Source organism: Myxocyprinus asiaticus, chromosome 14 (genome assembly GCF_019703515.2).
Source record: "Myxocyprinus asiaticus isolate MX2 ecotype Aquarium Trade chromosome 14, UBuf_Myxa_2, whole genome shotgun sequence".
Taxonomy (NCBI): Eukaryota; Metazoa; Chordata; class Actinopteri; order Cypriniformes; family Catostomidae; genus Myxocyprinus; species Myxocyprinus asiaticus.
This window is the reverse complement of record NC_059357.1, coordinates 13,389,484-13,450,632: the sequence shown is the minus strand read 5'-3', so window position 1 is coordinate 13,450,632 and position 61,149 is coordinate 13,389,484. Positions and strand designations below refer to the sequence as shown.

The window sequence follows — 61,149 nt, the reverse complement described above, 5'->3', positions numbered from 1 at the left end:
CTTAAAAGCTTGTTTGTGCTGCAGACCTGATCTGAGGTCAGCGTGGGCTAATAACACATAATGCTTGTTTGGATTGAACGCTGCTGGAGAAACTGATCTTTGACCAGGTGAAGTAAGTGTGTGTGACGTGTTCTCCCAGCAGAGCGCTGAAAGGAGATAAAATAAAAAAGAAGGAACAATTAACACATACAGTAGAAAGTCTGTGTTGGTTTGTGTGCGTGCATGTAGAGTGGCCTGATCTCTGCAATAAAAGTGCTCATCACTGAGTGAGTCTGTCTTAATTAAAGCATCATTATCTGCTGATCTCACCCATGCGCACTGCATTCCTACGAAAGACAAAGCACTGAAAACAGAAACACACAAGTGCATGCAAAACCACAAGTGTATTTGTGCATGTGCATTGACTTCTACTGTTTTTATACTGGGCTAATTCTATTTTCTATCTCCTAAACCTAACTCACACACAAACCTTTTTGCATTTTTACATTTTCAAAGGGCTGTCGATTTTTAATGCGTTAATTTAGTGTGAATTAATTATATAATTGTGACGAGGAGGAGGGTGGGGCTGGGCTGTGACTATGCACGCCCGGCCCCCAATCGGGCTAATCAGCCGAGGAGAGGGATAAGTGCAGTGGGATGTGGCAGTTCGAGAGAGAGAGCCACACGCAGGTGCCGTGTGTGCATTTGTGTTGTGTGTCATTTTGTTTCATTAAATATTATTTTGACCATTCATCTGGTTCCCACCTCCTACTTTCCTATTTTAACCTTGTTACATTGGTACCGAAGCCCGGGAAGGAGGAGGGATGCGCTGTCGTGGAGTCCTCGCCACTGCTTTCCGCCTCGGCCGTCCGTGAGGGGAGGAGGGGCTCGCTGCCGGCCGCCTGAAGCGGTGGAGCCGCTGCCAGGGGTGGAGGGGCTCCCTACCGGCCGCCAAAACGCGGAGGGGCGTTCCAGGCGACGGCGTGTCTGGGAACCGGCGAGCAAGTTTTTTTCTCTCTCTCCTCTCTCTCTCTCTCACTGTCGCTCAGCCTTGCCCTTTCCCTCTCCTGTTTTTTTGTTTTAGTTTTTCCCTCCCCTTGTCCTCCTCCCCAGCTCTAGAGAGGGGGAAGCATGTTGGCAGGCGGGGCCATAAGGGCAGGAATAGGAATTAATAAAAATTAAAAAAAAACACATGTAAAAAAAATTTTTTTGTGAGTCGCAAAACAACTCCAGATGTACAGGCAACAAACCACACTTACCGAGAGCTGGAGCAAAAGAATTAGCCTCATTTCAGCAGGAGGTGTTCTTGCGTTCAAATACAGTTGAACGGAGCAACTGGATGTAACAAGACTTGTTTTTCAAAGGTTAAATCTACATTTAACTTGACACGTCCTAAAAATGCAGTGTTTATGTCATTTATCTGACGCATATGTACATAGACCAACAAAAATAGTGCAGACAGAAAGCAAAAGTGCGTCCTGTAATAACAGCTCTAAAGCAGTGCCGGTCCTCCCTATACGCATACTACGTAAGTTGCGTAGGGACCCTGATCCACGAGGGGGCCTCCATGCTGTCGCAGACATTGTAAGTAGCCTTGTACTGGTATTTCTTTTCATGCAAACATAACCATAACAGTAAAAATTGGTATATAATATAAATGTAATATCAACTGCAGAGGAGTCGGGGGAGTACTAATTATAATTGTCATAATTCATTATTTCATTTCCGTTTCGGACATGTGCCAGGTAATGATACATAACATAGGAGATATACATGGCTATGGCTTCAAAGCTATATACTTTATACTATACTATACATTATACTTTACTATAATTTTTCATAAAGCTAGATGGTGATAGAGATATATTTTCGGCGAGCATTTAGCTTTCATTCTAAATTTTATTTCATTTTTCTTACTGTCATATTAATATGTTTTTATCTGTCTTTCAGTTTGCATTCATTTAGTCTTGTTCATCGTTTTATCATGTTTTATATGTTTTATGTTTTAGTTCTTACAGCCGCGGGCTGTGCATTTTAAGTCTAGGCCTTCGATGCGATTCATGCCATTAAGAAAACACAGTTTCACAATAAATAAGACGCTATGCCTATCATACATTACGTGGCAGTCAAATAATAATACCAACTGACATTTTAAAAACGTATCCACGCACGAATGCCAGAACTTGAAACGACACTTAATGCTCAAGCAAGCCTAATTTTAACTTCAGCATGACTGTTTTGTGAAATGAATGTCAAAAATCATATTTTTTCATATGAATCTACCAAGAAGGTCGAGGCCAAGAATGTTTATACCTGGAAAAATCTATCTAATAATATTTGCGATTTAAATGTTGCTTGCAATAAATTTCATTTCATCAGGGTACATAGTTATGCTGCGTTCCATTCAAGTTGGATGTGGGATATTCCTACTTGATATCTCCGACCATAAATGCATTCCATTCCCCGATATTCGGAAGATGACATTTAAGAAACAAAACTGCAGCGCTCCCATTAGCTTAGCAGGTGTTTGACTCTCATTAGAGGTCTCCTAGCAACCCAACTGATAAACAATGCTGCAGCGCTAGCATTTGTGCTTCAGGTGTACGATTATCAAAAGAGATTATAATGTTTTATACACCTGTTTCTGCAGGCGTTTGTTAAACAAGCTTTAATATCATGTAATGTGGATATTAACTCATTTATCAATATTACTTAATAAAGTGCATGTTTATCACTTACTTGACATATCTCCCTGAGTGTGGACATGTTTGTGTGGCATCATGCCCCAGCATCTCGGTGAAATCGGAGTTGACGATTTCTGCAGGAGCCTACAAGTTGTAATTCTGATTTAAAGATGCATTCCATTGCACTTTTCCGAGTAGGCAGTTGTAAAATCAGACTTTCTGAGTTCAATGGAACGCAGCACTACTTTTCAAACCTTGATCCAACACTGAATGCTCAAGCAGCTTAATTTACACTTAGAAAACTCCTGATGTTGCTATAACAATGCAAAAAGCACTTACCAATTTATTTGAAGTGAAAATCAGTCCTCCTTTCCTGTTTAATAAATTAAGCAATCACACAGTCATGCAGAACATCTCGTGTTTTAAATCCATAAGGATCTCTTTCTCAACGGCGATTGCAGCAGTAATGACGATCTTGCGCTCTTCGCTTTCAAATTACGTCACTTAAAGCGTGATTGTGTCACTCAAGGCCAGCTAGAAGGCCTCGACTGGGACATATCCTAAAGATCACACCCACCAAGAACAAATAAATCAATCTGATTGGCTGATGAATCTGATGATCTGACTTTAGTTGCCCATTCATTTGCACTATTGAGGGATTCTGTGGCAATTCTGAAGGCCTGAGGGGGTGGAGCTCAGACTCACGTGCTGCTTCGGGCATGTGATTTGAGAAACAGCTGTCACACTTCGCTTGTAAGCATCAAGGAATAAATTCTGACTGATAAACTTGTCAATTAAGAGTGGAAGCGATTAAAAATACATAGGGAAAAAGGTGATTGAGAATGAAAGGATGAAAAATATTTATTTATTTGGCATGTTAGGCCAGCAGAGAAGGATTTGCTGGCCCTGAGAATTCGCCACTGAGTTCTTATAGTTTATAGTTATTTTTATATGTCTTAATAAAAAGTAGAAATAAAATTGTGGCGAGCAGGGTGGGGCCGAGCTGCATCTGGGCAGAGCAAGGCCGGGAAGACAAGTGGTGAATGAGGTCCACCTGTGTGCTACACCGGTCTCGTGTTCCAGTGAGGGGTGGTGGGAGTATTTAAGGAGAGGAGACAGCGGCAGACGAGAGAGAGAGAGAGACGCATGAAGCTGATTGTGTGTAGTGTTGAGCTGACAAGCCAGCGGAGTATATCTGTAGTGAAGCTGAAAAGCATAACGTAGTGTGAAGCAGTGTGTTATTGTGTGCATCTGAAAAGTGCAACAATAAATGCCTACGTGTTTTGTCAAGCCGGCCCCAGCTTCCTCATTTCATTAATTGTTACAAAAATGCAAAAACTTTATCATTAATGTAAACTTAGCTGATATCATTACATTGCACTGTGTTTTTTTTAAATAATAATAACAATTTTAAAAAATGCCATTTTAAATTAAGAATCCAATTGTTTTTTGTTTTGTTTTTATCTGCCCTCAGGGATAATTCTCAAGTTCATCAGTAAGACCACAGCAACAGCGCAGACGGCAGTAATGTACAGCCAGCAAGTGCCCTGTCAACTGCCCTTTTGTTCCTTTTTCTTTTATTTAGTAAAATTTGGTACATTATAGCCTGTTGGCCTATTGTCAGAATAAAAGTAATAGATACGAATGTCTCTTGCAAAATTTGCAATTGCAAAACTGATTGCTATATATATACAGTACATACACTAATGAGCCAAAACATTATGAGCACTCACAGGTGAAGCAAATAACGTTGATCATCTCCTAACTAGGCCACATGTCAAGGTCTGGGTAGATTAGATGTTAAGTGCTAAATCAGTTCTCATAGTCAATGTCTTAAATGAAGGAGAAATGGGCAGGAGAACAGACCTGAGCGACTTTGACAAGATCCAAATTGTTATGGCCAGAAGAATGGGTCAGAGCATCTCTGAAACAGCAAGGCTTGTGGGGTGCTCCTGGTCAACAGTGGTGAATACTAACCGACAGTGGTCCGACGAGGGACAAACCACAAACTGGCAACAGGGTGTTGGGTGCCCAAGGCTCATCGATGCGCGAGGGCAATGAAGGCTATCCCATCTGGTCCGAACCGACAGAAGGTCTACTGTGCCACAAGTCACAGAAAATGTTAATGATGATTACTGGAGGAAAGTGTCACAACACACAGTGCATCACACCCTGCTGCATATGGGGCTGCGTAGTGTAGACTGGTCAGAGTGCCCATGATGACCCCTTTCCACTGTCAAAAGCACCTAAAATGGGTATGCGAGCATCAGATCTGGACCATGGAGCAGTGGAAGAAGGTCGCCTGGTCTCGTTGAGTCCTGTTTTCTTTTAGATCACGTGGACGGCCATGTACATGTGCACCATTTACCAGGGGAAGTGATGGCACTAGGATGCACTGTGGGAGGACGACAAGCCGGTGAAGGGAGTGTGATGCTATGGGCAATGTTCTGCTGGGAAACACTGGGTTTATGTGGAGGTCAATTTGACACATGCCAGCTATCTAAACATTGTTGCAGACCAGGTACACCCCTTCATGGCAATGGTATTCCCTGATGGTAGTGGCCTCTTTCAGCAGGATAAGGCTGAAATAATATATATGTGGTATATATATACTACATACACACTCACTGACCACTTTATTAGCTACACCTGTACACCTACTAATTCATGTGATTACCTAATCAGCCAATCGTGTGGAAGCAGTGCAATTCATAAAATCATACAGATGCGGGTCAAGAGCTTCAGTTAATGTTCACATCATCCATCACAATGGGGAAAAAATGTGATCTCAGTGATTTCGATGGGCTGGTTTGAGTATTTCTGTAACTGCTGATCTCCTGGAATTTTCACACACAGCGGATGGGCTACAACAGTAGAAGACCACGTTGCGTTCCACTTCTGTCAGCCAAGAACAGAAAGCTGAGGCTACAGTGGGCACAGGCTCACCAAAACTGGACAGTCAAACACTAGAAAAACATAGCCAGGTCTGATGAATCTCAATTTCTGCTGAGGTACACAGATGGTAGACCCACTGCAGCCTCAGCTTTCTGTTCTTGGCTGGCAGAAGTGGAACCCGACATGGTCTTTTGCTGTTGTAGCCCATCCGCCGCAAGGTTTGACATGTTGTGCATTCTGCTCACTACAATTGTACAGAGTGGTTAACTGAGTTACCGTAGCCTTTCTATCAGTTCGAACCAGTCTGGCCATTCTCCGTTGACCTCTCCCATCAACAAGGCGTTTCCTTATGCAGATATGCCGCTTACTGGATGTTTTTTGTTTTTGGCATCATTCTGAAAAATCCCAGGAGATCAGCAGTTACAGAAATACTCAAACCAGCCATTCTAGCACCAACAACATGCAACGGTCGAAATCAGTGAGATCACATTTTTTCCCCATTCTGATGGTTGATTTAAACATTAACTGAAGCTCCTGATCTGTATCTGCATGAGTTTATGCATTGCACTGCTGCCACACGATAAGCTGATTAGATAATCACGTTTATTAAGCAATTGTTCCCACAATGTAGGTGACTTCAGGTTTTACTATCCTTGTGTGGACATTTGGTTCCCACAATGTAGGCAAACCTGATCCACACAATTATACAGATATTTGTGTGTACTTGTGCAGACATGGATTTGTTTCCACACTCAAACACACGTAGAAGCATGCACACATTTATAAACTGTGCATTTAGATGTACTGGCAGATGCACACATGCACACACACATATACAGCTTATTGCCTAGCTGTAATGGATGGAATATCTAATTCTACTTAGTCTGTGAGTATGATTTTTATAATAAATGAAGTCAGCGAAATGAAAAGCCAACTCTCTTACATAAACTCACATAAAGTTAGAAACAGATGAGAGCACCTACACAGCGCCATGCTGTGAGACCTCTCTAGGTCTTTTGGTTAGTGCTAGACTACTTATACATCTCCCTGGGTGATCTCAGAAAAGTGCCATTTAGACCGAGGAACAAGAGAGAAAGAGATAGCAAGGGGGTGTGAACACCCCACAGACAGTTGTAACTATGTGGCAAAGGAAGGTTAAGCATTTCTGTTCTTTCTGTTGTCTACAGTCCCTGAGTTGAATCAACCGAAATAATTAACAGCTAGAGAACAGCTAGAAAACAGTGTGTCCTGTACTGTATTTGCTTGGTGAACATCTCAAATTCTATGTTGCTGGCTTGTTGCGTTGTTAAAGTTAGCCAGTAGTTTTTATTTGTGTGTGTATGCGCATTACGAAAAGGGAGTGAAGCCTACTTGGTTGCTAGGGGACATCTTACATTTTGTTGCTAGGCTGCCAATTCCCTCAGTTAAGTGTAAACATCTCCCCACTTTTCTGGCCATTCACCCTGCAACTTCATCAACTATGTCTCTATTCCTTTTTCTCATTACCTCCCTCTCTCTATTTTCCCAACAAAAATAACCAACCATCTGTCACTCTGTGTAAAAGTTGCCTGTTGCTAAGGCACATGGAGAACCATCAATATCTAAATATGCTTAAGTTAAATATATTTAAATACAAATATATATATCTATATCTATATATATATATATATATATATATATATATATATATATATATATATATATATATACAGGTGCATCTCAATAAATTAGAATGTCGTGGAAAAGTTCATTTATTTCAGTAATTCAACTCAAATTGTGAAACTCGTGTATTAAATAAATTCAGTGCACACAGACTGAAGTAGTTTAAGTCTTCGGTTCTTTTAATTGTGATGATTTTGGCTCACATTTAACAAAAACCCACCAATTCACTATCTCAACAAATTAGAATATGGTGTCATGCCAATCAGCTAATCAACTCAAAACACCTGCAAAGGTTTCCTGAGCCTTCAAAATGGTCTCTCAGTTTGGTTCACTAGGCTACACAATCATGGGGAAGACTGCTGATCTGACAGTTGTCCAGAAGACAATCACTGACACCCTTCACAAGGAGGGTAAGCCACAAACATTCATTGCCAAAGAAGCTGGCTGTTCACAGAGTGCTGTATCCAAGCATGTTAACAGAAAGTTGAGTGGAAGGAAAAAGTGTGGAAGAAAAAGATGCACAACCAACCGAGAGAACCGCAGCCTTATGATTGTCAAGCAAAATTGATTCAAGAATTTGGGTGAACTTCACAAGGAATGGACTGAGGCTGGGGTCAAGGCATCAAGAGCCACCACACACAGACGTGTCAAGGAATTTGGCTACAGTTGTCATATTCCTCTTGTTAAGCCACTCCTGAACCACAGACAACGTCAGAGGCATCTTACCTGGGCTAAGGAGAAGAAGAACTGGACTGTTGCCCAGTGGTCCAAAGTCCTCTTTTCAGATGAGAGCAAGTTTTGTATTTCATTTGGAAACCAAGGTCCTAGAGTCTGGAGGAAGGGTGGAGAAGCTCATAGCCCAAGTTGCTTGAAGTCCAGTGTTAAGTTTCCACAGTCTGTGATGATTTGGGGTGCAATGTCATCTGCTGGTGTTGGTTCATTGTGTTTTTTGAAAACCAAAGTCACTGCACCCGTTTACCAAGAAATTTTGGAGCACTTCATGCTTCCTTCTGCTGACCAGCTTTTTAAAGATGCTGATTTCATTTTCCAGCAGGATTTGGCACCTGCCCACACTGCCAAAAGCACCAAAAGTTGGTTAAATGACCATGGTGTTGGTGTGCTTGACTGGCCAGTAAACTCACCAGACCTGAACCCCATAGAGAATCTATGGGGTATTGTCAAGAGGAAAATGAGAAACAAGAGACCAAAAAATGCAGATGAGCTGAAGGCCACTGTCAAAGAAACATGGGCTTCCATACCACCTCAGCAGTGCCACAAACTGATCACCTCCATGCCACACCGAATTGAGGCAGTAATTAAAGCAAAAGGAGCCCCTACCAAGTACTGAGTACATATACAGTAAATGAACATACTTTCCAGAATGCCAGCAATTCACTAAAAATGTTTTTTTTATTGGTCTTATGATGTATTCAAATTTTTTTCAAAATCATCACAATTAAAAGAACCAAAGACTTAAACTACTTCAGTCTGTGTGCACTGAATTTATTTAATACACGAGTTTCACAATTTGAGTTGAATTACTGAAATAAATGAACTTTTCCACGACATTCTAATTTATTGAGATGCACCTGTATATATATATCAGCCACAATATTAAAACCACCTGCCTAATATTGTGTAGGTCCCCCTCGTGCCGCCAAAACAGCACCAACCTGCATCTCAGAATAGCATTCTGAGATGATATTCTTCTCACCACAATTGTACAGAGCGTTATCTGTGTTACCGTAGACTGTTAGTTCGAACCAGTCTGGCCATTCTCCGTTGACCTCTCTCATCAACAAGGCATTTCCATCCACAGAACTCACTGTGGGCACTGGATGTTTTTTGGTTTTGGCACCATTCGGAGTAAATTCTAGAGACTGTTGTGCGTGAAAATCCCAGGAGATCAGCAGTTTCAGAAATACTCAAACCAGCTCATCTGGCACAAACAATCATGCCATGCTCCAAATCACTGAGATCACATATTTCCCCATTCTGATGGTTGATGTGAACATTAACTGAAGCTCTAATACATACGATACATACAATACAATGCCCTTATTGTGTAACTACATGTTGTTCTGCAACATTCTCACAAGATTCACATTTGCTGCTACTGAAGATGAGGTATGGGTAGGTTTAGGGGTAGGGTTAAGGTTTAGGGTAAAGGTTGGGTTAAATGATTAATTCACCCAAAAATGAAAATTAACTCATCATTTATTTACCCTCATGCCATCCCAGATGTGTATGACCTTCTTTCTTCTGCAGAACACAAACGAAAATTTTTAGAAGAATATTTCAGCTTTGTAGGTCCACACAAAGCCTGTGAATAGTGACCAGAACTTTTAAGTTCCAAAAAATCACATAAACGTAATCCATAAGACTCCAGTGGTAAAATATATATCTTCAAGCGATATGATAGGTGTGGATGAGAAACAGATCAATATTTAAGTTCTTTTTTACTATAAATCTCCACTTTAATTTTCACATACTGAAAGTAAAAGTTAAAAAGTTAAATGTGGAGATTTATAATAAAAAAAAGGATTACATCACTTCAGAAGACATATATTAAACCATTGGAGTCTGATGGATTATGTTTATGCCGCCTTTATGAGATTTTTGGAGCTTCAAAGGTCTGGCCACCATTCACTTGCATTGTATGGACCTACCGAGCTGAAATATTCTTCTAAAAATCTTTGTTTGTATTCTGCAGAAGAAAGTCACACACATCTGGTATGGCATGAAAGTGAGACAATGATGAGATAATTTAACTAGCCCTTTAAGGTTAGGGTTAGGTTTAGGATTAGGGGTAAAGTTAACAGTGTAACTACCGATGTAATTAAATGCAGGACCTCAAAATGTAAGTACAATGCAACAATATGTATGTACCATATAAGTACATTGTATCAAATTCTTAAGTACATAGTAGTTAAAGACACCTAATATAAAGTGGGTCCATGTATATTGTTCACTAATTTTAAATGAAACGAGTATAAATGGGTACTTAATACATTTCAAATTAATGATTAGGTTTACATCAAAATTTGCAATGAAAAATCCGAAAGCAGTGGTGTAACATCAGCCAGTGCAGGGTGTGCAGCCTTACTGGGGCCCAGGGTGAAAGGGGGTCTGCAGCGGTCAACCAAAAGTGAACACTGAAAATGCATTATACCATAATAATTGCGATTTCAAACCTGTAAAGAACAAATTACACGTCATCACAAGCGGTTCACTTCTGCGATTTGGTACGATTGCATTCATATCAGCAGTGAACCGTAACAGAGTTCACATGAACCATACCCCAGACCACATTTTCAAGTGGACCCGGATGTGGTTCGCGAGTGCACACCCGAGTTACCCGGAAAATAGCGTTCACATTATCCAAACGAATTTGACCCCGGGTGCGCACCAAAAGTGCTAGTGTGAAAGCACCCTAAGTGACCTTCAAGCAAAGTAATTGCACACTTTTGTCTAACCAGCAAATGATTGTTGTAGGCTATTTTGAAAGGTCTGATGAACAGAAAACAGCCTTTAAGCTTACAATTCTATCTGTCTTAAAAGTAAAATAATCCTATAATCATGTTATTTATTATTTCAGCGCCTCTATTAATTAAACGTTTTTTCTCTCTTTTTGGCAAAGGAAGCGAAGAATCAATAGTGAGCGCAGAACGGCTCAACAACTTCACAGAAAAGTTTGCTCTGGTTTTATCGACACTTCCTTTTTCATTTCTTAATTTATCTCCGGTCTTCTCTCCCACGGTTTTCTCTGTCAGTGTGACATTTGCCAGCCACCACCCGCGCTCTCTCAACAAACTCGCCTGGCAACATATCTCGCACTGTCTTCATTTTTTCAAATTATTATTGTTACAGTTTCACTGGTCCATTGTGTAAATCAATATAATGGGTTTTGAATTCATAATTGTTGTGATATTTTGGGCTGTACTGACCTTTTGACCTCTGCTCTTGGCACAACAGCTCATTAAGATGAAATGAAAAGTCTTCCAAAAATACGTTCTTTACAAGATCATAGAGGTGAGTCTAGCTCAAGGCATGGACTACTGGTGATTTTCCAGACCGATCATGGGTTGACGTTTTTGATCAGTGGATCAAATCTCCTGTGACTGGAACATCCTCTCCAGCTTTGACAGAGAACAGTCTCCCTGGCGACATCCATACTGCTTGCTCTCTTTCTGATCCCCCACCCCCTTCCACATGAACCACACACACACAGAGAACAGGAAACCTACGCACAGGTCTCAGCTGAGTTGCACTGCCAATGCTTTGTGCACTAATCTTGCTTATGAAAATAATTTGCTGACAGTCAAGAGTGTTACTGTGTGAGCGCACAACAGAAACGAGGCACTTTTTCAACCATTTGCTTGTGCATTGATGGCGTGAATCATAACAAATGATCTTAGGAGTTCCTTTTATTACTTTTTGACTCTAATGAAACTTGTCCGACTCAACAGGCAGTTGCCTTTATAGTGGCTTGATTGTCCACAAACCTCATCTAAAGTGTTTTGCCTGCTTGTTAAGGATGAACGTCACATTCTTTAACCACACTGTCTTTACGCGCGGAGCTTTGCTCAACCGCAGTCAAGAACTGGCGGGGACACTGGTTGATTGCTGCACGGGTAACGCGAGCGAAGTGACGGCGAACGACGGTAGCGGGTCTTTAGTTCTCGCGCAAGATGAGCGCAAGATGTTCGTGACGCGCGTGGTGCAGATCGCGGTGCTGTGTGTCCTGTCGCTCACGGTGATGTTCGGGATCTTTTTCCTTGGTTGCAACCTCATGATCAAGTCCGAAAGTATGATCAACTTTCTGGTCAAGGAACGGAGACCATCCAAAGACGTCGAGGCGGTGATGATCGGACTGAGTTAGTCACGAGTGTCACCTGAAATGGGGCTGCAGGACCGAATGCCAGGTAGCTACATGATGGCGAGTGGCACCCAATTGTTCTCAGATTGTTGGGCACGAAGATATGCAACTTATATTTTTACTCCCTTTTGTTCTACGAAGAAAAACGTTTTCAAAGATATTGAAATGTTACGAAAAGTTGCACGTTTACGAAATGCGAATGTATTGTTTATTCATGTTTACGTAGCTCTTTGTATTAAAGATAATTTTGCGTGTGCATTACGATTGACAATATTGAATTTACAGTTAAGTGTTTAGACGTTTTTACCTCAGATTAAAGCAGAGTATGTAATTATGTTAGTACAAGACAATTTTTGTGAACGGTTACTTTTTTTTTTTTTTTGCACCTTGCATCGCAAGTGTTTTTACCTTGAAGATGTCCGAATGTATTTTTCTTCGAGTTTAACTTGTGACCGAGGGCACGCGAGGGGGAGAACAGCTAATCTGCACGTTTTTTTTTTTTTTTTTTTTTTTTTTTTAATGACTCGGGGTGACATCTCTCCCCTCAGCATGCGCGATGCTCGGTGTGTCCAGCACTTTCTATATATGACCTCAATGCTGCATGGAGTATTTTGTAAACAATATTAAAACTTGAAGTAGTGCAGCATGCTTTGAATAAAAATGTCTTTTAAAAATGCATTTGCTTTCTTTCATTTTCTTCCAAAAGTCAGCCATGGAGAACTATATCTAACTGAAATAACTGACCAGTTTAGCCAGATTTAGCTAGATCTAATAAGCGTTGAAAAGGTTGTGTAGTTTTGAAGTTATTTTTGTATATAGGCATTTAGGTTAAATGGATATTTAGACAGGATAAAGCAAGTCATAATCTTAAATGTAAATCAAATTATGCATCCAAAACTTTGTAATGTAAATGTTAGGGCCACTGTAAAACATTTTAGTGTAAGTATACAGTAAATTCCTGGCTCCTAGTTGCATGACTTTCACAGTATATTTTACAGTAATATTCCTTCAATGTATTACAATTAAAAGACAGCTGTATACTGTGACTTCACAGTGAACAGGACCAAGAAATTACTGTAATGTAGCAATGCTGTGTTGTAGAGTCAAAATGATCAAATGTATTTTTTATCTACAGTGTTTGTTAATTGCCATCATCGTTGAGTTTTGCATACTGAGTGTTGATATCTTGTGTGCCTGATTGACATTTCATGATAAAACGTTCATGAGAGATAAAACCATCCATATTATAGCCTAACTTTGCAAAAATTCCCTCTCTCATTGTTTATTTAAATATATACTATTTCTTTACTTTCAAATGCAACATATAATGTAGACTATACATTATAGTCTAATATTAAATCTCACTCTCTTCTCACAAACTTACTGTTTTCTTCTGACTAATTTTCTCCATAGGCTACATCACAGCATAATAAATTGTGTTGTTTAACACAATTCCACCATCTGGGAGAAAATGAATTAGAAAGTAATAAGATAAGGTCCCATCCAAAAGGAACACTAAACACAATAATAGTGACTTCAAATGAAACACCATTTTCCCATAATGCAGTTTGTTATTCTAATTTCTTTTTTCACAGTAATTTGTTGTGTTGTGACCGAAAAATTACCTAACCTGCATTGATTTTTACAGTAAAATTCTGAAAACAGTATTCTATTGTAAGAAATTACTGTTAAATCTGGTAAAATCCTGGCAGTTTTTTACAGTGATACAACGGGGCTTAAGGCCCCTCCGAAGGAATTTTTTGAAAAGTTTTAAATGTAAAAAAAAAATAATAATCTGGTTGCAAAGTGTATCAAGATTAAAAATAAATAAATAATAATAAAAAAAACATTCAATTTGACTGAATATTGATGGAGCAACATAATTTGTGTGAAAAGAAGTAATAACGGAAGGATATTTTGAGCCGTCTTTAACAAAAAGGTGGAGTGGGGGATTATAGAGATATAGAGTAGATAGGGGCAATAGTCAGAGCAAAATTGGTTAACCTATATGCACTTTTGAGGCAGAAAGATGCGTTTTGAGTAACAAAATAATTTATTTAATTTCAATCATATTTGGCACTTCATAACATCTATAAACAAATGAATCTCCATTGTGATTGGATTAGTCATTGTGAGCCCGCTTGAACATTTTTCACGACAAATGAACATTTCATGTGTTTTATGGGCAGATTTAGCCCCTGCAACAAAGGGGTCTTTTTACCCCATACACTACCTTTCACTTATAATGTTATTGAAAAACTTAATATTAAGGTTTTAATATTAAGAACATTTCCAAATGAGTACGCTAATATGCCCCTTTTAACTGTGTACTTTTAAAAAGGTCACCCATTGCCAAAAGAAAATTGTGCTACTGTTTACCTCACAACAGACGTCTGATATAAAAACAGTTTTCAAACAAAACAGCCCATTTATTATTGAAGAAGAATGAGAGGTATATTCTCTCACGTAGTATCCTTTCTTTTTTCATGACACAGTTGAGGTTTCGCTATTACACAACCTGCACCATTATCATGCTTAAATTTTTATTAGTAATCTGAATGTTAAGCTACAAAACTAAATAAAAACTTAATAAATAAATAAATAAAAACTAATGTTTTGCCTAGGTTATTGAAGTTAATTGTAATTTGCATAGAGCAACACAATTTAAGATCTAATCACTTGCTTTGTCAAATCCATCTGCAATAAGGGATACTGAGCTTGGTTGGCCACAGAGGTTGGTTGGCACAGGGTTCATTTCAGGGTTCATTGCACAAAAATACTAAATGTTTGCCCTCTTGACCCACACCCATTGAATGTATTAAGACACCAAGGTCAATACACTCACTGAGCACTCTATTAGGAACACTATGGTCCTAATAAAGTGCCTGATGTGGTCTTCTGCTGTTGTAGCCCATCTGCCTCAATGTTCGACGTGTTGTGCATTCTGAGATGCTATTCTTCTCACCATCAATTGTACAGAGTGGTTATCTGAGTTACCATAGCCTTTCTGTCAGCTCAAACTAGTCTGACCATTCTCTGTTGACCTCTCTCAACAACAAGGCGTTTCCATCCGCAGAACTGCCGCTCACTGGGTATTTTTTGTTTTTGGCACCATTCTGAGTAAACTCTAGAGACTGTTGTGCATGAAAATCCCTGGAAAGCAGTTACAGAAATATTCAAACCAGCCCGTCTGGTATGACCAACAATCATACCACTGTCGAAATCACTGAGATCAAATGTTTTTCCCAATTCCGTTGGTTGATGTGAACATTAACTGAAGTACCTGACCCGTATCTGCAAGATTTTATGCATTGCTCTGCTGCCACATGATTGGCTGATTAGATAATCACATGTATAAGTAGGTGAACAGGTCGACTTAATTAAATGTCCGGTGAGTGTATGTAATTGTATGTTATTAATTAATATGATAATGATTAATTTATGAAATTAACCATATTAATAATAATAGAAATGTGAGTGGTGTACGTTTAGTTTAAAATCAACATCTTTATCATTTTGTGTGTTGCTTCTTTCAAATTGTTTTATTGAACAAAGTATGAAAACTGTGAAAATTGCACCCTGGTATTTGAACAAATGGGGAAGGCTACACTAGGGCTGCACAATTAATTGAAAAAATAACTGAGATTACAATTACAGCTGTTACAATTAACTAATCGTGAAACGTGTCAGTTACATATTTACAATGTGTTTTTTGTCTGTTGTGTGCAAGAATGCAATGACAAATCAGAAACATTTAAATCAGTTTATCGGCATATCAATAATGACAACCTACTATTTTAGTATTGTTGCATTGCTTGCTTTTTTTGTGTAAAATGTATTCAAAATTTTAATAACACTTTTGTTTTTCATGCCAATAATGTAATTTATGAATACAGATCTCAGTTTGTTTAAAACGTGTAGATTAGTGCATAAAGAATATGGAATACTGTTGTCCAACACAAAATAAGTATTTTAATGTAAATTATCGCAAAATAAAATAAAAATAATAATCGCATTTACAATATAAAGGGAAATAATCAACTATTATGATTTTTGTCATAATCGTGCAGCCCTAGACTACACTATTTTTCTCTTGCTTGTTATTATATGTATTTCATTTGAGGATGGGAAAAGTCTGGATAGATCAGGAAAAAATTATGTGGAATTAAAATGAGCAGAAATGTAGTTCAAACCTCTGCTTAAGGTATTCATTCCGTATTATTGGCTTATAATTAATACAGCCATTGGAAAAAACCTAACAAAAAACAGGTAAGTGTACAAAGGTACAGTGAACATGAATTGACAGACTCTATGTACCGTAGAATCAAACAGAATTGCATGTTTGGCACAAATTGCAAATATAAATAATAAAATACAATCAAGTGAGCATGTAGTCTTGCAGTTAAATTGGTGAGAAGTGGCCAATCTTTTCCATGCTACATGCAAAATCATCTCTCCATCACTGGTTTTCCACTCACTGTTTTCTTCCTAAACCTCCTCGTTTACATCGAAAGAAAAATATGAGTATGAAATAAATTCAATCAGACTGTATGGATTTTATTTGCAAAACTGTCTTTCATCTATCAATTAATATGCAAAACTCTTGTGTTGCACCATAGAAAAAAGCAGGATATTTAGAGAACTTATTTTCTATTTGTTGCAATTTATTTTCTGAGATTTAAGCAAATGAAAGCAGTTGACACTTCAAATAGCAAACAACAGACCAAAATTAATAAATAGATGCTTTTATTTGTCATAATGGACCTACCATTTAGACTCATTGCAACAAATAACCAAATTTCTGTGTGGTCATCATTGTTAAATTTTGCATTTGATTTACTGGTTGGTAACAGAGTTACAGACAAGGAGATAGATTTTCCAAAAGAGTCTTAATTGTTTTCTAAATTATTTGGCTTTACCTTTAGCAGTTATAGGAACAGAGATTTATACTTGCACACGTAGCAGCACACAGATAAATAGTTGTTATGCAGATGTCATGAGGGCCACAGAGGGAGAAAAGTATCAAAACAGTGCCTTTCACTGTTACTCAATGAAAACCTTTCATTGAAGAATTGATGGAAGGAGAAGGAAAATAGGGAGAGGGAAAGTGTGAGCCACCTAGGAAGAAAAAAAGAAAAAGGATTTTTCTTTCTTGAGAAGGCAGGCATAGAGGGTCATGTTACTGTAAAAGAGATCTGAGCACTTCCTCTTCTGTCTTGCTTTTCAGCATGAGATCTTCTAAACTTTATCCAGATGAAAACTTTGTGTCTTTCCTATCCCCTGTCCTACATGTCTTTTAATGGACTGTAAAAGAGAGATTCACATGGGCTAATATTTAGACCTGTTTCATGAAATATTTAAATGTAAAAGCAATTAACCTGTCAGCTTTCCAGTGTCCATACATGAGGGGTAAGTAAAGTGTTATAGGCAATAAAAAGTCAGAAGCACTATTTTACAATTTAGCTTCTTTAAAGTAGCTAGCCTTTTGCCTAGAATCACATTACTATACCTACATTTTTGCCCCCCCCCCCCCCCCCATTTTTTGTGTTGTACGTATTGCGGCAGTTTCTTGGTGAAATTAACATTAGAGGTGCTACACAACAACGACTTTTCTTGCCTTTCACACAAATCACGAGTAAAACAACAGATTATCAGTTCAAAAACACATACTTTTTGCCTGTTCCTCACACAATGAATGTCTTATAACATCTAAACACTTTTACTATAATGCATGACTTGTAAAGTGATACATTTTAACATTTACATGACATAAGCAACTACATTTACAAGCTTGTTCAAGCATTATCAAATTGTACGCTAGCTCAACTGATAAAGGTTTGCACTAGCGATGCAGAGAACCGAGGTCCGAATCCTGCAGAGCATGTGAGTCGACATGTCAAGAAGCACAATATAATTACATGATTGCTTTAGCAATTGTGTTTTTCGTGTCACAGCTACTTTTTATGACAGCATCGGTTAGGTTTAGGTTTAAGGTTTAGGGTAGGGTCATTATACAAAATACTCACAATGGTCACATAATTTTCATGACATCAGGCTGCCATTTACTACTGTTTCAGGCACGTTTTGAGCTAAAAAAATCGTTAGTGTAAGTCTTTGATCTCACTGAAATTAATAACCAATACTTATTCTAATAAAAGTTACATCTTGTACAACTGTGTCTCATGCAGAAGTGAAGTGCATAAATTGTGTCAAAACATGCAGTAAAAATAATGGACAAAAAGCTTTTGCAAAATGTTAATAATACTAGATGGTTCCCAACACCAGCTTAAGCATGGAGCCTGAGGAGGTGGCAAGATTTAAGTATAGTACACTATTATCAGAATGTTAAGAGCTATTTGTCATGCAAAAGTATTCAATATAAACTAAATAAACAGAGAAATACACTCACTTACACTTTATTAGGAACATTATGGTCCTAATAAAGTGCCCAGCATGGTCTTTTGCTGTTGTAGCCCATCTGCCTCAAGGTTCGATGTGTTGTGCATTCTGAGATGCTATTCTGCTCACTACAGTTGTACAGAGTGGTTATCTGAGTTACCGTAGCCTTTCTGTCAGCTCGAACCAGTCTGGCCATTCTCTGTTGACCTCTCTCTTCAACAAGGCGTTTCCGTCCTCAGAACTGACGCTCACTGGATATTTTTTTGTTTTTGGCGGCATTCTGAGTAAACTCTAGAGACTGTTGTGCGTGAAAATCCCAGGAGATCAGCAGTTACAGAAATACTCAAACCAGCCCATCTGGCATCAACAATCATGCCACGGTCAAAATCACTGACATCACATTTTTTCCCATTCCGATAACTGATGTGAACATTAACAGAAGCTCCTGACCTGTATCTGATGATTTTATGCATTGCGCTGCTGCCACATGATTGGCTGCTAAGAAAATCACACGAATAAGTTATAGGTGATAAGATGCTGACTGTCTCAGAAGGAGGCAACTGAGATTCCTCTGCCACCCAGATTGAGGCGAGTCACTGCGCCACCATGAGGAATCAGAACGCATTGGGAATTGGGCATTCCAAATTGGGGAGAAAAGGGATTAAATAAAGAAGACCAAAAACAGTTTTATTGTTTGACTGTTTTATTGTTTATTATTTTATTATTCTATGAAGGGTGTAACTTTTATAAAAACATCTGCAGTATTGCACTAACAGGTTCTCAAAGTGGCTGAAGTAAGTAGTATAGAAGCTAGCATAGAAGAAAGAGACAGACTATATATAATTTATATATGTATATATATATATATATATTTTTATTAATTGTTTATGAAGTAAGTGCAGTGTGGATTGGTTAAGTGCTCTCGGAAATATGTGTTTTCAGCTGGTTCATGAATGTTGAGATGTATTCAGCAAATCGTGTGGAGGTTGGAAGCTCATTGGAAGCTCAGCTACCACAGAGGAACAGAGAAAGAGAATGATCATGAAATAGACTCTGTGCCTCTATATGCGATGGGACCACCAGGCGCCACTCGTTCATTGATCGCAGAGTCAATGACCCCAGAGTCAACTTGCGTGTGGTTACACATTTCCTTGACTCTTGACGATTTTGACAAAACATTTGCGAAATGTTGAAATACATTGGGTCATCTGTTCTTACATGTCTCAGTAGAAATCATGACAATTTCCACTCCCAGTTTGAAAACCAGAGAATCAGTCAGAGAGGAGACAGGAGACTTCCACAGCAGATGTTGTCAGTTCTGTAGCTTGGATCTATTAAAATGGGATTTAGTTTCTTGAAAGTTTGGATACCTGTTTTAGTTCTAGTTTCTGTAGCTGCAGGTAAGTTTGCCTCTTGTTATTGTTTGTTTAATTAATAAAGGCATGTTTAAAATTTATTTTTGATCTCTTGCATTGATTATTTGTTAGGATTTTGAGAAGCTCAACTAAGCACAATTTTCTCCTTTGTAGTTTAGATACCAGCTAACCTAAAAAAATCTGCTTCAAAATGTTTGAAAGATTGAAAAATAGAACCTGAAGGACACAATAAAAAAACAAATAACATATAAATTCTCAAGCAGTGGTTTTTAACTGGTGGGTTAACTTCTCACAAATGGGCAGGCAGGGCCTGTACTAGACTGTGATCTTTGGGGGAGTATTTTGACCTTTACGGTGGGCAATAGGCTCCCTATTTGTCTGACTGGTGAAGATGTTCTTGCAAGATTAATGCCCCCTGTAGTCCCTTTACTTGGTAGAAGCTAGCCAAATTAGGCAAATGAAAGCACGATCGGGTAGAGTGACGTGCCCCTACTAAAAAACATTGAAAACAAACAAAACTATGCTAAAGTCGCAGTAGGAAGTTAAAAGGAATATTAAAGGAATAGTTCACCCAAAAATGAAAATTCTCTCATAATTTACTCACCTTTATGCCATCCCAGAAGTGTACGACTTTCTTTTTTCAGCAGAACACAAATTAAGATTTTTGGTGAATGTGTGCCAAAATTTTGTAGCTCCAAAAATCACATAATTCAGCATAAAAGTAATCCATTCGACTCCAGTGGTTAAATCAATGTCTTCAGAAGTGATATGATAAGTGTGGGTGAAAAAAAGATCAATATTTAAGTCCATTTTTACTATATAAATGCTTCTCTCTGCTCAGTCAATCTCCACTTTACCTTTCACTTTCACATTCTTCTTCCTGTGTTTTTGGTGATTCACATTCTTCATGCATATGCCCCCTACTGGGCAGGGAGCAAATGGCAAAAATGGACTTAAAAATTGTTCTGTTTTTCACCCACACCTATCATATCCCTTCTGAAGATATGGATTTAACCACTGGATTGATATAGATTACATTTATGCTGCCTTTATGTGCTTTTTGGAATGTCAAAATATTGTCATACACATCTGGAATGCATGAGGGTAAGTAAATGATGAGAGATTTTTCATTTTTGGGTGAACTATTCCTTTAATATATTTTTAGTTTTTAACTAACATTTTAATGACATTTTGTTGCAAATGTAAGGATAGTTTTTCTTTACTTTTGTGTCTTTAAAAAACATGGATACTGTGTTGGGTCACCACTTGTTGTCCAAAGTAAAATCTGGGTCCTGAGGCATGGGTCTGGGTCCAGTTGAGAACCATTGAGTATCTAGAAGGAATGCTAAAGCATGTTTGGTCTTGTTTCTAGGCTCTAACATATGCACTTCTGGAGGAGTAAGCACATGTAAAGAATGTCTGTCTATCCATCCAACGTGTGCCTGGTGTGCTCAGGAGGTAATAAACACAAATTCATCCACATACACAAGCAAATACACGTGCATAGACACATAAATGTGCAGCTAGGGCTAGGTATTGATACAGATTTCCCAATTTGATTTGATTCCGATTCACAAGCTCTTGATTCAATGATGATTCATTTAGGTATATAGTTATAATGTCTGTTTTGATTACATATGAAATAAATTCTCTAGCATTAACTATGCAAATAGCTAATAGTTAATTAGTGAGAAATTCTTGCTAAAACTGTTAATTATACAGGGAACCATCTAACATGATGCATTCTGAAGATCGGTCTTTGGATTTAAGAATCGATATTGAGGATCGTTCAAATAAAGGTTGCGATGCATCGGATGCATGTTTTCCCCCACCCCAAATACTATAAATGGCTGCTTAAATTAACTCACTCTTAAAGTTGTTGTTATGCATGTGTGTGTGTGTTAGATCTTCGAAAAGGGAGGGTCAAGTTTGTCACGGTGTGATCTGAGAGACAGTCTCATTCAGTCTGGTTGTGGCATGAAGTTTATTGAGTTTCCACTTAGCAGCATGAAGATACTAGAGGACCGCCCCCTGAGTGACAAGGCAGGGGGTTCAGCCAGTGAAATCACTCAGATCCGACCACAAAAAATCCACCTCACCCTTAGGCCAGGTATGATATTTCAACAAAAAGTGACATATTCTGTTTCTTTCAAATAGGTACCTCCTAAATATATGAATTCATATTTCCCAAATTCATTAATATTACAGTTACTCATTTTGTTTTCTATTTGCAATTCTCTGTTGTAATGACATATTTAACCCTTGGGACCTCAGACAGAACACAGAATGGTTAAATTTGAGGTGTGTAATTTCTCCCCCTCTGCCCTTGATTGAACAAATAGATAACCCTGTCCTAAACTCACGAAAACATATATAGAAACATATTGTTTACAACCTACAAACTGCTTACTTATAGTTGTCTCTGCATATTAAGCTAGGATAGGAGAAAGTATTTTACTGTAGTGAAAGTTACACACTTCATCTTTAACTATGATTTAAAAATGTAAGAGCACATCTCAATAGGAAATTAATGTTTGCATTTTGGCTGTATATTTAAATATTTTCACATTTGAACTAATGGATCAACAATTGCCTATGGACCCTTTTCACATTTCTGGGTTTGGTATGCGGAAGTAAATTATAATGGGGTAAACTTCTATGGTGGTAAATGGAAGATCGCAGTAAATATAATTTTTGCATTCCTATTTGCTCCAACAGCGAAAGGGAAAACCCACTATTATGTTTCTACAATTTTCCAAAAGAGGAAAAAATAGCAATAGTTGGATTACGGAAGTCAGAAAAAAGAAAGATGCCAAATTTACTGTCACTCCCTCAGCAGCTGTATTTCAAACCCCATCACAGCAGTGTTAAACTAATGCAAGGGTAAAATCACAAAGAATAATGTTAAAAAATATTTTATATTTAAAAACATATTTGCTACATTTAAGTTTACATGATTTACAGTCTGTGAAAAGGATCCATATATACCAGAAAAATGTTCTGTAGACAGCCTGAGCCTTTAATAAAATTATTTTCAAGATTAAGAAGTAATTTGAAGTCTTCTAACATTATATTCTCTGTCTTTAAGATGATACAAAGAATTTCATCGTCACTGTGAAACAAGTTGCTGATTACCCAGTGGATCTGTATTACCTGATGGACATGACCAATACCACGAGGGATGACTTGCAAAAGCTTTATGCTCTTGGCAATGATCTGCCGCGTGCTCTACGCAGTGTCACCAGTAATCTGCACATGGGATTTGGAGCTTTTGTAGACAAACCCCAGTCACCTTCTATTTCCTCTGAAAAAGTCCGCAGGAATCCTTGCCATAAGTAAGCCAAAGTCTCAAATTTATTTCATATTGGTGTGTAAATGCCCTGCTGAAAAGACCAGCATAGATGGTCAGCAACTTTAGCTTTGTATAGGGGCATAGAAAAGGAAGTTATTTTTAACTTAATATAGTGTTTAAAAAAATTTGGGAAGTTGAAAAGAGTGATGTGGCGCAACGATCAAAGACGTCAGTCCAGTGCGTGTTTACATAGAAAAACTATTTTAAAAACAGTGCAGACACACATGTAAACAGCCCCCAACTTGCATACTTGAAAAACTGACCCAAACCTGGCCCAAAACACGAAGGTTTGTTGGGTACAGTCAGGCTCAGATTGGGTTAAAGACCTCTATTACATGTATAGAATAACCAAATAGATATTTGAATACAGTCGCATCTAACAGTTAACAGAATTCCAACTATTCGTGCACATCCCTATTAATGATGCATGTTTTTGGTTCGGTTCAAAAATATATTTTTATTTATTTATTTTCCTCCCCTTTTTCTCCCCAATTTGGCATGCCCAATTCCCAATGTGCTCTAAGTCCTCGTGGTGGCATAGTGACTCGCCTCAATCCGGGTGGTGGAGGACGAATCTCAGTTTCCTCTGCATCTGAGACCATCAATCCGCGCATCTTATCACGTGGCTTGTTGAGCGTGTTACCGCGGAGACATAGCACATGTGGAGGCTTCATGCTATTCTCCGCGGCATCCACGCACAACACACCACGCGCCCCACCAAGAGCTAACCACATTATAGGGACCACGAAGAGGTTACCCCATGTGACTCTACCCTCCCTAGCAACCAGGCCAATTTGGTTGCTTAGGAGACCTGACGAACTCGTGACTCCAGGGGTGGTAGTCAGCGTCTTTACTTGCTGAACTACCCAGGCCCCCCAGAAGTACATTTAATTAGCTGTGTAAGATATTGGTCATGTAATAATTTCACTGTAATAATCACTATTACGTTTTCCCAACTTTTCTACTTTCAGTTTGAAAAATCCAACCAAATCTGCCAAGCGTCCTGTAGAGCTCTTAAAGTTGAATGTATTCACGCAACTAGAGTCATGCATCATTATCATTATTATTATTATCATTGGGCATGTGGGGCCTCCATGGTGTACATCCCATGGGCCTCTCAGTTCTTAATCCGTCCTTGCAAGTAGGTGGCGACAAATTAGTGTATTCTATGTTGTGAGTAAGTCAGAGGCTCAACTGATTCATTAAAAAGTACAAAACCATTGATGACGGAAACAATGGAAGTGATCCAGAATGATTTGTTCACTTAAAAGATTTGTTCATAACACTGATTCGTTTATGAATGAAACTCAACTATGTGCGCTCTGCAGAGAGCAAAATGCTTCTTGATGCTTTGACTTCGTTTGGAACCAGTTTTGCTGGCAGAGAAGAAATGCATGAACTAACTTGACAATTTTTTGTCTGAAATGAAAGTAATTAAATATTATTTACTTGTTTATAAAACTGTTGTATAATCACACTCACAATCGTGCTGTTGGTCTGAACTTTTGATTGTGTTATATCACTAAATTCAAGCATGGGATGATGGTGTGCTGGTGTCTCCATTAAGGCCCTGAAATACTTCCAGACAAGTTCAGGGGTAAATAGAAACAGTAATAATGATGTCTAAATAAATAATGTCTCATTCTATGAGTAGAATTCACACTAGATCAGTAAAAGAAGCTGTTTTAACCACATGATGATGATTTAAAGTACTATACAGTATATGCAGTAGAAAATGTTTAATTTTTTCTTGTTTACGTTGTGAATTTATGACGCTAATGCGTTGACACGCTATACGTGTCCATAATATATGCCGATTACACTCTGTTATTGTAAATTATGATGACACTGATCCTACTGCAAAAAGAGTGTTAATATTCAGATTACAGACAAAAGAATGGTGATGGAGGCATATCTTACTTTAGACAGATGTGTGAATGGCTTTTGCTTCAGATGGCACATCAATGAATTAGCAATTGAGAGTATTTGAATAGATTTGATTCCTTTTCTAGACAAATAAAAAAATAAAAAAAAATCACTTGACATGGTCTTGGAAAATGTCTCCATGCAAACAATCATACAGATGTTGGTAAATTTGCACCAGCTCGTTAATAACTCTGCATGCAGGTGTGTTCATCTTGAATACTGACTGAAAAACGTAAACAAAGTAGTAGGCGGAGCTTAAGGGCCCACCTACTAATGATGTGGACCAGACCAATGGCAGTAGGAAGGTGTTTAGCAGCAGGTATTGTGTCAAACTCTGTTTCCCCATCAGGATCTGTTTCCCCCCAGCAGATCTGTATGGGGGAACAGTATCTGAAGGTAACATTCTCCGCTGTCAGAATGCGTTCCCCCATGCACAAACCTAAGCCTAACCCTTCCCTACCCTACCCTACCATACCCTACCCTACCCTACCCTACCCTACCCTTCCTACCCTAACCCTAACCTACACTACCCTACCTACCCTAACCCTAACCCTAATCATAACCATAACCATAACCATAACCATAACCATAACCCCATACCCTATCGGGGCTAGGGGGAAACAGATTCCAATGGGGAACACAATTTGATACAACACCGGTAATAATTTTTCCTAAATGTTTGCCCCGGCAAGCTGTTACGAACCACCAAAACAAACACAAAAACACTGTCTTTTTGGCCAGATTTTGTTTTAAATTACGTCATACATGTTCGTTGTTCTATTTTGTATGAAGTATATCTTGGCCTTTATGCTTCTTAATTAGATTAACTAGCAAGACTTGGTCAACCAGCTTCACCAGCTGCATTTTGGAAATTCAGGCTGGTCTTTTCAGCAGGGTAAGCATTTGAAAATTAAAACTGTTAACCAGTTTAAGAGATTTCTGTCTGTCTGCTGTGTTCTGGTTGGTGTAGGTCTTCTGAACCTTGCCCTCCACAATTTGTCTATCGTAACGTACTGCCTCTGACAGAGCAGGTAGAACGGTTCACAGAGGAAGTTAAGAAACAGAAAGTGTCCAGAAACAGAGATGTGCCAGAAGGTGGATTTGATACTATCATGCAAGCAGTAGTATGCAAGGTGACACACACAAGCAGATACAAAAAGAAACTGACAAATATGCATCTATTACAAAAATGGGAATTTTGTTTTATCTAAAAATACTCCTGAATAGCTCAAATCCTTTCATTCTCTAATTTTCTCTTTGTTAATCACCATTCTCTATCTTCCAGGATAACATTGGATGGAGGCCCAATGCATTTCATTTGCTGGTATTCACAAGTGATGATAGGAGCCATTTGGCTCTGAATGACACTGGAATCGTCCAGCCCCACGATGGGGAGTGCCATATGAACAAAGACAATGAATACGACATGTCCACTACACTGGTGAGCCAAGTGTATTTGGACACTTTTGAATACTTAAGTCACACTTAAAAATGTCAGTTCCCTTGAAGTTCACATAGGTGTCCTGGCAAAGTAACCACAGGTGTAGTCGAACACATTAACTATGGACATGTTCCACAAAGTGTCTAAATACTACTTGACTTCACAATATATCTATTGCTATTGTTTTATCTTTTAAACATAAACTTTTTTTTATTAAATGTTTTAGCTTGAAAGGTGTGTTTGTGCTAATTTTCTTTAAAGGGGTCATGAAATGCTCTTTTGTTTTATAGTTTTATTATCTTCCCTGAGGTCCACTGATAATGTTAGTAAAGTTTTTTTTTTTACCAAAACAGTAATAATTCAGTAATACAGTATATGATCATTTTCCATTCTGTCTCTGGCCCTCTGACTGAAATGCTCGGTTTTGCCCTAAGCGCCTCCTTAAAACTTAAATGTAAACGGCAACTGTTATGACCAGCTCACATTGTGAAGCCCCTCAAATACAGCCATATTTTAAACTCAATCGGAAGAGAATGAACAAGCATTATAAAACTTAATTTCAGGGTTTGCATACAACGCACATCTAACACATTGCATCAGAATATATTATACTGATCATCTCAAGCACAACTGTTAACACTCACACCCTATCTACACCGGATGCAAGAGTCATGTCATGTCAAAAGCAGTAGAACCCATTATGAACAATGATGCTGTCTACACTGGATGCGTCCATTGTGGCGGGTCGCGGCAACAGTAAACGGGTGTCCCGTTCTATTTTACGCTGCACACACTGGCGCTACTACTACTGACAACACAAATAAACAGTTTAGAAAGTTTGTGTTGATGCGTCCAGTGTAGACAGCCTCAAGACGTTGCGTCACGTCAATGGAGTCAGACGTGCCCAGTGTAGACAGGGTGTCAGGAATGCAATCAATACCTAAAGCAGTCATCAAACAGTAAGGAAATTTGCAATATTCATGAATGGAACTGTTTGATTATGGTTTTGCAATCAGGTCCATGTGTTTTTAACTGCCCCTTCAATAACAATTCCTTTGCAAAGCTCGAATCATTTTACTGGATAACAAGCAATCCACACTGATATGAGCCGAAAAAGCATGCAATCCATGCTGAAATATGCTGAAGACACATCCACATGACGCACATACATAGTCCAAAGCCTGGTGGGAACTAGATGCACACACATCCAGTTTCCAGTATCATCCTGTACTGAAATGCACATCGCCGGAAACGCATCACGATGGTCAAAGATGTCCATCTAGTGCATGTTTACATAAACCAACAATTAAAAATAGCGCAGATGGGCATGAGAACGCGTCCATGTCACGTTTGTGCTCAAAACAATTAGAGGCACAGCAGCTGAATGAAACTGAATGGCTTCTCGTTTACAAAGTTGTAACTTGACACTGCGTATTTTAAAAGCGGCCCGAGATTCATGTCAATGGTCAGAGACGTCTGTGTAGTGCATGTTTATATACAAAAATAATTCAAAATAGTCCAGATGGGTCCCCTTTGGTGTTCAGGAATAGTTAGGCCACACTAGGCTTGTTTGTCCTGCTCTCTCTCCCTGAGTACAAACTGAGCACCATTGGGAGGGGCCAAGAGTGCGATGATGTAAAGTAGGCATTGATGTTGCTGCTGTATAGGTGGTCATGAAATAATGGGCCCCCTAGTGATGTAGAGTAGTCGCGGACGTAGAGAACTAGACGTTTTTGATGCTTAGCTTCAATAAATGCTTTTATTGCATTGGGGATTAAGTTTTGAGTTCTGAAATTTACAGTATGTTTTTATTGTAGAATGACCTCCTATATGTCAAAATATCAAGGAAAATTTGATTCCTCATGACATGACCCCTTTAAAATAAATGCTGCTTGGTTTGATGTTTTGTTATTCCAAGACATTCATACATTTTTAAATGTTGCTCAAGTGCCCAAATGCTTTTTTAGGCCACTTATACAAATATAAACCAGTTTTATATATTAGCAGTATGTTGATTTTTGAAAGTGTGTATGTTTGTGTTGTAGGACTACCCTTCACTTGGTCTGATCACAGACAAGATATCTGAAAATAATATCAACCTCATCTTTGCTGTTACGAGCAATTTGGTGTCAGTATATCATGTAAGGTTCTGTATTTACACACACACACATATATAACAAACATCCATACAGCATGCAAACATTTGCACAAGGACAACTAAATTTGTGGGATTATATATTGTTTCCTCCATTCTCGCAGAATTACAGTGAGTTGATTCATAGCTCTGTGGTCGAAACCCTCTCTAAAGACTCAGGAAATGTTGTTCAACCCCTTCTGGATGCTTATGCTGTAAGTCACTTTGCCAGGAATTAACATAACCTCTTAATTGTTGTTAAAACCCAAGTGTATTCTGTATTCTGAAAGTACCGCTGCAGCAGTGGAATAGTTGAAATAGAAAAGTAAAAGGTGCTCCTGCAGAAGCAGAGTGAAAGCACTGCTGTGGCAGTGGAGTTGTTGATACAGAATAGTAAAAGGAACTCCTGTGGGAGCAGTTTGAAAACACTGCTGCGGCAGTGGAGAATATAAGACAGAATAGTAAAAGGTGCTCCTGTCGGAGCAGAGTGAAAGCACTACTGCGGCAGTGTAGAATATAAGACAGAATAGTAAATGGTGCTTCTGCAGGAGCAGTTTTGAAGGCACTGATTGAAATTTTCAACTGGCTCCGTCAAAAAAATTATAGCGCAACCTCTGTATGTAAGCTGAGCTTGCACTTGCATGTATCAACTGCAAAAAAAATACATCAGAAAATACTACTTGTACTGAATGTGACAAGCACAAGACGTCAGCCAGTGGTGCCAATCTAAAATCTCGCCTAGGGCGCCAATAAACTCTGGGCTGGCCTGTTCATATACAGGTGCATCTCAATAAATTAGAATGTCGTGGAAAAGTTCATTTATTTCAGTAATTCAACTCAAATTGTGAAACTTGTGTATTAAATAAATTCAATGCACACAGACTGAAGTAGTTTAAGTCTTTGGTTCTTTTAATTGTGATGATTTTGGCTCACATTTAACAAAAACCCACCAATTCACTATCTCAACAAATTAGAATACATCATAAGACCAATAAAAAAAAAACATTTTTAGTGAATTGTTGGCCTTCTGGAAAGTATGTTCATTTACTGTATATGTACTCAATACTTGGTAGGGGCTCCTTTTGCTTTAATTACTGCCTCAATTCGGCGTGGCATGGAGGTGATCAGTTTGTGGCACTGCTGAGGTGGTATGGAAGCCCAGGTTTCTCTGACAGTGGCCTTCAGCTCATCTGCATTTTTTGGTCTCTTGTTTCTCATTTTCCTCTTGACAATACCCCATAGATTCTCTATGGGGTTCAGGTCTGGTGAGTTTGCTGGCCAGTCAAGCACACCAACACCATGGTCATTTAACCAACTTTTGGTGCTTTTGGCAGTGTGGGCAGGTGCCAAATCCTGCTGGAAAATGAAATCAGCATCTTTAAAAAGCTGGTCAACAGAAGGAAGCATGAAGTGCTCCAAAATTTCTTGGTAAACGGGTGAAGTGACTTTGGTTTTCAAAAAACACAATAGACCAACACCAGCAGATGACATTGCACCCCAAATCATCACAGACTGTGGAAACTTAACACTGGACTTCAAGCAACTTGGGCTATGAGCTTCTCCACCCTTCCTCCAGACTCTAGGACCTTGGTTTCCAAATGAAATACAAAACTTGCTCTCATCTGAAAAGAGGACTTTGGACCACTGGGCAACAGTCCAGTTCTTCTTCTCCTTAGCCCAGGTAAGACGCCTCTGACGTTGTCTGTGGTTCAGGAGTGGCTTAACAAGAGGAATACGACAACTGTAGCCAAATTCCTTGACACGTCTGTGTGTGGTGGCTCTTGATGCCTTGACCCCAGTCTCAGTCCATTCCTTGTGAAGTTCACCCAAATTCTTGAATCAATTTTGCTTGACAATCCTCATAAGGCTGCGGTTCTCTCGGTTGGTTGTGCATCTTTTTCTTCCACACTTTTTCCTTCCACTCAACTTTCTGTTAACATGCTTGGATACAGCACTCTGTGAACAGCCAGCTTCTTTGGCAATGAATGTTTGTGGCTTACCCTCCTTGTGAAGGGTGTCAATGATTGTCTTCTGGACAACTGTCAGATCAGCAGTCTTCCCCATGATTGTGTAGCTTAGTGAACCAAACTGAGAGACCATTTTGAAGGCTCAGGAAACCTTGGCAGGTGTTTTGAGTTGATTAGCTGATTGGCATGTCACCATATTCTAATTTGTTGAGATAGTAAATTGGTGGGTTTTTGTCAATGTGAGCCAAAATCATCACAATTAAAAGAACCAAAGACTTAAACTACTTCAGTCTGTGTGCATTGAATTTATTTAATACACGAGTTTCACAATTTGAGTTGAATTACTGAAATAAATGAACTTTTCCACGACATTCTAATTTATTGAGATGCACCTGTATATATAACATTATTTTAAAGTGGTAGTTTTTCATTTGAATAAGAAGGCACCTGAAACTCAAAAGTACTTGGATGATTATCTATTGTCTGTTATTTATTTAGCTTTATACGTATGGTTTGGAGTTCAGTAGATTATTCTCCAAACGTAATTGTGTAATTCATTTAATTCTGTATTATATTGGCATGAGATGACTTGTCTCATTATAATGGAAATGTAGAAAATTATTTGGAGTTTGTGTCTCAGTACTGAATTGTATTAATAAATACTATGTGGAAACCATTTGTGTAATTGTGCTTTGAATAAATACAGCTTATATTGGTAGCTTGTAGTGCATTCTGCAAAATGACTGAAAATATTCTGAGAATGAAAAGTAAAATGCAAAGCCAAATCATTCAGCACTGATTTGAACACGTTTACTTTTAGCTTGTGTGGAGCGCAAAATTATGACAGATTTTATGAGTCACTTTTAAGTAGTAGTAAAACCTCTTTAGAATCTATCTGTGCTCCACTAGTTCAAAATATTGCTTTTGAAATAACCAATAACATGTGGCAAACAGAAATAAAGAAGATTCATCTGTGAGATTAAAATAAATTGGATTGAATTCACCTGTATGAAGCATTTGTCCTGGGCTGGGGGAGGGGAGAAAAGTCTTACAACAGAGTTATACATTTGAATAGAAGTGCATGATTATCGGAGCTGCATTGCAAGGTGATCTCAAAGGCTGTGAAGAGAAGAGACACATTGGCAGAATGAACGAGTTGAGACACGGAGCGTGATTAGCCAATCTCGTGCTTTGGTCTGCTTAGGGAAGAAAATTAAGAGGACAGAATCTGTATGCAGCCATAGGGATCTGTAGCATAGGTTAACAGACCAGAGCGGATGCTGCTTGCGGTAGGGACCTCACGCTTAAAGGTCTGCTCTGATTAGGAAAGATGGAAAGACATGATTGTAATTAGAGTGGTCGTTGCAATAACCGCAAAATATTTAGAGACAATAAGATGCTGTGGCAGTAGATTTTGATCTTTAATCTATAAGTCCTTTGGCTTTTCAGAGGATCAGGTCCAAAGTTGAGTTGGAACTGTTGGGTGTGCCAGATGAGTTATCTCTATCCATTACTGCAACCTGTCTGGATGGAGAGGTCATCACAGGTGTCCGATCCTGCACCGGACTAAAGATTGGAGATATGGTCAGTACCTGATGCATACACTCAATTATGCCTTGTTCAGACAGGCAGCAAAAATTATATTTCTGTTCTAAATATCTGTTTATGTTTAGTAGTATGAGTGGGGGAAAAACATAAAAATTAAATTGCTTAGAATAGTGCAGAAGTATGAGAAATGGGACAGATAAGATATTGCATTAATAGATCAAGTCCATCTTGGATTCAGCTAACCTGCTATTCTGTCAAACTGCACAAAGAAAGTTTATAAAAATGAATGGCAGGTCCAGGAATTTTGCAGCTTTTAAACACTATATGAGTTTTTCTTTTTCTTTTTTTTTAAATTTTATTTACATGTTGAATATAAACACTGTTTTTGTAATACAAGGAATATATTCTGTATCTTTGCCTTTCTCTCTCAGGTTTCATTCAGCATTGAGGCGAAACTATACGGCTGTCCCAAAGAGAAAAGTCATACCTTCACTGTGAAACCAGTGGGCTTCAAAGACGCACTGCAGGTGACTGTTGACTTTGCTTGTGACTGCGACTGTCAGCTGTCCTCTGAACCCAACAGCCCCTCCTGTCACCACGGCAACGGTACCCTTGAGTGTGGCGTGTGCCTGTGCGATCCGGGCCGAGTGGGCTCTCAATGCGAGTGCTCTTCGGGGGAATATAACCCCAGCGAGCAAGACTGTAGCCCCAAGCCAGAGACACCAGTCTGTAGCGGACGAGGAGACTGTGTGTGTGGCCAATGTAACTGTCGCTCAAGTGATTTTGGAAAGGTTTGGGGGCTATACTGCGAATGTGATGACTTCAGTTGCCTCCGTTCCAAAGGACAGCTGTGTGCAGGTGAGGTTAATCATGCACACATGCACAGTGTCTTTTATAATGACAACAGGGTGCAAAAATTTAAACACTATGGCTTTATCTGTGGCACTACCAAAACATTATTTGTTTGAGTGTCCTGACCAGCCCGACACTGCAACATTGGCTCAACCAATAGCATGAGGTTAGGGCGGGACTATCTTTTTGTTATCAAAAATGTCACCTTACGTTATTTTCATGAGATCAGGCTGCAAATGGGGGAGTGTTTATGAAGTCTATTCAGGAAGCCCCTCTGAGTTTTACAGATAATTATTTTTACAATTTTGTTTGGTGACAATAAAGTGAGAAAAATTACACAAAAATACACCTTTAAAGGAATATTACAAATGATTTATAGGATGAAAGTGACACTGAAGACAGAAAAAAAGCTAAAAATGTATTATGAATTAAAACAATATCACTAAAACAAATAAGAAACATCTGTAAACATAATACATTTCTTAATAATAAAACATTATGCATAGCACTCTGGGATACAGCAAGAATGACAACATCTGCTCAAAGTAATGAACTGAAATTATTTAAAATTCACCTCTATGTTCAATTAATTGTAATATTGTGATAGACGAAAACGATTAAGATTTCCTGCTTAATATGTTATCCAATATATTAAGACATGTACTGCAGGAATGATGCAGCAGTTGAAGGATTACATTTTTTTGATGATTATACAAAACATTTATTCTTGTAATATACCCAATGATGTCCCTGGATCATTTAGTGCTGCTTTTGGGTATAGCTTCTTACCTCATCACAGGGTCTGTGTTTCACCATATTAGGTCATTTGATCCACATATAGAGCCAAACAGTGGCTCAGACTGACTTGGATATGCTAGATTTATTACATGTTATGGAATGATGGTCTTCAGTTTTGTATGTCTGTGCACATCACCTGCTTAGACTCACCCATAAGCCTAGAGCCTCAGTCACATTATTCAGTTTGTTCGGGTAATGTTCATTCTTCAGTTGAATGACTTTGCTCAAATGCAGATAATGACATACAAGCTTGTTAAAAAGTGAAAAGTGTGCTGTAAAGGATACAGTGGCCTCTAATAATTTATAAATGCTTAAAGCACACTTTACAATGTAAAAATTCCATTGCATTAAATGTAAAATATCAAACCAAGTGGCATCTGCAAATAGATGATGCAAACTTTTCTTTGCCATTTGTCAATTACCAACTTTGCCATTTGTCAATTACCAACTTGTTCCAAGGTCATTTTTAATGATGTCTCAAGTCAATGCCCAAAAGTGACCCTTTTTGTCTTCATTTCTAATTTATGCATATACATATACTGTTTTATAATTTGAACCTTATAATTTGAAACTTCTGCTGGTGAGACATTTTGCTTAAAATGTGTGTGTGTGCTATATTTCTTTAAAATAATTGCCACTTGGTTTGATATTTCCCTATTTAATGCAAAGATATTCATACATTTTTAAGTGTGGTTTAAATGTCTATTACTACTATGTATATATGTCTATGTGTATGTGTGTGTCATGTCAAGTTATTTTTATTTGTATAGCCCTTTTCACAACACATCGTTTCAAAGCAGTGTTTACATAAAATTATGCTGTAACAGAAAATGAAGCTGTAATATCAATATTGCCTTAAAGTCATCATTGTGCGTTTGATGAAAGACGTGTGTGTGTGTGTGTGTGTGTGTGTGTGTGTGTTTGTGTTAGCATGTATGAGAGAAACCATGTAGGAATCATGTACTGCACTGTGCAAATGGTTTTTAGACAATTATTCATAATCTTAAATATCCTCGAGTTGGTGTGTGTGTGTGTGTGTGTGTGTGTGTGTGTGTGTGTGTGTGTGTGTGTGTGTGTGTCAACCAAAAGAAGGCAAACCGGTCTGGAAACATCTGGTGACGCACTGCTGTACTCCTCCTGCTGTAAGGATTTTGGAATTCACCTCTGATGTATTGAGTGTGTTGAAACTAATGTGCTGATTGTGAAATGTGTTGATGTTTTACTGTAAAGCTTGATGCTCCAATAACAAACATTAAGCGATTAAGTATCATCATATTATATGATGGTAATCCTCATGATATCCTTGAGCAATGTCCTCAGATTATTTTGGCAGGTTTATAAAAGGTCATGTATGTGTATGTTATGTCCATTAGGTAATGGTGAGTGCAACTGTGGATCCTGTCAGTGTAACCCTGGATGGTTCGGTGAGAGCTGTGACTGCTCGATCCGCACAGACAACTGTATGGGGAATGGAGGGATGCTTTGTAGTGGGCGTGGCCACTGTGTGTGTGGTGTCTGTAAGTGCACTCAGCCAGGAGCCTATGGATTAACCTGTGAGAAGTGCCCCACCTGCTCTGATGTTTGAACAATCAAAAAGTGAGTTTCATGGTGTGTGTATTTCAGCAGGGTTTGCTTTCCTGCTGAGGTTCTGAAAGTGTCCCCAGAAGAAAAGCAAAACCTGATGAAATCACTTTGGAGGGACATAAGGAAAGAAGTTTAAAAAAGGAACAAATAATGTCATATCATTTCTAATAATAAACAAAAGTTGTATTTTAGGGTTTGGGTTAGTCTATAGTAGCCTAAATACAAATACTCTTGCTAAAAATGACAAATTATCTGATTTAAAAAAAAATAATAATAATTATAAAGTTGTGCTCAAAAGTTTGCATACCCTGGCAGAAATTGTGAAATTTTGGCATTGATTTTGAAAATATGACTGATCTTTTATTTAAGGATAGTGATCATATGAAGGCATTTATTATCACATAGGTGAAATCTCCCAAATGGCCCTGATCAAAAGTTAACATACCCTTGAATGTTTGGCCTTGTTACAGACAAACAAGGTGACACACACAGGTTTAAATGGCAATTAAAGGTTAATTTCCCACACCTGTGGGTTTTTAAATTGCAATTAGTGTCTGTGTATAAATAGTCAATGAGTTTGTTAGCTCTCATGTGGATGCACTGAGCAGGCTAGATACTGAGCCATGGGGAGCAGAAAAGAACTGTCAAAAGACCTGTGTAACAAGGTAATGGAACTTTATAAAGATGGAAAAGGATATAAAAAGATATCCAAAGCCTTGAAAATGCCAGTCAGTACTGTTCAATCACTTATTAAGAAGTGGAAAATCCGGGGATCTCATGATACCAAGCCAAGGTCAGGTAGACCAAGAAAGATTTCAGCCACAACTGCCAGAAGAATTGTTCAGGATACAAAGAAAAACCCACAGGTAACCTCAGGAGAAATACAGGCTGCTCTGGAAAAAGACGATGTGGTTGTTTCAAGGAGCACAATACGACAATACTTGAACAAAAATGAGCTGCATGGTTGAGTTGCCAGAAAGAAGCCTTTACTGCACCAATGCCACAAAAAAGCCCGGTTACAATATGCCCAACAACACCTTGACACACCTCACACTGTAATTTGGAGTGACGAGACCAAAATAGAGCTTTGTTTGGAGAGGGGTCAACAAGGCCTATAGTGAAAAGAATACCATCCCCACTGGTGGTGGCTCACTGATGTTTTGGGGGTGTGTGAGCTCTAAAGGCACGAGGAATCTTGTGAAAATTGATGGCAAGATGAATGCAGCATGTTATCAGAAAATACTGGCAGACAATTTACATTTTTTGCATGAAAGCTGCGCATGGGACGCTCTTGGACTTTCCAGCATGACAGTGACCATAAGCACAAGGCCAAGTTGGCCCTCCAGTGGTTACAGCAGAAAAAGGTTCTGGAGTGGCCAACACAGTCTCCTGACCTTAATATCATCGAGCCACTCTGGGGAGATCTCAAACGTGCAGTTCATGCAAGACGACCAAAGACTTTGCATGACTTGGAGGCATTTTGCCATGACGAATGGGCAGCTATACCACCTGCAAGAATTTGGGGCCTCGTAGACATCTATTACAAAAGACTGCACGCTGTCATTGATGCTAAAGGGGGCAATACACACTATTAAGAACTAAGGGTATGCAGACTTTTGAACAGGGGTCATTTCATTTTTTTCTTTGTTGCCATGTTTTGTTTTATGATGGTGCCATTCTGTTATAACCTACAGTTGAATATGAATCCCATAAGAAATAAAGAAATGTGTTTTGCCTGCTCACTCATGTTTTCTTTAAAAATGGTACATATATTACCAATTCTCCAAGGGTATGCAAACTTTTGAGCACAACTGAGCACTTACTGGACTGAAGCCACTTTTTCACTGCACCCGACAAACTACAGATAACAGACCAGAGATCAGTCATTTCAAATTGAGCGTCACACGGCGGCTGTATGGAGTTCTGACCATCTGCAGAGGTGGAATTTCAGATCTGATTTGACCTTCGGATACGTAGAAATATTTGTGCAACTAGACAGTATGTGACCGCCTGACTGAATGTAATGTATTCATTCAAAACTATGATCACGAAGTTAGAAACACTGACAGTTTCCTAAACTTTATTCTAAATGCTACTTCTATAGATTGGACAGTTATGAAGTCAAAAATGATCATTCACGTTGCAAATATTTATTTTAAAACAAAAGGCTTTCGTAATTAAACGTGTACATGTCATTTATTTCTACATTTATGTGATTTAAATCACATCTATGCATTTCTATGCCCTATTTGCTAAATTATTATTGTTGTTGTTGTTAGGCAACTATTAATTATAATAATAACTAAAACCAGCGATGATAATGATAATAAATGATAATAAAAATATTGGAATCTGAGTAAATATTTATTATGAATTTTATTGAATTCATCCATCTGCTCAACAGCCAGGTTTGGTAGCAAACCTCAGAAAACAATTCACAAAATCAACAACATTATTAACATTCTTTAAAGTTTATTTTGAGTCTATCTTTCTCTATGTCTCAACGGGCTGGGAGCTCTGACATCACAATTAGTGAGTGCCTTCTCCCATGCTGTGACAACGTTTTGCAAAATAAAATTATGTGGTTCATAACATATCTCAGGGCCGTTCCGAAGTGAAATGTCCACTGTGTGCTGCTAAGAGCGAGTGAAATGTTCTCCCTAACAGATGAGGTTTTTAAGGTTAATGTTCTATCGAAATTTAAATCAACAAAACCTACATACCTACCTACCTCCCTACCCTAAACCTTAAACCTAAACCTAACCGATAGTGTCATAAAAAGCAAATGTGAAATGAAAAACACAATTTCTGAAACAACCACATTTTGTGGTGCTTCTATGACCCTTTTGGTTCACGTGTCAACTCGCAGACTCTTCAGGACTCGAACCCCGGTCCTTTGTATTGCATATGCAACACTCTTCAGTTGAACTACCGTGCAATTTGATCACACTTGTAAAGCTTTTAAATGTAGTTGGTTATGTAATGCACATAACATGTAACGTTAAAATGAGTCATGCACTATAGTAGTATATACTGAAGTGTTTATATGTCATAAAATAGCATTGTGTGAGGAACAGACCGAAAAGTAAGTGTTTATGAAATTATAATTTTGCCATTTACTCGTGATTTGAATGAAAGGGGATAAAAATAATTGTTGTTTTAGCGCCTCTAGTGTTCATTCCACCTGGAAATTGCTGTGTTACAAACAACAGGCCACAGAAATCATTTTTAAAAAATGTTGTTACTGTAACATGATTTTTTGACCAGGTTGCGAATGTCAGAGACAGTAAAAAGGCAACTTAACAAACAAATCGAATTTAACAATCCTCTAATCACACAATCTCTTCTCTTGATTTCATTCTAGCTAGGAAAAAAGTTATTTTTTATTTTTTTAATACTTAAGTAAAATTTATGCTAATACTTTTTACTTTCGCTCAAATATGTTTTTGGCTAGATCTGCTTTAGACACTTACACCTACACTGATTGAGGGTAAGCTTCCAATATTATTTTAGAAGTCTGGTCCATGGTACTCGCAGTATTGAACTGCTAAATAGGTATATTCATCTTTTTGCTCACAGAATATGAATAAAAGAGTGAGGTCCACCATTGTTGGATTTCTCTGTCTTTGATAATTTAGTCCCCAGCCTGTTTTTAACATATACTCTGAATAAAGAATCCATTAAAAGGGTATTATCAAATATTGATCATAATAAAGGTCTTTATAAAAATATTCTGACACACTTAATAAAGTTGGTCAAAGTTGCTTCTCAAGTCGCAATAAGACGTAGGCAGTGAGAGTGCATACGAACCCCAGGCTAGAATAAAGTCTACTAATAACAGGCTAATAAAGTACTAAAAATGGGCTAATAAAGGACTAATAATGGCTAATAAAGTACTAATAAAGAGCTAATAAAGTACTTATAAAGGGCTAATGAAGTATAAATTAAGTGATATTACAGCGCTAATAAATCACTGGTACTGATAAAGCTCTGGTACTAATAAAGCTCTAAATAAGGTAGACTGTGATAAACTCTGAAGGGGTAAAATTAAAGTAGGCTGAGATAAAGCTTACTATAAGTGCACTGAATGGGGAGCTAACTCACCCCACCCGGGTAGACCGTGAACATAGGCACTGAGAACGATAATATAACTTGGTAAAGTGAAAAGCCTACCTGATTCCTCCACAAAAGAAAAGGAGTTGAGTGATTGAAGAGGACACAGCTCGTAGCCTGAAAAATATAAGGTAAGGGCTCACCGCAAGGTGACGCAGCACAGAGGTTCCCTAAGTGTTTGGTGCCACTGTTTTCTTATTTCTTTTACCCCAGTCATGGAAATGCACAAGTTCTTTTCACTTTCCATTGCCCTTTAAGCAGATAGTCTGTTTAAACAGAGTAGACTATTTAAAACAGCACCTAAAACCCTCTAAAGGTACAAAGTAGTTCCACATGAATGTATGCTCATTTCAAGTTGTTTATAATGCACCGATTTCATAGCACAGTAATGTGCATTAATTTGTTTAGCATGTAACCATCACTCTTCCAAAGAATTTATTAAATGTTAATTATCCATTTGTTATATTGCATATTCCTGCATATTATTTGTGTGTTTCATAAAGTATATTTAATGCCCATCATTATTGTATCTTCGTTTTGTGTTTTTATTTTACAGTTTTATTGTTTGCAATGCCTACTCCTACTATTATTGTATTACGGTTCAATTGCATTGCCCACTTAGGCTGTAGATTACAATATTAAAAAAAAGTGTCTTCAATTTAACTAATTTCAGCCATATTACAAGTTTCACCTCTTAAGTTGATATGTGTAGTACAATACAAACAAAAATGTTTAGTGAATAAAACACTTGAACCATATTAAAATATGTAATCAAGGGTGTTGTTTATCTTTATCAAATCAAGTAATATCTCTTTTATAAATGTTTAAATGAATAAAATAATATCAGAATGAAAATAGCACATTATGACACTGGCTCTGCTGTTGAAAATCTCCAAGTGATTACAGGAAAAGCAGGTAACCTCAAACCATGATATTAACTCACCAGATGAGCAGTGCCAAAACACAACTCGCATAAAATGTCCCTCTGAAATTGGCTTGCAAAGTTCAGTGGTGGACAGTAACAAAGTATTTTTACTTCGTTACTGTACTTAAGTAAATTTTTCAGGTATCTGCACTTTATCAGAGTATTTATATTTTAGGAAACTTTTACTTCACTTCTTCAAAAGCATAATATCTTACTTTTTACTCCACTACATTATAAAAAATGTGCTGTTCCTCGCTACTTTGAAATTAAGGAATCAATATACAATGCATTAAATTAAAATAGGACTAGTAGGTCTTGTTCTAGCGAGGCTATAACCATAATCCAGCAACAAATGTGGTCACCGAGATTTTCCGCAGAATGAGGGTTACCGTTCAGATAGAGGGCCAAAAGCCATTTTTAAATGTCTTCTGTGCCTGCCTAGCAAAATGCATGATGACGGTATCGGCTTCCAACAACTCGCCGTCAAACTTGAAAAACACATTAAGGTAAATAATTTTTAATTTTATATTAATATAACTGCCACAAATGTACTTGCTTGCTAGCAGTAATCTTATAAATGCACTCTGGCCAATGCAAATTGGGTAATATTGAATATGTAGAGAGAGCTATATAAAGAGTCGAGAACAGTTTATTAGGCCTATTTCTCTTTATATGACAAAGAAAATATATTAATCTCTGTTTTAAGAATTATCGGATCATAAAATTAATATCAAGGCTAAAGCATGAAACCAGATTTGTCTAGCTTTATTGCAATCTACAATCTCATCTGTTTAACATCTTCGGTCATTACAACAATTCAGATTATTAAACACACGTTGACCTAGTGGGGTATTTTGTCCTACAATTATTTAAACAGTAAAACGTCTCTGGTTCCTTGAGATGAAGGGAACGAGACATTGCTGAACGCTTTGGGGAAATTCCTTTTCCATGACCAAGTCGAAGACTTTGTATCATAACGCCAATCTTATGATTGGCAATGGTGTTTGAGCACTGACCCTTTAGGTGCGCATTTGCCCTATATAAGCGGGCGCTCACACACCATTTCTTCAGAATTTTCTGACTGAGTACAAGAACGCATCACTCGTACCTCGAAAATCTGAAGTAGTGGTGCAGCCAAGTTGGCAATGTCTTATTCCCTTCATCTCAGGGAACCAAGGTTACAAGAGTAACCGGAGACATTCCCAACCGATTCAGTTCACGAGACATTGCTGAAAGCTTTGGGGAACAGAGTCCCATCATGCGCTATACAGCTATAAAACACTTAGAAGAATATGTATACAAGTTGACCAGTATAATATCTCTTTAGTGTGTAAGAAAATGAATAACCTCACATGGTGAAAATCAGACAGGTAGTTAATCTTAGTCTGAGGATGTATATGAGTCATATAATACACACAGTATAATTTAACCCTTTCGTACCAGAGGTAGGGAGAGAAGTTTCATTATTTTTATTGGAAGTGCTTGTGACTTCTAGTGAGAGTAAATTGGGTAGCGGCCTACACAGGTGACTGTATAAAAATATAACAGGTAGCCACTAGACAGAGAGGACTCGCGAAGCGATAGACGTCACGTCTAGGTTATAAAACCTCACGAACATGTTCTGCGAAGACCATCCTGCTGCAGAGCATATATCCTGTAGGGATATACTGTTTGTCCATGCCCATGAAGAGGCCATGCCTCTAGTTGAATGCACATTTACGCCAATAGGGCATCTCATACCCTGTGATTCATAAGCGAGGGCGATCGCATCAACAGTCCAGTGAAAGAGCCTTTGTTTGGAGATGGACATGCCTTTTGTGCATCCTCCATAACAGATGAAGAGCTGATCTGACAGTCTAAACTGGCGAGTTCGCTCCACATACGTGTGCAATGCCCGCACGAGGCATAATAAATGCGATAACTGCGCTGGCTCAAAGCAGAGCATGAGCGGGGTGTGGCGAAGGGACACTTTTCTTAGGCAAAAAGTGCTTCATCGCTTGTGACAGCTTTTGCGCCGCGATGAATCGTTCAGAAAAGCCTTCAACGGCATTTCAGAAAAGGCCGTCAGGGGAGACAGGGGTGTGGAGTACAGCGGCTTTTTCAGCATCACACATCTCCATGGGCGTTAACCAGACATGTTGGTCCAAAACCACCAAATTACCCATTACCTTTCCAATGGCCTGTGCGGTAAGTTAAGTAGCTCACAGCGCCAGATCTGTGGTGGTGCGGAGCTCTTTAACCACATCAGGGTTCGGGCCTTGCTCATCCACATCTTTGAAGAGCTTTGCCTGAAAGACTTGAAGCAGTGCCATGCTATGGAGTGCCGAACCAGCCTGGCCCACCGCTGTGTAAGCTCTTCCAGCAAGTTTGGACATCAGTCGGCACAGCTTGGAAGGGTGGGCGGCACGGGATTTCCATCCCACAGGGGCAAAGGGACAGAGATGTGCTGCAACTGCCTCTTAAGTAGGGCAAAGCTTAGCATATCCCTTATCCTCAGCATTGTCCACTGTTGTGAGGACTGCAGCTCCTCCGATCTGGATGCGAGATGAATAGGGTGCATGCCAGGTCTTTGTAAGCTCATCATGGACTTCCAGGAAGAACGGCACAGTTTTCCGGACCGCTGCCTGCTGACGGCGTCCAGCCTGCAGGAACCACTCGTCTAGACCAGGGGTTCTCAAACTTTTTGGGTCCAGGGATCTGTTACAGGGAAGAACATTTTCCAAGGACCCCCTCATAATCAAAACACTGATTAAGCATGCTTACTACCATTTTTACATTTAGATCCCATTGGAACTATTTGTATTCTAAAACTTTTCAACCTAAATACTTCAGACCTGTTTCATAGTGATAAACAGAAACACATTTCAATTTGAATCATGTTAATACCACTAATATACTTTCAAACAGAGGGTCATTTTATTCAAATTGCATTTGGACTCAACAGTATTTATACTTTTCAAGTAATTGATCTTAAAAGTTTTCATAAAATCAACAGTAGCAAGACTGGCATAGTCCTAATAAACCCAAACATTTAAAATTACTAGTTTAAGTTTACTTTCAATAAGTGCTTCAACTTTAAAATAATGAACTTATTGCTCTTTATTCAAATCATTGACAGCACAAACAACAAATCATGAACATGAATCATGAACAAATCATAACAGAATTTATCATAACACTGTTACAGAACACATCATAGCAATTAAGCCTATTCAGAAATTTTTTATTGAAATATCTGCATTAGGCTACATAACATTCTTATCTCACAATTCGCAATAACTTACTTGATGAGCTCACCTAAACTAATGATATGGGTGAGCCTCTCTCTCACAACACATTATGTTCACTCTTGGAGTAATGGATGACAGGCAGACTCTAAGATCATTCTCCACATGCAAACGAGCCCTGTACTTAGTCTTCATGACACTGCAGAGGTGGGTAGAGTAGCCCAAAACTGTACTCAAGTAAAAGAACAATTACTTTAAAAAAAAAAAAAAATTACTCAAGTAGAATTAAAAGTACTAACATAAATAATAAGAAAGTATCCAATTAAAAGAGTACTCAAGTAGTAACTCTACTTTCACAAATGGCATAATAGACATTAACTCCCCTATATTCCATTACATAATACACATTTAACATGTATTACAGAATTATTATTATTATTAATGGGACTGCTGTCATCATTCACCATCATGTTGTTCCAAACCTATATGACTTCCTTTCTTCCATGCAACACAATAAGGAGATATTAGACAAAATGTCTAATAGTCACTATTTACTTTCAGTAAATGTTTTTTTTCTCTCCATATTTTGAAAGTGAATGGTGACCGAGTCAGTCCATAACATTCTGTCTAACATATTTTGTGTTCCACATAATACAAAGGGTCACACTGGTTTGGAATAACATGAGGGTAGGGAAATTATGACAGAATATTAAATTATGGCTGAGCTATCACTTTAAAGGGATAGTTCACCCAAAAATAAATAACTCTCATCATTAACTCACCCTCATGCCATCCCAGATATAGATGACTTCCTTTCTTCTGCAGAGCACAAATTAAGATTTTTAGAAGAATATTTTAGCTCTGTAGGCCAACATTTTGATGCTCCATAAAACACATAAAGGCAGCATAAAAGTAATCCATAAGACTCCAGTAATTAAATCCATATCTTCAGAAGTGATATGATAGGTGTGGGTGAGAAACAGATCAATATTTGTCAAATTTTGCTGGACATTCTTCTGCCTGAAACACAAGAAGAAGAATGTGAAGATGATCTGTTTCTCTGTTTCTCATTCACACCTATCACATCACTTCTTAAGATACTGATTGAACTACTGGAGTCTTATGGATTACTTTTATGCTGATTTATGTGATTTTGTTTAGCTTTAAAATGTTGCAACCCATTCTCTTGCATTGTATGGACCTACAGAGCTGAGAAATTATTCTATAAATCTTCATTTGAGTTCAGCAGATGAAAGAAAGTCATACACATCTGGGATGGATGGGGTGAGTAAATAATGAGAATTTAAAATATTGGTTGAACTATCCCTTTAAGGGCTCTTGTCAGATCTGGATGAATTTGTCAATAAGAGAGGTTTGGAAACATTTCTAGTAATTATTATGGTGAAAACATGAAAATGTCCCACAAGGACATTATATATAATGCTAAAATATAAACCAAAGTAAGACCATGCTTTATTAATGCCTACTTTTGCTATTTCATAGCTTTTAAAATCCCGCGTGGATTATTATTTCAGTGTAGTTAAAGTTTTCAGTGTCGAAAGAATTTAGATCATTAGTTCTGTACAGCAGTACCGACGCTCTCTAAATGCAGAGTACGCAGCCTGCATAGGGCACCAACCCCGGTCGCGGAACACTCGCTGTGTCTGAAACTGCCCCCTATCCACTATATACAGTAGTACACTATTTCGGGTGTCCGCATTTTGTAGGAGTGTAGGACTGAATTCTGAGTGAGCCACTCGTTCCCTACTTTTGTTCACTCATTCTTACCCACAATGCACTCTAATTTTGATTGTACATTTGATGTGCACTCAACGACAGTTAATTGCCCACAATCCACAACGGGGAAGACATACGAGCTGGGAGTTTACAGCTTCATTCACTCCTGCAATGTTTTATTTCATGCTGAATGTATTAAATTACTTTTTGACGAATCATTACTTGATTAAAATAACATAATAACACATAGAGAGACAAAACATACAGATACATTTTAAAATGTACTCTTTATTTGATCAAATGTGTTTACTCTTTATATTAACACACATTATACATAAAAATGACAAACAGAATGAAGATTTATTGTATTAATATAATTATTTAATAAGAATAACAAGTAAGGCCCAAGTATTTTAAAAGTTCATGACACTCGGTGTATATGTCAGTGTCCGAATTCACTCACTCATTTCGTTCACTCACTGCTGAGATATAGCGCACTCACTGCCATTCACTATATAGGAAATAGTGAATGAGTGAACGATTTCGGACACAGACACTCTCTGCTCCATATGATCGCCTTGTGCCCGCACATCTCTCATGCATGTACCTCACGCCCCTCGCTGTGCACGCGCAAAAATGCTGTCTGTTCAATCACGCAAACGGCAGAGCAAAAGGCATTTACACTTAACTTGGATGTTTACATGGATTTATACCAGTGTTTCCCATTAATTGACTAGACTCTGGTGGCCTGCCACAGTCTAATTTGCCCCGCCACGGTCTCATAATGAACCGAAAACAGTTTTACACTTCTCATCTAAAATATTTTTGCACTTCTCAGTCTCATAATAACATAAAATAAAAGGTTGTGTTTTGCGCTCTCTCTCGCGCACCAGTCAGCTCCAGTCAGTTCAGTCAGCTCCTCGCTCGCTGCTGTAAACTCACGCGCTCACACACACTCGCAGATATATGTACTGGAGTATTCCTGGGACCGTCTAATGTTATTTGGTTGAGGAGGATGACAAATCTTTGAGGTAAGTAACGTTAACTAACATTAAGTGTATCCACTGCATTTATACACTACTCCACACACAATTTATCATCATCAGTGTACAAGAGCAAACAGATAATATTACTGCCGAAGTTAGAATCATGATGATTAACGTAAATGAACATTAGCGTAACTAGGTTAATTGGCATAACGTTACACTGTTTACGGCTTCACTAGCTAGCTATCGGTTGCAGTCTGAGGTAATGTTAAAAGATAAAAAGCTGAAACTGACATCCCTAGTTTGTACCCTGCTTTTCAGAATGAGCATACAAAAATATTTTAAGAGACGTCAAACCCCAGATGAGGAAGAGACAGCTAACGCTGAGGTAGGTAGCTGGCTAGTAAGCAGAGTAAGTAAGTAAACAGGAGTAACTGGCAAATTTTAACACTGCTTGTTTCTTTGTAGCATAACAGACTCCAGGTAACAGGAGAGACAGCCTCAGGGATGGTAGTTCCCCCAGGGAGAGGGTTAGCAGGGGAGAAAGCCTCCCCTGAGAGGGGGACTGCAGGTGTGTTTGACAGCAGAGAAAGGGACAGTAGTTTCAGTAGTTGTTGGTGTATGTGGGAAATATTTATTTTGTTAATATTTATTTTGTTTATGCCATCCAAGGAACCACAGGCAAACACAGAAAATCAGGGTGGAATCCTGAATGGCTCCAGTTGCCCCAGTTTAAACACTGGCTTTACGTGACTCCACATGGTAAGTGTGACATTTGGTAGTAGGGGCATTCCATGGGAATTTGGACCCTTTTTTGACTTATTAATGAATGTTGTTGGGTAGATTATGGATATAAAAAACAGAATGATCTCAGAGGTCAAGTAGTTGAAAGGGTCAACATTTACAAAGAAAACCCCATAAAATTACTGCAGTGGTTAGCAAACTTAATGGATTATTCTTCTACTTTTTAAGGATGTTTTGTCGCGTTTGCAGGCAGCACAGGCCTCCTGTAAAAAATGGTCCTACAATAAGACCCTTTCTGAAGGCTGGGGCTGTCCATTACAGAAAGGATTATCTGGAGCACCATATTAATACTGAGCACCACCACTGGAGCATTGAACGGCACAGATCAATTGCATCAGGTAATTTCTAAGCCTTAGTACTGAAGTCATATCATGATCAGCCCATTCAAATCACAATTGGTAGTGTTCTGGGAAGCTAGAAGTAGTCATCACTTAATCTTTTATTTTTTAATTACAGGATACTCTGTCATGAATGCCTTCAAGCCTGTCATCATTATGGAGCATGAAGCTGTAATTGGGGAATTCAAGTGCCTGTAATGGTTGGTCAAAAATGAGACAGCCCACCACACCAACTACGGCAAGCTGCTAAACTTGGCCCAGCTGTTGGGCTGTGACTATTTCCTCAAGCTTAAAATAAATACTTGTGCAAATATTACACACTTGAAATCGTTCAGCCCTTATACATTGATGTAAAACTCGTAATTCTTTCCCAATGAAACAAATTATAGCATTTTTTCATTTTCTGATTTCAAGGTTGGTCGCAGGAACAACTACCGCTCTCATCGCATAATTGATGAGATGCTAAAAATCATTTCCAAGGTCATCGAGGAGCCTCTCATAGAGCAGAAGAGAGCATCCCAAGCCATCAGCCTGGAGCTTGATGAAACCACAGATGTATCCCTGCTTCGTCAGCTTGATCTGCACATCAGGTAATACGACCATATATCTGATGGTCCCTGCTCGCAGTGATCTATGAGGAGAAATAGAAGCTAGTATGAATATCATCACCAGGGAAGTGATTTTTCCTGCTTTTCTGGAATAGTATACATTTCATTGGAATTCCTGTTTTCCCCCTTTAGCTCCATCTTTTTTCAGTTATTTGTATTTATTTTCAAAACCCTTGTCATGCTATACTTAATGCTGTTTTTGTTTCATTCAGATACCTGGATAAAGAGGGACTGGTTTTTAACCAGTTCCTTGACACTGTGACAGTCAGTGATGGCAAGGCTGACACCATTGTCACTGCTGTGAAAGCTGTCCTGCAGAACAAGCAGGTGCCAACAGAGAAACTCTGTGGGTTTGGCACTGATGGGGCAGCAGTTATGACGGGTATGTCATAAGTGTAATATACAAGTGTAATATTTCATATTAGTGTGTTTTTAAGAAAGAAATGTATATGCAATTTGTGTTATTTGACATTTAAACACTTTAACAAACACAGGGCATGTAAATGGGGTTGCTAAGCAGCTGACCGACAGCTTTCCCATGATTGTTGCCGTGGCTTGTGTCGCCCACCGCCTTGCTCTGGCCTGTAAAGATGCATCAAATGATGTGAAATACACGTTGACCTTCCGAGACCACCTCCAGGAACTACACTTGTGCTTCCATCACAGTGCAAACCGGACTGCAGCATTGAAGGCAGCAGCTACCACCCTCAGACTGTCTGACTTGAAGATGAATGTATATTATATACAATCATTCAGTTGGTATTTCCCATCTACTAAATACTAACCAGTACTGCAAGTCTATACTAAAATATCACTTTATTATTTCCAGGAGGTAAAAGACACAAGGTGGCTATCTCAGCACCTGGCCATTGAGATACTCCAAAGAAATCACATGTCTGTGCTGACTACATTGGCAGAGGAGGTAGAGCTTAAACTATGCCAGGTCGCCAAGGGCCTGTACACATTTTGTGCGACCTACAGGTTTGAGGCATTGCTGTACCTCCTGGCTGACATATTGCCACATCTTGCAAAAGTCAAAAGTCTTCCAACGGGCAAATGTCAACTTCCTTCACATCAAGGAGCAGGTGTGTTATGATTAGGTTATAATATTTTAAAGTTTATGTTATGTCTTTCTATGATACTGTTGGCAATGTTTACCATTACCATTGACAGTGTTGTTACTATTCGAGGCATTTTACTATAAGTGGATATATTTACAGCAATCTGATGCCAACTAACATCTCTTTAACTTTAGGTTCCCATCACGATTGAGGCCCTCAGATGCATCAAGGATGCAGGTGAGACACCACTCCCTGGGTCCTTCCTGTCCCATCTCCACCAAGACCTTGATGATCCCCTTGGACTTGGAACCTTCACCATTCATCATGAGGAGGAGAGGAACAGGAGAGGACAGGGTGTTGAGGACCTGGCATGGGAGGAGCAGTGGAAAAGATTTGTGAGACAATCTTGAAAAATAAGATTGAAGGTGCTCTTCGGTTCAGAGTCTTGTTGTAAACATGTTGGTTTTGAACATGAAGGTATTTTCATTCATTGGAAGAGTGACCTAAATTCTTTTAGGGATTTTATTTTTCTTTTCTGTTAATTGTAGGTTGCCAGTCCTTACAGCAGTGACCTAATACACCACCTAGAAAGCAGTTTCCAAAATCTGAATATAATTGGGGACTTCAGCATTTTGGGACCATAGGCAGCTGCACTAGGTGATGACGACAACTATCCCCACCTTCACACCCTGGTGAAAAGGTTTCTCCCTGGGAAGGAGACCTCGATACTCCAGGAGTGGCAGTCTTTCAAGGAGCACATGCGTGGAGGAGGGGCTTTCAAAGTGGGTTAATGATATCAAGCATCGTGATCCTCAACACAAACATTACATCTCATTTTATGTATTCATTATCTTTTTTCTCTCTGAATTAGTAATTCTTCTACAGCAGGATCAAAAGTAAAAATATAAATTAAAACTATGGTTCACTACGCTGAACCTAATACACTGACCTTTACTTACCTGTTGAAAAATTTCCTATTGTAAATAAACCTAACTCACTTTACACATCTGTCATAATTACCGGTCTCATATTTGATCTTGTCCACCCACTGCAGACACACATTGTTAATTGAAATAATGTAAATTAACATCTCTTTAAAATGATTTCCCTAGGACAAGAACCAAGCTGAAATAATGATCCTGCTAGCCAGTGAGTTCGACGAATGGGGACAGATCTATCCATTACTCAGCCGTTTGGCAGCAATTGCGCTTGTATTCCGGTGTCAAGCATCAACTGTGAGAGAGACTTCTCCACAATGAACAGGGTAAGGACAGAGAGCATGGCAGTATAAACCAAGTTGCTAAGATGTGTACCATACATTGAACACATTGCACTTAAAAAATAAACTGCATAATCTTCTTAACTAAAAGAGTACAAACAGTGTGCTCCAAATGCACCTTTGATTTCCATTCATTTGGCAATTGTTTCTACCTTCAATTTCAGGTCAAATCAGACCTTCGGAACAGGCTCCAAGGAGAGCACCTGGCTACCTGCCTGAGGGTCTCCATCAGTGGGCCAAGCCCAGAGGAGTTCGATTACAGAAGGGCACTAGAACTCTTTTTCTCCAAACCCGGGAAAATGAAATGTACAGATTCCCAATGCAAAGTTTGCCTTTAGAGTTGACCAATATAATATAATAATAAATCTGTGTTTACCATCTCGTTTACCATGCTTTGTGTGTGTGTGACTCTTTTGCCATGTCATCACCATTTGTCTATACAATGTGTTTGATTAAATTGTTTCCTAGTGCACGAAATTGTTAAAGCTAGAGTAGGTAGTATTTATTCATTGAAAAAATTGTTTTCTATATAAACACGGTGTCTAAGTTAAATGAGTCCCTGAGAGATTAGTTAGCACCACAGACTCTAGCTCTGAGTGAAAATTGTGGGTCGGGTAGTGTCAGTCCAGCTAATTTTAGCCAATTGCTTTTGGCGAGACAGGCCTTGGCTCTGTTTGTGAACAGCTGTCAATTAAACCCTGGCTGGGGGTGGAGAGCATCATGTATATGGGGAAGAATTGGGGGCGCTGTTTCTCACAATTCGATTTATTTCAAAGTTGCCTACTGCAGCTTTAAGAGCACACAATTGTTTACAAGAGCACAACACTATCCTCTTAATTTTGCTCTCAAAGTGCACCAGATGGAAGTATTTAACTTTAAAATTTACAAAATGTTCTTACCCCTAGAGGGTCAAAAGTCCACCCCCCATAGTCTCACAAAATCCTGTGGGAAACACTGTATACAGTTAATCCACCAAAAGTAGCTGCAATTGTTTCCAGTAAATGCATAAATACGGCTCATGCCATGCGGGAATCGGGACAAAACGCACTGATATATTGCTACACTGATTTAAAAATTTACACTTAAAAATGTATGTCATAAGAGCCCAGTTACATTATCACCCTGAAAATGACCATCACATTACACAGAAAAGCCCGCATTATCATTAGAGCCAAAACTTACCTAAGCGTGCTGCCTTAATTTGAAGCTGAGATTTTAATCTTGAAATATCAGCTTGTCTTGGTTTAAATGAAGGCATTGCATGTCGAAACTATAATTTTTTTTCACTGTGCGGAGTGAAGAAATTGTTTCACTTTGACAAGTTTGATGCTGCAGCAGTGATGACTTGAGTGACAGTCTGTGTCAGTAGCGCAGCTGTGTGAACTTCCGCTCTTGTAAAAGTTCCATTCAATAATCTCTCAATAAACAACACATTAATTAAAATTAAACCCAATAATGTAATGACAGGAATGCCGCCCATTGTAAAGAATTAAATGTAAAAAAATGTAATTTTTCTTTCAATAAAATTGTATCTTTTAAGTGACTTAATTTCGCCAAAGTCAAGCAGCGATGAAGGGGGAGAGCAGGGATAAAAACACTTGTAGGACTTTTGCTCATTTATTCAGAGGTCAGTAAATTGTATACGTGTCAGTTATATTTATAACATCATTGATTCTGATACGATTAAAGTGGAAACTCCACATGTTACTCATAACACCCAGACTGTATAAAGATATGCAATAATTGTAACAAATTTTAATAAATAAAAAAGCACTATAATGTGAATAAATAGTATATATTTGATGTGTATATACTAATGTTAGTCAATAAACAACACATCGTAATATTATGAAGCACAGACTTTATTTACACCACCAGACTAATATAAACATATTATTCTTATGCACTAATATGCCTCAGTTGCTTTCTGTGTATTCTTCATGAGATAAAAGCAGCTCTTACATTTATACAGCCAGGATCACCACAGAAGTTTTGAAATATTTTGACCAAATCAGAGCATAAAACAACACAAACATATGTGACTTCTGAATGAGAGATGTTTAAGGTGATGTACCGGTAGACGTGTGCACTCGCCTGTCACACAACAAACTCGCCGCCGTATGGAGGTAAATCGTGGATAAAATATATATACATTTCCGCGAAAGTCAAATTTGCCAATATTTGTGCTGACCTCATATCTGTATACACCTTTTCTGGGACTTGGCATGGATCAACAGCATTTTTTGAGGTTTTTCTTGATATAGTTTTAGGGGTGTTTTTCCATTCACCGCCATTGTTTCCTCCCACTGATGGTCACAAATATGGCGGCTGCGGGAAAAAAGTGACATCACTGAAACAGGTCAATAGGCATGACTGTTTTACATACAATATTGCCAAAGCATTAATAGACAAGACAGATAATGACAAGAAAATAAAAAAAAAATAATATTAATAATAATAATAATAAAACAGTAACAAATGACAATAAAAATATAATCTAATCTATAATCTAATTTAATAATTTTAATAATCTCTCTCTCTCTCTAACACACAGAATATCTGTTGGAGATTGTGAACAATATAAACAGTCCAGTCGGTCATCTCCACGAGGCTTCAGTGAACCTCAACAAGAGCAGACTCCCACGTCCGAAACACCTGGACTGGCAAGACAAGCTCTCTGATCCACACTCTGAGTCTTCGCGACCGGAGTCCGACATTCAGAGTTCCAAGTTCCGTGATATGAGCGGTACGCGAGTGTATCTCTACACGGTATCCAGCTTTGACTTATCACAACCGCGGAGTTGAGGTGTCCAGTTCATCTGAGCGTCAGCTCTGAGTTTGTAAAGTTTTGCCATACCATCAAGGAACGAGGCAAGAAACAACATTATTTCTATCCTTCTAAGATGCGTTGTTAATGGTGTTTTTTTTTTTTTTTTTTTTTTTCCTAATAGAATATTATTCCATTAATAGCGTTAAAACAAATGTTTTATTTAATCTATTACACCTAACCAGCACAAGTCAGCCATTAGAGGACGATGACCTTGTTGGTTATTTCAAGTACTGCATCTGTTTTAATGTTGAAACGATTACATACAAATAAATGTTTGATTACTGTTTTGATGTTTTAAATAATATATTTGATTATTTATTTCATCTATTAATTTTGTTTGTTTGTTTATAAACACACAATCAAACTAATATTTTAATGTATTCTTTTTATCAAAGATAGTAATAATTTTATTCATGTTTCATTCATTTACCACAGAGCTTGACGAGACACAGATTTGAGAAACTGGAATGACAAAAAGATAAAGAATCAGAAGAGAGTGTTGATGATCGGTCATTAGATCATGGACATTATTATCAAGACTTAACGTCAATTGAATTGAAGGGCAATTGAATCGTAAACTCCAACCACACAGACCCACAAAGTGTGGTAAACATCAGCCTAACTGACCCCAACCCCATCGGTGTTCGCCCCGGTATATGTTTTTTTGTAAAGAACCACTGCCATCTGGCGGGGAACACCAATGCTTCATACAACCTATCCTACCAGATGCTTCGAGCGAAAAATTATTTTTCTACGATTTCGAGACCCGGTATGAAAATGTGTTACACATAGCCAATTTCGTGTGCGCCATCACATTCGCTGGTGAGGAATTTACGGCAGAAGGTACTGACTGTATAGATCAACTCGTTACAAGATTCAGGAAACCTAGGTTCAACAATTTTACATGGAAAGCTCATAACGCTAGCCGATTTGACAGTTTTTTCCTGCTGAAGTATTTTGTTAAATCGGGTCTCACGCTCAAAATCACTATGCAGGGATGTAGGATAATCCTCATGTACGATCACTCTTACAAACAAAGGTTCCTGGATAGCTTCTCGTTTATGGCTACAGCTCTAAATAAGACTCCAAAAGCCTTTGATTTAAAACAGAGAAAGAGGTCACTTCCCTCATCTATTTAACAAAGTGGAGAATGAGAACTACGTAGATCCATACCCCGCTAAAAATTCTATGATTAGGAGAAACTGACGGACAAAGATAGAGCCAAGTTTGATGAGTGGTAGGACGAGGTTTCAGGGCATGTGCTTGACATCAAGAAAGAGTTGGCTAAAGCAGTGTTTCCCAACCTTCCCACGGCACACTTTTTCTGACAAAAGAATTATACGGGACACCACTATCCCACAGGCTAACCATCGTCAATATTTTTCCTTTTCAAGAACTTGTCCATGTTTTCAGTCCGTCTTAGTAGCGTGTTTACTTGTAATGTTTGAAATTCGGCTATGCAAAAAAAAAAAAAAAAAAAAAAAAAAATCACATAGGTAGGCTACGCTGTGTGAGGTCACAGGTGGCAATAGCGCAAATGGGTAATGAATAAACAATAAATGTACTTCTTTTCTAATTTGTAGATTTGTTCTTGCAATGCCACAACAAATTACAGGGATGCAAACTCATGAGGGGCGAAAAAGGTAAGACAATCACTGATCCACCAACATTTGTTCTGGGGATATGTTTTATTTTTTTTAAAGAATAAGCTAAAAGCACCAATTCCAGCTATTTTAGTGATTCAGGTTTATTCAAGTTTACAATTATGAATTAGCTGCAAAATAAAGAGTATTTTGGTGAGGCTTCTGTTTCACAAATTTGTTCAGTTTTATTAACTGATTAGTTCAGTGACCCCTTCTGGAAATGTCACTAGGTGGCGACAAATGAGCGTCTTGTGTGCTATGAGTGAGTCAGTGAATCATTTTGAGTCATTCTTGACCGAAATCTACCAAGAGACTTTATAGTGTTTAAGCATTAAAAGAACAAAGCAGATCTATAGTCTTCCTTCAGTCTGAGCATTATTTTCATCCAAAAAGACAACAATAATAGTCTAATAATAGTGGGTTTCAATAAGGTCCTTACCTTCTCCTTTATTAAAACTTGCATGGCTACAAATCTACTGACTTTAGTATAAGAGTTATAAACACAAAGCAGATCTACGGTATCATTTTCCTACAGTAGCCTATTTAAACTGCTGAGCATGGCTTTTATCAGAAAAGACCACAATAATAGACAAATAATAATAATTTTGAGTTTCAATTATATTCTTTCATCATTGTAAAGCGCATTTCACATGAGTTGAGTCGAGGCGTCAACGCTCCGTTCTGCATTGCCCTCCACATGACAAGAGTTGCTGAAAGCATCACAGAGGGGCGATTTTACGAGTTTGCCACGTAAAAAAGCAGGAGGTGTGCACAATAAACATTGAAAACATGTATTTGGAAGAGAGAAAAAAAGCTTGCAGTTGCTTTGATAACAAAAAGTAATAAAAGGACTCATTTATGTTTAGGTCTAAGCGTTTTCTTGGTGAATTTAAATTAGTTCAATAACTGGGGTCTCTGATATTCGTAAACGATAAAGTAATATTTAATTAAAAGAAATTATGAGACATTAAATGTCTCTTCACAAATTTGGACAGTTTTTAAATATTTCTTGTTGCTTAGTATTCTCAAAGACATTATTGGTGAAGCAAAAAATGTGTGTGAAAATCACTGGTGTAAAGTGGCGTCACTTCATAGACTCTGCAGCGCTGACGCGAGTCATGTGAAAGACCCTTAACGCGTATCAATATCAGTCACTTTTGCACATTAATCATTGCTCTTCACAATCACAAAATTATGGTTTCAAAATGGTGAGGAGTTTGGATCCCTGAAATTATTATTTTTTTTTTCATGCATTTATTTATTTTGTGGAATTTGATAATTTCCACGGCACAACTACAATCTTTCGCGGCACACTCTAGTTGGGAAACACTGGGCTAAAGAAACTATGTTGTTCTGTTGCGTGAGGTGTGCATGAAGTATCACACCAAATTCATTCAGTGTAATAAACTTGATCCGTTCAATTATACGACCCTATGTGTTCAAGACGTATTACCTACCCCACTACACTCTCGCTTTGATGCATAATAATGCTTACACGAGACAGCATAAAACATTCTCAAACATGTCAATAGAATGGCTCGAGTATGTGAAGAAAACAGGCGATGTAGATGTTCACTATGCTCTAAACCATGGTGAAGTGAAGATCAGAAATTACTATCTTGACATGTACTACGAGAAGGATGGCATCAGGAAAGCTCTCGAGTTTAACGGCTGTATGTACCATATGGTCACGATTGTAGATTCAACCCCAATCATTTACATCCTCTCTCAAAACTCCCTTACGGGGTTCTCAGAAATGAGTTTGATGACAAAGTAAAAATTTTGAAACACAGTTATGGGTTGCAAGTTGCAATCGTCTGGGAGTGTCAGTGGAATCGCACTAAACAGAGTGATCCTAATGTGATAGTCTTACTCATCCCTCGAGAGACTACGTCCTCAAGACGCGTTATTCTGGGGTCATACAAATGCTTATAAACTGTATCACACAACAACGGGTGATGAGAAAATCAGATACGTCGATTTTACCAGTTTGTATCCTTTCTGTCAGGCTTGTAAATCCTACCCCGTAGGACACTTGCAAATAATCTTCGAGGATTTCAAACTGCTGTACTTCCTTACAGATGCAACGGTAAGCTGATGTTTCCTTTGTGTCATGTTTGTGTAGAAAATCAGATCCAAGCAGCACCCTGTAGACCAGGGGTATTCAATTAAAATTTCAAGAGGTCCAGTCTCGACATTTTCTTCTCAGCGAAGGTCCGGAAAATAATAACTTTTACAGTGTCAGTAGACAGTATGGCTTTGAAATTATTTTTTTTATATTTTATAGTTATTATAACTTTCCACATTAGCAGCAATAGTACTTTGTAAAAGAAAAAAAAATTAAACAGTCAAAACAGTCTCTTCCAAGCAGAGATGAGGACACTGGCCCAGATACAATGCCAAAGCAGTGGGGTGTAAGGGATATTTTTAGCAAAAGATTAGGCTATTAATTTAATTAATTTTATTTATTTATCACACATTATATACATTTGCACATATACAGTAAAATTATTTTTTTCACATATCCCAGCTAAGCTGGGGTTAGAGCGCAGAGTCAGCCATGATACGGCGCCCCTGGAGCAGATAGGGTCAAGGGCCCCACCGAGAACGAACCACATCATAGCGACCACGAGGAGGTCACCCCATGTGACTCTACTCTCCCTAACAACCGGGCCAATTTGGTTGCTTAGGAGAGCTGGCTGGAGTCACTCAGCACACCCTGGGATTCGAACAAGTGAACTAGCGAACTCCAGGGGTGGTAGCCAGCGTATTTTAACACTGAGCTACCCAGGCCCCGGGCTTGCTCTTAAATCCGTATCCAATTCTCACTGCAACGACGAATAGCTGTTAGAGACAATCATTGCAAGGTGATGATCCTTACCATTCTCATCTCCTGATCTCGCTCTCCATTCACAAGCCGGTGCTGAACCACGCACCCCCCCCCCTCCCCCCCTCCCCCCCATTTATGGAGAGAAAGTCTGCAGCAGCCATCTGTGCCCCCGGCCTGTGGACCACCTCAAACTTAAAATGCTGAAGAGCCAGATACCAATGGGTGGTCAGCGTCATTGGTATCCTTCATGTGATGGAGACACTGGCGCGGGGCATGGTCCGAACAGAGGGTGAAAGCCCACCCCAGGAGGTAGTACCGAAGGGTGAGGACTGCCTACTTGATGGCCAGACACTCCTTCTCAACGGTGCTGTATCTCCTTCTCTTGCCAAATGCTTCCGGCTGATGAACAGCACAGGGCGCTCCTCCCCCTCGACCACCTGGGACAATACGGCTCCCAACCCCCTGTCTGACGTGTCGGTCTGTACAACAAAAGGTAGAGCAAAATCAGGAGCAGGTGACAATGGCCCGCCACAAAGCGCAGCTTTCACCTGCATAAAAGCCTGTTGGCACGGCTCTGACCACTGGACTGGGTCTGGGGCTCCCTTTTTAGTGAGATCAGTCAGCAGGCTGGTGATGTCCAAATAATTAGGCACAAACTGTCTATAATATCCAGCAAGCCCCAGGAACTGTCTCACCTCCTTTTTGGTTTTGGGTCTCAGGGAGGCCGCAAATGCTGCGGTCTTATCAATTTGGGGACGCATCTGCCCATGATCCAAGTGGAACCCCAGATACCATACCTCCACCCATCCAATTGCACACTTCTTGGGGTTTGCCGTGAGTCCCGCCCGTCACAGCGACCTCAGAACAACCCTCAGATGCTGCATGTGCTGCTGCCAATCATTACTATATATAATGATGTCATCAAGATAGGCCACGGTGTATGCAGAGTGTGGTCTGAGGACTTGGTCCATAAGGTGCTGAAACGCAGCCGGGGCCCCAAACAAACTGAATGGAAGGGTCACGAATTGGTGTGAGCCAAACGTTGTGAAGAAAGCAGTTTTCTCACGGGACATTGGTGTTAAGGGGATCTGCCCATAACCCTTAGTTAAATCCAGTGTCGAATAAAAGCGAGCCGTGCCCAACCGATCAAACAGTTCATCAATATGAGGCATTGTATACACGTCAGATTTAGACACCGCGTTGACTTTTCTATAATCCAAACAGAACCGCACCAAGCCATCGCTCTTCGGAACCAGCACCACTAGGCTGGCCCAGTTACAGTGGGGTTCTTCTATTACCCCCATATTGAGCATGGCCTTTCATTCTTCCCGAACCACTTTTTTTGTGCACGGGTAATCGGTAGGGATGACTGCATACCACTAGCCATGGGGTTGTACGACCGGGAAGAGGCAAGAACATGTCCGAGAATTCTCTTTGCAACTGGGCCATGTCCGTGAATTGCGACGGTGAGAGGTGGTCTCCGCAAGTGACCGGGGTGCCTCGATTGGCTTTTAAGTTCTCCTCTGGCCCAAGCTCCTCTTTCCGGAACCACCATCACCAAAGCCATGGGGACCACCTCTCTTCATGGTTTTAAGAGGTTGAGGTGGTAAATTTGCCATGCTCTGTCCTTATCCGTTCGTTTAACTTCATAATCAACTTCCCCGAATCGCTGCGTGACCTCACAGGGCCCTTGCCACTTTGCGAGTAATTTAGAGCTTGATGTGGGTAGTAATACAAGGACTTTATCTCCCTGTGTAAATTCCCGTAGCTGAGCTCCCCGTTATACCGCCGGGACTGACGTTCTTGTGCCTGTAGCAAATTCTCCTGTGATAGTTGCCCCAATGTGGGGAGCTTTGCTCTCAGGTCAAGAACATATCGAATTTCGTTTTTGCTGTTTGAAGGTCCCTCCTCCCAATTTACCCTCACAATGTCTAAGACACCGTGAGGCTTACGCCCATACAATAATTAAAACGGAAAACCCCTTGGAGGCTTTTATTATCCCCAATAATTTGTACAGTTCACGTAGTGTACGTGACATGAAAATAGTGCCTTGATCAGTGAGGATTTCTTTCGGATTCCCCACTCGGGTGATGATTCTGAAGAGTGCCGCTGCAACACTACATGCTGAAATGTTGCGTAGAGGCATTGCTTCCGGATATCATGTTGCGTAGTCCACCAGAAACAACACAAAGCGATGCTCACGTGCTGTCCGCTCTAATGGCCCGACGAGGTCCATGCCAATTCTTTAGAAGGGAACCTCAATGTTTCCTGTTATGTTTATTGGATTTGTCATTGGAATCAAAAATTGTTAATTCCAAAAAAAAAGAAGGGAACCTCGATCAAAGGAACGGGCACAACAGCGCTTTTGTGGTGGCAGGCGGATTCACCAGCTGACATTCACATCATGCCGGACACCACTGGCAAACATCCCCGTGAATGCCCGGCCAATAGAAATGGGCCATTAGACAGTTTAGTGTTTTTTTCTTGCCCTAAGTGGCCCGCCATCGAATTATGATGAGCCGTCTTGAATAACATTTCCCTTAATAAAGTGGTAAACACTGGCCAGTTTGTACCCAAAATTAGCGGATGGGTGAGGCAGGGACTAACCGCAGCCTCGATACTATGCTTTTGTCAAAAATTGAATTGAAATTGAATCGTCACAGTCACTACAGGATAATCATGGATATCACCATGCACACACCTCACCTCCACCCTGTGACTAGCACCCAAAGCCTCATCTTGAACCAGGCATTGATGGATGGAGGTTTGGTTGCAACCGGAATCCACCAAGACCTGGTATGTACCCCCCTAAATACTCACAGGTATGCGGTATGTCCCAGCTTGATCGGGGTCGGCCTGTGGTGCGTCAGGGACCCGAACCAATGTCCCCACCTCCATCACCGGGCATTGGTCCTGGAAATGCCCGGGCTCCCCACAGCTCCAGCAAACCAGCCCAAACTTCAAACCTGCGCCCGCAACAGCGGGTCCACCAACCTGGAAATGAGAGTGGAGAAGCGGTTTTGGGGGGGAGAACTCCCCATTTCCAGAAAGTGGGAACAGGATGGGCGGAAGGGGAAGGGGGGAAGAGAGAGAGAGAGAAGAGAGAGAGATGATGATAAGGGCTCACTGGCCTCCGGATAGGCCGCCATGTGATCCTCTGCCAGCAGGATGGCATCATCCAGCGATGCCGAGCGATGACATTAAACACACTCTACGGTTCCCCTTGGCAGTGGAGTGATGAATTGCTCCAACACCATCAGATCGATCACCACCTCTGCGTCGCTCTCCTCCC

General features: G+C 39.1%; 2 protein-coding genes across 2 annotated transcripts; both read left to right on the top strand.

Annotated features, from left to right (window-relative positions):
• Positions 1–11,462: 11,462 nt before the first annotated feature.
• Positions 11,463–12,719, top strand: LOC127451256 (reprimo-like protein). The gene has a single exon (XM_051715793.1). The coding sequence runs from the start codon at positions 11,758–11,760 to the stop codon at positions 12,100–12,102; it is 345 nt and encodes a 114-aa protein (XP_051571753.1). The 5' UTR covers positions 11,463–11,757; the 3' UTR covers positions 12,103–12,719.
• Positions 12,720–19,721: 7,002 nt separating this feature from the next.
• On the top strand, positions 19,722–40,290 carry LOC127451254 (integrin beta-3-like). Its single transcript, XM_051715791.1, has 11 exons — positions 19,722–19,898; positions 21,247–21,332; positions 21,780–21,984; positions 22,963–23,209; positions 26,123–26,285; positions 26,438–26,593; positions 28,639–28,734; positions 28,853–28,942; positions 32,144–32,278; positions 32,674–33,100; positions 35,266–40,290. Exons 1-11 carry the CDS (start codon positions 19,838–19,840, stop codon positions 35,475–35,477), a joined length of 1,878 nt encoding a protein of 625 aa, XP_051571751.1. The 5' UTR covers positions 19,722–19,837; the 3' UTR covers positions 35,478–40,290.
• The last annotated feature ends 20,859 nt before the right edge of the window (positions 40,291–61,149 follow it).

Excerpts from the sequence above, each read along its gene's own strand:
- LOC127451254 (XM_051715791.1), top strand. The coding sequence starts at position 19,838 with ATGGGATTTAGTTTCTTGAAAGTTTGGATACCTGTTTTAGTTCTAGTT. Across the intron at positions 26,286-26,437 it reads TGCAAGCAGTAGTATGCAAG|GATAACATTGGATGGAGGCC; the intron begins GTGACACACACA and ends TCTATCTTCCAG. Across the intron at positions 28,943-32,143 it reads CCCTTCTGGATGCTTATGCT|AGGATCAGGTCCAAAGTTGA; the intron begins GTAAGTCACTTT and ends TTGGCTTTTCAG.
- LOC127451256 (XM_051715793.1), top strand. The coding sequence starts at position 11,758 with ATGAACGTCACATTCTTTAACCACACTGTCTTTACGCGCGGAGCTTTG.